Raw genomic sequence first — 72,089 nt, 5'->3', positions numbered from 1 at the left:
TCGCATAGATGCTATTAATGCTCGTTTCGACAACGTGGGCACCTGTATTACTCAGCTTGAAGATGACATGGGCTTCATTCGCCATTGTTTTGATCCCCCGGTTGATCCAGAGTTCTTTTTACTATTTACTCGAGTTAGCTATTTCAGCTGTGTATTATGGCTTTTATTGCTTTCGTTATTGTTTTAATAGACTTTTATTATGGTTGGTCATTTCTAGACTCTGTGTTTGATTACTTTTTGAACTCTGCATTGGTTTTTTAAGACTTTGTGTTGGTTAGCTTTGGTTTATGAATGTCTTTGTTTTGATATTCTTTGTATTACTTAGTTCTTTTCTTTACACGTTTTTGGCTTTTTGATGTTGCAAAAGGGGGAGAGAACAAGAACATGGGTAGTAAGAAATTATTAGAATTTATCAACTTAGGCATAAACTCCAAAAGATAGGGGGAGTAAGGGTTGTGTGTACGCATTATCAAATTTTATGTTAGTTCGTCTTGATTTCAGGATAATTGTCATCATCAAAAAGGGGGAGATTGTAAAAGCAAAGATATTTTGATGTTTTCATGATGTCAAAGGAACGCGCTTCTCAAGTTTTATTCAAGACAAGAATCCAAGATATCCAAGAAATTCAAGAAATATGATCAAGATAATTCCTAGAGTCTTAGGAAGAAAATTCCAAGTTGAAACATCAAAAGGTTTGGCCAAAGGATTTAACTTAAAATGTTTTTTAAAGAGTTTTACTCTTTGGTAATTGATTACCAGAAGATGTAATTGATTACCAGTGGCCAATGTGCCTTCTGAAAAGCTTTTAAATGTTTTAAATGTTTTAGAAAGCATGTAATCGATTACACATGACTTGTAATCAATTACCAGAGGTTTAGAATGTTTTAAAACAGCAATAAGAAATTTGAATTTAAATTTCAAAGTTGAGTAATCGATTACAGTAAGTTGGTAATCGATTACAGTAAGTTGATAATCGATTACTAGTGTTTAAATATTCAAATTTCAAATGAAAAGAGTCATAACTCTTCAGAAGTAACTGTGTAATCGATTACACCATTATTGTAATCGATTACCAGTAAGGATTTTTGAATATAACTCCCAACAGTCACATATTTTCAAATGTTTTTGAATGGCCATCAAAGGCCTATATATAAGTGACTTGGGATACGAAAATTCTAGAGAGTTTTGCTTGTTCAAAATGTCTTATCCTCTCAAATGGAAAAGAGAGAGATTCCAAGAGAACTTCATTGCCAAATGCTCTCTCAAAAGAAACTCTTGGGCAAACACTTGCAAATCCATTAAGAGTTCATCCATGGACTTCAATTGTAATATCCTTCTCTTCAAGAGAGAATTCCTCTTCTTTCTTCTTATACAAAGAGAGTGATTAAGGGACCGAGGGTCTCTTAAGTTGTAAGAATTCCTGAACACAAGGGATGGGTTGTCCCTGTGTGGTTCAGAAGTTGTAAAGGAATTTACAAAGAAAGGAAAATCTCAAGTGGGTTGCTTGAGTACTGGACGTAGGCACGGACTTTGCCGAAACTGTGTTTGCATTCTCTCTTCCCTTATCTCATGTATTATTGCAATCAATTTTGTCTTGCATGTTTAAAGAACATTATTAAATTGATTGTTGTTTCTTCTTCTACATTATGAGCCTATCATTTAGAAGGGGGTTAAAAGTTTGTTAGTGAAAATTAATTCACCCTTTCTTAAGATAACTGAGGTCATTTGTCCAACAAAATCTTCGATGCCTTGTGTATACTGTCTTCTTTCCATGTTTAAGTTAAATGTAACTGATGTTTTTCTCACAAATAGGACATGTGTGGTGTCTTTTCACAATATATCCGCTCAAATTCCCATAAGCCAATGCAAAATATCATTGCACATAACCTGAAGGTTTGTTGAACAATCTCATCATACACATCAACCCCTTCAACCCACAATTTTTTCAAGTCTTCAATTAAGGGAGTCAGATACACATCAATATCATTTCCTGGTTGTCTTGGACCTACTATCATCATAGACAGCATTATGTATTTTCGCTTCATGCACAACTAAGGAGGAAGGTTGTAAATCATTAGCAAAATAGGCCATGAACTATGGCTGGTGGTCAAGTTTTTGAAAGGATTCATTCCGTCTGAAGTAAGAGCAAGCCTTAGGTTTTTGGGATCTTGTCCAAATTCTGGATACAACCGATCAATTTTCTCTCACAGTGGAGAATTAGCTGGATGTCAAAGTAAACCATCAATTATTCTCCCATATGCATGCCATCGAAGGTATTTTGCATCCTCCGCATTAGCAAACAATCTCTTAAACCTTGGTATTATTGGAAGATACCAACAAACCATTGCTGGATGATTGTTTTTTGTGCTGCCATCATCACTACATTGGTCATTGTTCAGTTTGTAGCGTGATACCCCACATGTTGGGCAATTGTGCATTTCCGCAAAATGATTTCTGTACAAAATACAGTCATTAGGGCATGCATGAATTTTCTGGTACTCCATTCTCACGGGACACAATATTTTCTTTGCCTCGTAGTGACTCTTCAGTAACATGTTATCCTTAGGAAGCATATTTTTCAACAACACAAGCAATTCAGTGAAGCTTTTGTCACTCCACCCAAATCTGGCCTTCAAGTTGACCAAAGATAACACCGCTAATAACCGAGTGAAGGTTGTGCATCCCAAATACAAAGGCATCTTTGAATCTGTTTGTAATTTTTCATAATAACTTGCATGAGCTTGCCGAAAACCTTCTTGACCAAGATTGTGTATCATGTCTTCCATACGATATGTTGGTTGTGCATCATTTGACTCAGTGTCAGCGGCAGTTGACATTTGTGCCAATTCACCATGCCATATCCAATTTGTGTAAGTCGGACTGATGCCTTCACATATAAGATGTGATCTAATGTCATTCACTGACTGACGTCTCCCATTGACACATTTAACACAAGGACAAAAATATTTTCCACGTAGTGCTAATCCATTTTGTTGTGCAAAATGCAAGAAACTTTCAACCCCATTCTGATACTCGTCACTTATGAGCGGTGCTTTAATCCAACTTTGATCTATGTTTTCTAGTTTGTGATACCGAGTACGTTATCATATATGCATGAAATCTAACTTTTTTCATATTAAGGTAAGGCCTTATCCCATTCAAGAACACCCTTTTTTACTTCATTCATTCGTACAAGTTAAGTACGTTATGATAAATTTGATGAAATTTTGGCAGCATTTCGCATTGGTCTCCAAGTACATGAAATGAAAGCGGTCACATCAGCTGACCATGATCAAGTATGCACCTAGAGAATAAAGCAATATGCAAAAATTGAAATGTCATCAAATCTAACACAACATACATAACCTATGACTGTGAATGAAGTAAAAAAATGAGTGTTCCCAAACAGTCAAAATGAACAATTCAAGATTCAAAACAATGATTAATCCAAATTGTTCGTATTAATCACTGTATTGAACCTCAAACGAGAATCTAAGGTTCACTCATCATGCATACAATTTTAATAATAAACAAAATTGATATATTAAGACAATTGTTATACCCAAAATTAGGTGGAATACCAACATACATACCTTAGTGCAGTGATAGTAGCTTAAAAAGTGTATGAATGTATCTTCCCTGAATCAACAACAAGATAAACGCGCGTTAACTCCAAACTACTATCAAATAGTATTACCTACAACCAATAGGAGGCGATAGGTGTAGGTGAGAAACATAAGCAATAATGTTGAATACATTGAAATGTATATATTCTTATCTAACATTATGTATTATGTAGCAATGCATCGGTTTTTACTAGTGTTGATGACACTATTGATGACAGTGATGGTACAGGTAAATAATCCTCAGTCAGTGTTGCAACATACAACAGACCTAAACTACAACTTAAAAAAAAGGATCAAGCATTTTAATAAGTTTCTCTACAAATTCTACCATCAAAGTATTGGATATAAGTAACCCATGCTTAATTAAAATAGCCTCCATTAAACAATATGTCCTTTTGACGTGTCCTTTGATCAATTGTTACCAACATTGCTAGTAGTTTTGGGCATAGCAATCATAACATCGAAAAGGCCAATGTAGTGACCGTGGCAATAACTGCAACAAAGGATAATATTTTGCAACGTTGGAGTCAAACAGACTAATGTAGAGTGAGGTTTGGTGAAACAAAAAGAAGTGCCACAAAAATTATGACCATTTTGACAAAGGCAAGACATAGGATTGAGGTTTAGCCTATTGTTGAAAGTAAACAATTCTCTAACACTATGAACCAAGATATTTTACAAAGGTTCTTAAAGACATATATGAATGAACAGAAGTCAGAGCTGTTAGAAAAGAAGTCAGAATTGTTGACCAAAATGGAAATTTTCGACAATAATCATGGTTAGTTTTTACGGAGGGAACATAACTACCCTACATTGTTCTCCATATGCTGACATTATTATTGTTGACTTAAATTGACTCGATGTCACTATTCATTACAAGAAAATAAAATTTATCAACAATATCCTTTGGAACATAACCACCTCCTATGGGAAGCACATTCTTTTCAACAGATTAGAGAATCGAGTTAGCTAAATCTCTAATCTGGTTGCCCTTCTATTAGTCTGAATAATCTTTAGCATCTTGTAATTATCACAATTATTCTAATGTGTGTTTAGATTGGCTTTAAAATCATGTTGGAGCATGGTGAGGTGGGTCAAACTTGATTTTGAATTTTAATGGAAAAAATGGTTGATTTTGTCTAATTTACTTCATAATCAATTTCGTAAAATCAAATTTCATTCACAATCAATTTTTCCACCGTAACTCCTAGCACACACCCTAGTTGATGGCTTAGTGTTACTATTGTATCAGAGGTGGTGGAGACTTGTTTTGGCTTGTATCTCTTATAGCACTATTTTAGCACAATTATTTGAAGTGAGATTTTCATTTTGTAATTTAATTTCTTAATTTTAGCTAATGTATACTTAATTTTAAATTCCTCCTTGTAAGTAATGAGGTACATGATAGAGGATTTCATGGACCAAATCAAGCAGGCTGGGGGTTTTGAGAGCCTTGTGAAGATGTCTGAAAAGAGTGGGTTGTTTCATTCTAAACCTCCTGACCTTGACATTCCTATGAAAGCTAATAATTCAAGAAAGATTTGTAATAACTCACCTGTAGTAACAATGAGTAACCCACGTTATAGTAAGCAACAATCAGACTCTAACTGTTGTGATGAAAGAAAAAGTTTGGAGGACGCATTTTTTAGAGATTACAAGCAATGCAAACATGAGCATCCTAGGAGCCATTATTACCGAAAAGATCAACAGAATGTTGACCGAGGGAAATTTCATAGAGATTGTCCTTCTATTATCACAGAAAAGCACTCAAGTCAGAGTCGGTCGCATGAGCATAGTAGTCATAACAAACAGGATTACTACTCAAATAAAAAGAAGCAGGATAACTCATCTAGAATCAGAGATGGGTGGCAAAAGGACACTCACAGGAGTCATATTTCAGATTCTTTCCTGAATAATGCATTTTCATATTGATACAATCCTTCAGAATCTCTTGAGATCTGTGAGGATGATATCTCCTCGGACTCTAAATATATCAAGTCAGTTAGCCTTTACGACAAAGAAATTTATTAGCATTGTCTTGGTCAGAACTGTGAAGACACTACACCTGTTGTGGCTTGTGGGTAAGTTTTGCTAGTTACATTTCCTATTTAGAGGTTAAATTTATATAAATTTTAATGTGAAGTTCTACTGTTAACGTGGCTTCTTTGCATAACTTTGCAGTAATAACTTATCAAGCTCCAGCAATTTATCAATGCATCCTCCTTTGTATCCTTAAATTGTGCAAGTGCATCTAAGCAAGCTTTCCTTGGAGAGATTTTATTATTGTTGTTGTTGTTAGTGTATTATTTATTTTTCCTCTCAAGACTCAAGAGAATTAGCAATAAAATGCCAATTATGTCAACCAAATTAGAATCTATTACATCCATAGATTTTTGTACTTTACTCTTATGATTGTTTTACTTAACAAAAAAAGAGTTTTTGAATCAATTATGGTCATGCATGTGGCGTGCTAGAGCTAGGAAAATGAAACAGTTTGGATAATGTTTTTCTTTGGATATTTAATTATTTAACTACTACTAGATCAATTATATATAGTTTTTAATATCTTACAAAGGCTTTAGGTATTAAGGTGAAGCAACTGTAGAGGCACCTAAATATTCTATATTTTTTCTTTTTTGGAAATGAATGTTATATCTGTCTTTGTGTCTCACTTGGGAGTGATTGTTTTTGAACCTGTTTGAACTTCAGGGATTTTTTTATCAACTTCCTTGTTGTGTTCTCTTCCAATCACTTGCTCCTAACCTTAGCATAGAATTTGCCAAGGTTGGTCAAGCTTTGTCATTATTTAGCCTTTTATTTATTCTAAGAAAATGTATTGTGTATTAATGCTTTTGGTTCGTTTAATTCTTGCTTTGATTTTAGAATGGCTTGAAATAATAGAATCTTTCAATTTCTGCCTGAATTCTTTTGCTCTTTTTAAATACTTGCTTCTTCAGAGTGACAGATTCTTTAATTGGCTCACTAGGTTTCTTCCTTGTTTAGTAGAAGAGATTCAACAAAAATGATATCAAGTTCTGATAAGTAAACCCTTATGCATGTCCAAACACACGATCCATATTATAAATGTGTAGAAGCAAGCTTCATGATGAATCAAGATTGATTCAAAGAAGTTTTGATGATAACAAAGGTGATGACAAAAAGCTCAAAGATCAAGAACAATTCATGATAACAAAGATGATGATCTCAAGAATCATAGAATGAGTTCAAGATGTTCAAGATTGAATCAAGAACACTTCAAGGTTCAAGAGAAAATTTGATTTCAAGAATCAAGATTCAAGAATCAAGAGAAGAATTAATCAAGATAAGTATGAAAAAGTTTTTTCAAAAACTGAGTAGCACATGGATTTTTCTCAAAACATGTTTACCAAAGAGTTTTTACTCTCTGGTAATCGATTATCAAATTATTGTAATCGATTACCAGTAAGCAAAATGGTTTTCAAAAAGCTTTCAACTAAATTTACAACGTTCCAATTGATTTCAAAAAGTTGTAATCGATTACAATGTTTTGGTAATCGATTACCAGTGTGCTTGAACGTTGAAATTCAAATTCAAATGTGAAGAGTCACATTCTTTCACAAAAAAGCTTTGTGTAATCGATTACACTGATTTGGTAATCGATTACCAATGATAGTTTCTGAACAAATCAAAAGGTGTAACTCTTCAAATAGTTTTTGACTTTTTCAAATTGGTTTTAAGTTTTTCTAAAAGTCATAACTCTTCTAATGGTTCTCTTGACCAGACATGAAGAGTCTATAAAAGCAAGGCTTTGTTTTACATTCCATCATTCATTCAATCAATCATTCTACACATCCATCCTTTCCAATTCATTCTTTATACAAGCAATTTTTCCACATTGATTTATGAGTCTCTTTGAACTTCTTCTTCTTCTTCCTTTGCAAAATCTTTCTAAAGTTTTCTGGTTTTCCAAACCTTGAAAACAAAAGTGTGCTATTCATCTTTTTCATTCTCTTCTCCCTTTGCCAAAAAGAATTCGCCAAGGACTAACTGCCTGAATTTTTTTTGTGTCTCTCTTCTCCCTTTTCCAAAAGAACAAAGGACTAATCACCTAAATTCTTTTGTGTCTCTCTTCTCCCTTGTCAAAGAATTCAAAATGACACAGTCTAAGAATTCTTTTGATTCTTCCCTTTCCCTTATACAAAATTTTTCAAAGGACTAACCGCCTGAGAATTCTTTTGTATCCCCATTCACAAAGTTTCAAAGGTTTAACCGCCTGAGTTCTTTTTCTTAATACATTGGAGAGTACATCCATTGTGGTACAAGTAGAGGGTACATCTACTTGGGTTGTTGACTGAGAACAAGAAAGGGTACATCTCTTGTGGATCAGTTCTAGTGGAGGGTACATCCACTAGGTTCAAAGAGAACAAGGGAGGATACATCCCTTGTGGATCTTTGCTTGTAAAAGGATTTTTACAAGGTTGAAAAGAAATCTCAAGGACCGCAGGTCGCTTGGGGACTGGATGTAGGCACGGGTTGTTGCCGAACCAGTATAAAAACTCGTGTGTTTGTCTCCTTCTTCCCTACTCTTTTACTTTCCGTTGTGCATTTTAATTTCCGCTTTTACTTTTGGTTAAGTTTCTCTTCTACTCCTTATTCTCTTAACAACATAAGTAAAATCCTTAGAAGAGTAAATTTTTAATTAGTAAAGGTTTAGGAATAATTAATTCAACCCCCCTTTCTTAATTATTCTGAGGTCACTCTATCCAACAAAATTATCTTGGTTTTTGTTACTTTGCTTATCATGGTGCTTAGAAACTTTTCTCTGTTTGATTTGTTTGATAAAACCTTTCATTTAACTTTGATGGCAATAAGTGTTTTTTCAATACTGGTTTGCTCTTGTTCTCTTGGTCTCTGTCAGTATTTGATGGTTTAGAGTGTTGATGGGCCAAAGCCTAGAGTGTGACGCTACAAGGCATAGCAATAGACATTGTTGGCAAGAACAAGTATGGAATGTTATTTGAAGTTGTTCTGTACCCAATTTTATAGGATAGATTTTATGATTACTGATTAGTCTTGCCAGATATGGAATGTTTGTTTCTCATATTACAAATTTTCACAGAAGTAATGGTCATGGTCTGTGAGATAGTGAAATTCACTATTACTTTATCATAGTTTTCATTTTTACACTACACGATGATTCTTGGAAGCAGCATAGGTGAATTTACTTGATATATTTAATTATTGATTGCACAACACTCTTTGTCTAGTTTTAGACTGAGAAATTTAGTAGTAATGTATCATAGTAGATAGGAAGAAGATCAAGAACAAGCATCATATTGGGAGAAAGTGACGATAAATGCACATGGTTATTTGTGATAAAGACATTTTATTGACATTAGTATGGACAGTTTAGAGGTAGAATTACTTATTATTGAGAAATTTCATGGCTTCAGAAGGTTGATGTTTGGTCTCTATAGTCTTTATAGTGTATTTGGACTTATAAAAGTTATGCATTTATGACTAAAGACATTGATGTTTTGGGTGTGGCACAAGATGACAGCCCAAGTTCTATGCATGCACTAGCCCTAGTTCCAAACACACGATCCATATTTTTAATTTTATATATTAACAAACACCCTATGTTTTTAGTATCTGCTAATCAGTTTTGTTTCGTGGGTGGTATAGAATACAAGTCAATATGTGCGTGCAGAATAATAGGATTAGAAAGAGTTCGATGACTAACTTTGGTTGACAGAGACAGTAAAATCAAGTTTGGGTACAATAAATTGAAATCTGGTTTGCATTAATTACAAAAAAAGAAGCAAACAGAGGATATTATTTTCCTCACAGCTAAGAAAGACAAGGAGCTGGATGAGTTGATTAAATTGGAAGATGAAGTGTGGCTGCAAAGATCAACACACATTTCGTCAGAAGGGGGAGATACAAACACAAATTCTTCCATAGAAAAACTTCTCAAAGGAATCAAAGAAATAAGATCAACAAAATAAGGAATGATGGAGGGATGGTTTTTCATGATGAAGATAATATTGAAAAGGGTCTCACCTCTCACTTTGAAGCAACCTCTAAATGTTGTGATCCAAAAACTATAAATGAGGTGGCTGAACTAGTAGAGGGAACACTGGATGATGAGATGAGGGAGATCATGAACAAAGATTTTACTAAGGAAGAAGTAAAATAGGCATTATTTAAAATGTATCTGGCGCATTGTAGGAGATGGTGTAATAAAAAAGCAGTAAAAGTATCGAATTAGAATGCAGACCTAAGTAAAATAAATAAAACACTTATTGTGCTAATCCCTAAAGTCTAGAAGCCTAAGTTTAGGGCCATAAGCCTTTGTAATGTAATTTTCAAGGTCATTACAGAGGATATTGCAAATAGGATGAAAATTGTTTTGCCCTCTTTGATTGGTGAATCTCAAAGTACTTTGTGTCGGATAAGTTAATAACAGATAACAATATCATAACTTTTGAACGTTTTCATGATATGAAGCAAAAGAAGAAAGGGACGAAAGGGATTATGGCTCTAAAGTTACACGACTTAAAACACTATGATAGGGTGGAGTGGGATTTTATCTCCACAATGCTTCAAAATATGGTTTTTGATAAGCATGAAGACCCAAATGACAGGCCCAAAAGGAGGACCAAACCACATCAAAATTTGAAGGATTATTTCTAAGGGAGTTTTTGCACCAAATCTGTTATTTGGTAGTACTCCACTATGTTATAATCAGCAGTCATCAATTCTGTTACAAATGCTTTGTGCTTTTGGCAATTTTGTTATTTCCTATAGTGCTCTATTAGTGCATAGGTGATCCATATGACCCAGACAGTCATTAGACTCTCATCTTTCATCACATAGTTCTTAAGGTCTAACCTTGTGAATGTGTGTATTTTCCGACAGACGAGAACCTGGATGCGAGATACGGTGGGTATATGCTAGTTCAGGAAGAATATTATTAATATTATTATCCAAAAAAACCTGTGGAAAGTTATTCCAATAATGACAAAATGACTAAATGAGACCCTACACTAGTACTATCCCATTACCCATACAGACAAACAAGAAAGAAAAAAAGGGAATGAATCCATTCAAGAAAATCATACATAAAACAAGTAGTGTCTTACTAGTTACTGGGTTGTGGACTTTGACTGAAGTGAAACATGGACATGAAGCAACTTGGTATATTGGGTGCCAAAATTTATAAAAGAAATACTATTGTTTTAACTTAAGAATACTACTATTAAATGACTATTCTGAAATGAATATGAAAGAAGGGTGAAAGCAATTAGTAGAAAAAGCAAACCTTGTGCTTTACGGAATCTATATATTCGTGTGGATTGTTGTAACTGTTGGCTTTGCTTTTAATGCCTGCAATAACTGTGTCTGTGTGCTCCAACTACGCCAACTTCAACTGTGAACTAAACCTTCCCACTTCACCTTAATTTCCCTGCTTGCAATCAACACACATAAATGAGTTATACTATAACAAGCAACCTATGCAATTAAAAAGCGTTTATTTGAAAGACATGTTGTGAACCACAACTAGCTAACTATAGGCAACCAAAACGTTTGACCCTATAGTAGCCACACGCATAAGCTAGCACTATGCGCTTTCAATTATTTTCAGCTAGCTGCCATAGACTCTTAGTGTAATGGATGGCATTACATTTATAGCCAGCTAACCTAAAACTGGTTTAAGTTAGCTTCCAAACACTAGCTTCTTTAAAGACAATACACTGGTATGGGAATGTGATATTGATGAAGCAATGAAGCTATATATATATATATATATATATATATATATATATATATATATCCAGCTAACCTAAAACTGGTTTAAGTTAGCTTCCAAACACTAGCTTCTTTAAAGACAATACACTGTATATATATATATATATATATATATATATATATATATATATATATATATATATATATATGCTACCTCCATAGCTCTGAATCTGATAGTCTGAACCAATGTTGAAAACTTGATTCATACAAAGGTAACTACTAGAGTGTAGAGCACTTTGTTTTCTTATTTTGGATTCGGTGAAACTAAAGCAAAACTAAATGCCCAACCAGGATTCCAATTATAGATGTTGCAATAGAACACAAACAACCTCAAAAGGAAATGTTTGTGAATAAGTGATTGGAAACCAAGAAAAGTTAAATTAAAACAAGACTAATTTTGATAATACTTCACCATACATGAACATAATAATAAATTAATTGATGATAAATTGCAAGGGAGTTAATGAGATTTTGAATGTTGTTAAGGGAAAGCAAAGAAAAAAGGCGAGTTTGGAACATATATAGCTAGGGTGCAAGAAAGGGGAAGCAAACATAGATTTTGGGTGATCAATTATGTTAGAAATGGTTTGTGATTTTGGCAATTTTGTTATTTCCTATAGTGCTCTATGAATAAGTGTATAGGTGATTATGTTATTTGCTTTTGTATGCTAGCAGGCACTAATACCTATTTTCTTAGAGTGTATCCTCTTCAAGCGCCATAGAAGAGTAGCACAAAGCAAAATGCTCTGTTAAAAATGGGTATAGAGTAGCACAGAGGAACAACGGAAGGGTCCATAGAAGACGTTATATATCAGAAATCATACAAGAAATGGTGAACATGCACCAAAGCACCACAGAAGAGCAAGGATACTTGTACTCTATGCTCAATGACAACTCTTATGGTTCTTTTGCACCAGAGACCTTAGCAGAAGAAGTTTTGTGGGATGGTCTGTGGAACATAGACGATGTTCATGGAAATTTCAGTGTAGCTAAGCAAAGTCGGTCTATACAATTTAGTTGATCCCTTCTGTTAATGTTTTTTTGGTTAAGCAAAGTAGTCCTAGGTAGCTAATCTAAGTCATACTTATGAAAGAACCGGTTATGCATGAACATATCTTAAGTTGTGCTAATATGCTTAATTCGTTGTAGGAAAACTATTCTTGCAAGTCATTATATTTCATTGAAAATGGAGGAGGCATAACTGGGCAGTCAACCAACTTGACTGAAACATCAAGTGATCTATAGTCATACTAGACACTAGTATGTCGTGGTTTGTCAAATGAGTAATGCACTACTAAAGACAGATATGAAGCCACGCAAATGGAACACAAACCATATTTAAATCTGAATATCCTCTAATCTAATCCAACACCATGTAAAATGAAGACACAAGACATCTAATCAACCATTCCCCCCCCCATTGAACGTATACATCAGATCCAACTACAAGTAAAACATGAACGAGATTATCCATAGCGATAAAGGACATGCATATTGATCCTCTGAATCCACTTAGACCATCTAATTATTACACAAATCAACATCAAGTTGACAAGAAATAGCATTGATATGAAGACAAACAAAATAAAAGATCAAAGAACATCCTTCGAATTCCATAGTTATTCAAGAGAAAGAAAAAACCACAATACAAGATGCAACTATAAGGCGTATGTTAGTCGTCATTTACGACTAACTTTTGTGTTAAATGGTTATATGAAATTTGCACATTTCCTCCAATTTATGGTTCTTTTGGTAGGATTTGTACATATTTTCATGTTTAGTTTGATTTTACTCAGCAGATACTCCAATTTTGTGAATTAATGTTGAATTAACTTCAGTTTCAGGCCAAAAGAAGAGAAGGTGAAGTAGTTGGTGTCTCACTAAGCGAGACATATGCGCTTAGCGAGTGACATCCGCTAAGCGAGACACTCAGCCCACTTAGCGCGAGGGGAAACCCTAGAAGAGGATCAATCACAGATACCCGCACCCAGCGTGCCGCAAGCTTGCCCAGCGAGTCGTTTGTCCCTTCTTGCGCCTAGCTCGCTAAGCAAAAATTCACTAACTCGCGCTTAGCGAGAAAATGGCACTAAGCGAGCCTTCAGAATCTAAAACGTCAAGGAGCCTTTAAAACACTGAAGTTAACGTAAAAGAAAGATATACAGAGAGAGGAAACAAAGAGACACACAGAGAGTTTAGGTTTTAGGAGTGATTTTAGGGTTCTAGGGGTGGAGGAGACATCCTCATCCATTTGTAACCTCAGTTTTTCTTCAAAAATCCATCCTTTATGCTGAAAGTTACTAACTTCAATGGAAGGCTAAACCTCTTGTTGGGGATTTCTGCTGAACATTTGATGTAATATTTTCTCACTATATATTTTAAGTTGTTTTTATGTGTTCATTGCTTCTATCTTCACTTATTTCTTGCATGCTTGTGGCTTGATCACCCATTTGTATGTAAAGTTAGGATTTTTAGTACTGGGAAGTGCTTTAAAACCTTAGAACTTGATAGAGCAGGCTAGAGAACTGTATGTTTGGGGACGGAGTGCAGTGATTTAGTTTATATTATGTTGTAATCTTAATGCAACTCGTTTAAACTAAGTTCGTTGAGGGATCAAGGACGAATTTTAAATAGAGTTAGGCCCATTCACTCGAGTTTTAAATAGAGTTTGGGTGGTTATTTTCAGCATAAGAACACTAAAACAACGTTAAATAGAGAAAAATGCTTAGTAACATCAAAGTAGGTTCAGTAGAATGACCCAACGCTTTTACTTGACTGTTTTTACCTCTCACTGTTAGATACTTTAGTTGTAGCTAATTAGAATTGTAGAAAAAAAATCCCCTTTTGATTATTTACTTGTTTTACATGAATGTTTACTTATTGAATGCACATTTTCTGAATGAAACAAGTTCCCTGTGATTTGATACTCGGTTCTTACCATTTCATATTACTTATGCGACTCATTACACTTGCTGATTAGCATCGCAGATTATTACCACGAACAAATTTTTGGCCACGAACAACATACATAACATAATAATCTGCCAATATAATTGAAAAAAAAAATCATACTGTGGAAGCAATGCCTTCCAAGATTATTTTGATGATGCCAAAGAATCAAGAGTTAAGCAAATTCCAAAGATTCAAGATTCAAGTTTCAAGAATCAAGATTCAAGTTTCAAGAATAATCAAGATCAAGATTCAAGAATCAAGAGAAGACTCAATCAAGATAAGTACTAAAATTTTTTTTCAAAACATTGAGTAGCACAAGAATTTTTCACAAAATCTTTTACCAAAGAGTTTTACTTTCTGGTATTCGATTACCAGTAGCCAGCATTGTTTGCAAAATTGATTTACAAAGTTGTAATCGATTACCATGATCATGTAATCGATTACCAATGTTTTAAAACGTTAGATTTCAAATTTCAAGAGTCACAACTAGTAATAAAACATTTTTAAATCATTTTAAACTTGTGTAATCGATTACAAAATACTTGCAATCAATTACCAGAGTTTTTAAATGTTTTGATTTTCAAAATTTAAACATGAAGAGTCACATATGTTGATGTGTAATCAATTACACCTTGATGGTAATCGATTACCTGTGACTGATTTCGAAAAATAAATTTCCAAAAGTCACAATTCTTAAAGTGACTTATTTCTGAAGATTTTTTTCAAAAGTCACAACTTTTTAAATGACTAGTTTTCAAAAGAGTCACAATTTTTAAAAGGTGACTAGTTTTAAAGAAATTGCCAAGAGTCACAAACTTTAACTTGAGTCATCAAATGATTATAAATATGTGACCATGGCATGAATTTCAAAACAATGTTTTTACAGAACTTTCTAACTCATTTCTCTTCATCTTTCAACAAGTTTTTACAGAAATTTCTAATTCATTTCTCAACTTCTTTCTAAGAGTTTTTGTTCAATACTTTCTCTTCCAAGAAAAGTTCATTGTTCAAAAACTTGTGCTATTTCTCTTCTTCATTCTTTTCTCCCTTTGCCAAAAGAATAGAAGGACTAACCTCTTGAATTCTTTTGTGTCTCTCTTCTCCCTTTTCCAAAAGAATAGAAGGTCTAACTGCCTGAATTCTTTTGTGTCTCCCTTCTCTCTTTCCAAGAGAATTCAAAGGACTAATCGCCTGAGAATTCTTTTGATTCTTCCCTTCCCCTTAAACAAAAGATCTCGAAGGACTAACCGTATGAGATATCCTTTGTTTCCCCTTACAAAGATTCAAAGGACTAACTGCCTGAGAATTCTTTGTCCCAACACATTGGAGGGTAGATCCTTTGTGGTACAAGTAGAGGGTACATCTACTTGGGGTTGTTATACTGAGAACAAGAGATGGTACATCTCTTGTGGATCAGTTCAAGTGGAGGGTACATCCACTTGGTTATTCAAAGAGAACAAGGGAGGGTACATCCCTTGTGGATCTTTTGGCTTGTAAAGGATTTTACAAGGTTGAAAGAAATCTCAAGAACCGGTTGGTTGCTTGGGGACTGGACGTAGGCACGGGTTGTGGCCGAACCAGTACAAATCTTGTGTTTGTCTTCTTCTTCCCTACACTCTTTAATTTCCGTTGTGTTCTTTTATTTTTGCTTTACTTTTGTCTAAGTTATTGTCTTTGTTCTTTACATCCTCACAACTTAGTAGTAAAGCTTAATTGAATCTAGTAACATTAAGAAGGTTAAATTTTTAATTAGTCAAGACACATTAATAATTAATTCAACCCCCCCTTCTTAATTATTCCGAGGCCACTTGATCCATCACATACATCGTTAAAATCGACCAATGCTATTTAAGGCATTACCAGAATGTTGAGCTGTAAATAGTGGTGAAAGAAATTTATTCAAGACCTGAGGTTGTGATGTAAAAGATGCCGATGAAATGTCTGAAAAATGCTCTAGTTAATCACTTGCTCTCAATATCCTACAGATCTGTTCTGGATATAGCCGTTAGGGAAAAACAAGAAAATATAAAAATCAACAAAGGATGGTCCTCGTAGGATTCTTGAATTTGAACAACTACAAGGCCAAAATTCTATTATAGTATGTTACATTTTACGTTATGTAGAAGCATATATGATATGAAGTTTTGATGATGCCAAGGATACGCACTTCTCAAGTTTGATCTAAGTCAAGAATTCAGAAAATAACTCGTAAAAGTCACAACTCTTCAAATAACTCCTAAGAGTCACGACTCTTCAGAAAATAACTCCCAAGAGTCACAACTCTTCAGAAAATAATTTCCAAGAGTCACAACTATTCAAAAAATAACTCCCAAGAGTCACATCTGTTCAAGAGATTTTTGAATGGCCATCAAAGACCTATAAATAGGTGACTTGGGACACGAAATTCCTAAGAGAGTTTTTCTGAACTGAAATGTCTTATCCTCTCAAAAATATTCCTTGGTCAAACACTTTCATATTCAATAAGAAATCTTGATTGATCTTCAATTGTAATATCCTTCTCTTAAAGAGAGAAACTTCTTCTTATTATTATTCAAAGGAAATTGTTTAAGAGACCGAGGGTCTCTTAAGTTGTAAGGATTTCTGAACACAAGGGAAGGGTTGTCCCTGTGTGGTTCAGACTTTGTAAAAGGCATTTTACAAGATAGTGGAAATCTCAAGCGGGTTGCTTAGGAACTGGACGTAGGCACAGGGCATGGCCGAACCAATATAAAAATTGAGTTTGCATTCTCTCTTCCCTTAAACTTCTTTTATTTATTGTTATTTATCTTTTTCTTTAAAGAAGTTTATTTTGAATTGTCTTTTGAGTATTTCATATTAAGGGTGCATTGTTAATCCAAAAAGAGAGTGAAATTTTTAATTGAGGAATAGTTTTTGTATCTTAATTCAACCCTCCCTTCTTAAGATAACTGAGGTCACTTGTCTAACAGATTAGCTGACAATTAGTGTAATTAATAAACAATTCAATAGTACTACTAATAGAATTGGGTAAGGAATTATAGCTTAGGATTTTGATAAGACATGTAAGTGGAGAACAAAAAGCCTTCCACCGAAATATATTGCTATTTATTAGTGATTACTTTCTGTGGTTCTAATAACAAAAATTTACATTCATAAACTGATCCTGAATGTTCAAGTAAAAATGAAAAACTAGCATACTATTTTTGCATGTCATTGGGTATGCCCTTACAATACAAATAAGCTAGTTGGCAGCCCTAATAATCAAAATCCTAAACACTCAAACTGATCCTAAACTTTCTACTACTACCTCTAACCATGATATTAAAATCAAAATGAAGATTAATTGATGTTGGAACCAATTGTCGTCACACTCAATTAAAATCAATGATCTTCACTTGCATCTAGTCAACTTATCAAAATGATTTTGGTAAGTCAAGGAAAGTCATTCGTCCTAACTCCTGATCTCGTGCCTCCTTTCCAACCAAATATGTTCTTAGATAGTGCTTTGTTCAATAGCATGGATCGAACATTACAAAAATTCCAAACACCCCAAAAGCCAAGTCTCTCAAAAATTTATGGATAAGGCACCTTTCCATTCGATGTCAAGTGTTGACACTATGACCAAATAATATGAAGGAGCCCTATTAGCTCATTTCCCCTTTCCATGTCTTCTCACTCCCACAAACCAATGGTATAAAGCTAAAAGCTAATTGGTCTTACAAGACATGAAATGAGTGCTTACAAGAGATCTTACAGAGTTTATTTGGTTTTATGAAAACGACTTAGTGCGTGTTAGGATACGTGGTGCGGTGGTCCATAATCATTGTTTTATTCATGGTTGTAGTCAAGCTACTTTTTCTTGCTTCTGATTTTTCAATTATTCACTGTCATTTTTGTGGCTAGAATCGATTCTCTATGGTATCCAAACACGCTTTTACGACTACTATAACATCTAATAATAATATCATTTTGATAAGCCTATTGATAAAGAGTAACCCCAAAAAGCTTTTTTGTAAAATTTCTTACTTAAGCTCTTATGAGATAAAAAGTTAATGAATAAAAACACTCAACTTTTTTATCCAAACACACCCTAAACCATTAATTACAATGACTCAACGAGTACAATCTCCAGAGCCTCAAAGAAGATATAATAACTTCAGTTAATAATAATAGTAATAAAAAAATACACAGTTAAACCCCAAAATGCATCATCTAAAAATACTAGACTGGGCAACTGTATTTTGCTGTCCTACACAGCAAACTACAAATATCGTATTGATATTTTCAAGCATGCAATGATGCAAAATTAAGTGTGACGAAAATGATGAGGAATCTGGTAAAAGTAAAAGTAATAAAAGCACACGCAACAACAAAAGGATACACCAAATAGAAGCCATGAGAAAATTAAAGGCCCCAACAGCAATAAACGAACTGAAAAAAATAAAATTCAAATAACCCAAGAATAACAAAAGAAGAAGAATAAATGGAGTATTTGAAAGACACATACTTAGAGGGAGAACAGGGGCATGAGGAAGGAGGAACTTAATCGGGGGTCTGTTGTTTCTCCTTCTTACTACAACTTCTCTGTGGCAATAGAATTAAGGAGAAAGGGACGAATATGAGAATAACAATTAATAGGTAAAGAAAGGGGAAGGGAGGAACTTATTGCTTGGAAGGATCACATGCATACCTAAATTGGGGCTCACGGAGGGCACGATGCGATGATGCGACGGGTGTAACGACCCGCCTCGTCGCTACGATATCACCACTCTAATAACTGGAAAATTAAATTCTTTTTCTTTCTTTTATGAAAACTCCATTATTTTTGCTTATGAAAATCATAGTAAATTTGAATTTCACAAATATATATATATATATATATATATATATATATATATATATATATATATATATATATATGTCCCCAAACATGCATTAATGTTTAACCGAATACATGAATATTAATATTGTAGCTCAGTACACATCATACACATAATGAAGATTAAATCAGTTTGAACATATAATTAAATCTTTGATTTACATCCTTAATCCAACAAAAGAAATCATGAACCATTATGGAGGAGTCGATTAAAAAAACACAATTTTCTCCCCAAAATAATCCTAACGTCATCACGTCGGTTTGGTGGTTCCTCAATAGAATCTAATCCCTGCACCCTACTACTGTCATTCTGCTCCCACGAACAAGGTTCGCGATCATCACAGGTATCAACCACACGATACAAAATTGCAAGGGTGAGTTCATTATAAAAAGAACCAATGTTAAATCCAAATAATCACAATTAGCAAGAAAACGTAAGCAAACATCATGAGCTTACACAACATTCATTATCCAACACTCACATCCAACAATTGTTCATTGTCCACATCCGACAATTACTCATCATCCATATTCAACAACTACTCATCATCCATATTCAACAATTACTCATCATCCATCCATGGATCCAATCAAGACTACACAGAATGATGCATACACCTGACTCAACTCTCAAATGCAATGTGGTACGTACCAACAACCAAATCCTTGGAAATAGCCTAAGCGTGTCCACACAACACTCTCACTTAGGAAACCATGCATAGTTTGTCGAGACCACCCGGTTGTGCACCTAGCTGCCCCCCCCCCCATAGGTGATCAGCCTGAGGCCAAAAGGAGTTCCCTACCAGGTGACAAGCCCCCTCAGTACAAAGTACACTCTGCCATAGTTTTTCTATTTCCTGTGTCGTATGAGCTATGAACATGGCCAAAAGCAAGTGCCAAAGACCATAGACCAAGTAAAGCGCCTAAGCATCCCCTCATAAATGCTTAGATTCTTTAACCATGCTTGTCACCCACGTCTGGGCCATCCGACAAGGTCAGTGCACTTAACCCCCCATGACATACACTACATACGACGTATGAACGTGGCCCGAAGCAAGTACCAAAGACCCTGAAAGGTTAGTGCACTTCCCCCCCCCCCCCCCACGAAAATACACAAAATGGAACGTATGAACGTGGGCCCAAAGCAAGTGCCAAAGACCCTAGAAGGCCAGTGCATTTCGCCCCCCACGAACCATACACAACATCCAACGTATGAACGTGGCCCAAAGCAAAGTGCCAAAGACCCTGGAAGGCCAGTGCACTTCGCCCCCCACGAACATACACAACATGCACATGCCAAAGCATCTCTCTCCTATCAATCAACATTCCATTTTCACATCATTCTTAACATAGACATCATCTCGTCTCAATGACGTTATCAACAACAACAACAACCTCATTTCATATTCACATAATCATCGACAATACCATCAATTCACATTGACATGATTTTTATTAACAACGTCATCTCAAATCAATATCATCATAAATATCAGCGTCACCACATATCAATTAAAGTCACCAATAGCAACATCAACAATGAGTCGCATTCCGCATGTAAGTATATTTTACATGCCTGAGGTTCACACTCTCTAGGTCTTCAAACAACACAAGTTTATTAAACAATAATGTTATTCATCAACAATAGATACATCGCATCCCATTCGTTAAAGACATAGTTTTTCTTGAAAGAAAATCAGCATGCAACAGGGATAGGCAGATATTCTCATAGTTAGATTCCCTGACCCTAACTATGGTGTCAAAACGGTAAATTTTATAATAACTCCCCTCACCTATCGTGAGCTCTCCGCCAGTTCCTCTTTGCGTCACTTAGAGGTCTCTCTCTCGTTCGCGCTTGTCGGTCCAACGCAAGTCTCTATTACACCAAAACGAAAGGAATTTAGTATGGATTTCAAAAACAAGGTCAAAGGTAACATTCGGGGTCAAATATCTGTGTCAAAACATAAAGGGCTGAGGGGTGTTTCAGATTCTACAAATGGAGACATCATTTTGAAATTTCGATCACGCCAATGTGATCGGGGTTCAGTGAATGCTGCAAAAACAACCTCAAGGTTATAAAAAGATAACTTTTACAATGTCTCATTCTCTAGGGTTTTTCAAAGGAAGTGTAAAAACACCTTATTATAGTACCCAACACATAAGAGACACTAAGAGAAACTCAAACTAGTTAGGAGAAGGCTTAGAAGTCAAGATTACCTCAGAGATACTTTGAAATGGAGGATTGAGGGATTTTCTCCATCGAATCTTCGAGGAGGATTCTGCTCCGATTAAAGTGTTCCTCTTGGTGTGGGGGTCCAATGGGAAGCAACATCGGCTCACAGTAGCCACTGATGGTCTTGGGTGGTGGAAAATAAGGTTTTAGGGTTTGGGAGATGTTTTTGGGGGAAGAGGAGAGTGAAAATCATATTTTTCACGCTAAGGACGTATTTATAACCTGCAACTTTCGCTTAGCGGGTCTGTCTTGCTAAGCCGAAGCCCACTTCTTGCGCTTAGCGCAAGAATTTAGGCTTAGCGCAGCCCCCTCTGCACTAAGGCTCGCTTAGCGCACCTTCTGGGCGCTCACCGCACTTCCTCTCGGTTGGAATTGGGCTTAGCGCGGCTTTGGGCCACTTAGCGCAATTCCCCTCGGTTGGGATTGTGCTTAACGCGCTATCCTCGCTTTGCGGGAGACCAAAAGTTATTGTTTTCAAGATCCCAACGGTCAGTCGGTAGAAACATATCTTAGGAATATCTAGACAAAATTTGAAGACGATCCAACGGTTAACAAATTTGGTATTGCGATTTCACTGAACTAGGTTTTGGTAAAATCTAAAATCTCATACTTTCAACTTAGCTCAACAAAACTCCACATAATTCAACATCTATATCAAGAAATTCACACATGACTAGTTCAAGGCATACTTCAACTCATTCAAGTCTATCATGTAGTCAAATAACACAACAAAATAATCAAACATCAAATATAATTACTAATAATATATATATATATATATATATATATATATATATATATATATATATATATATCAGGGTGTTACAACGGGAGACGATGGACTTTCGATCGTACTCAAACCAAGATGACAGCGGACCGACACAGGAGACGGATGGAGTGGCCTGGGGTTCACGGAGGGCACGATGCGACAATGTCACGGGAGCGGCAGCTAGCTAGGGCGAACAAGTTGTTGTTGGGTTAGCAGTGAAGGAATCACGCGATATTGATCGAAATGACTAAGCAAACAAAGATGGTTACCGTCTTTGTACCTTGGTCCAAATTACGACTTTGCCATCCCGCACACTGATCAAAGGCGGTTCTAGACAAACGTCATCATTGTATTTGACTTTATTACAAAAATGTCACTACCCATCATTCTAAGACGACTTTTATCTAACCCTTATAAGAGAGATAATATATTTATCTTTTAAATATGTAACATTTATTGTAAGTAATAAAAGGATATTTGGCTCAAAAAATAATTAATGCAAAAGACAACTTGAAAAAAGTTTTATAAAAAAAATACATAAATAAAACTGAAAGATTAATAAATTCATCAATACACAACCATAAATTAATCCTTAATCAGAAGCTTAGCTTAGTCATTAAAATTTCTCGTCCCTCTTCCAAAATGTATTTAGCGGAACAAATTTATTAATTTTATAATTATTGTAATTACATTTCTACTTGCTCAAATATAAAAATTTGAGTGCTTACTTATATATGTATGTGTTCCTATTTTTTAACAATTATAGTTTCAATATTATCAATCTATCATAATAATGTAACTTTTCTAGTTAATCTAAGCTAATTATATAATTAATTTCTTAATTATAATTAAAAGTTCAATTGAATCTTTTAACCATAATTGTGTAAAAATAATTCAATTGAGTCTTTCTGGCTATTATTAAAAAGTTGAATCACATTCTTCAATTATTTAAAAATATTACAATCATACCCTTTAAGGTATTGGGTCAAGGATCAAATCCAAGACTAAATAAATTAGTGAGAAAAAATCACATTTCTTCTTTGAAACCCACGTAAAGAAAGCAAATATATGTGTGAGTTTGAGATATCATACACAATGTTTATTTAATGAGATAAAAATTTTAAAAAATTGTTGCATTTTTAAAAGCAGTATATAAATTTTCTATATTTCATAAAAGGCACATAATTTATTTACAATAGTAAACCAATTGCAATTAAAAAAATAATAACGAAAGTGTGTATATATAAAAATATTACTAATAGTTTATACTTTTTATATACATACTACTACGAATTGAATAATCGGTAGATAAATAAGTTAAATTGTCACCCTAGCTAGTTCACTAAACTCACTAAAAAGAATTAAAAGACAAAAACCACATCCAATCTTAAATTAGAACACTTAAAAATATAATTAAGCCAAAAAAAGAGAGAAGTAAAGTGCATAAATTTTGCAGATTTTTACTGTTGCCATAAGGCGCCGTGTGAAGGTCACGAGCCCGCACGACGATGGCTGTTGCATTGCACGCTCGTAGTGGCCCGCCAACACTTGGCAGCATCGGAGTCTGCCTTCTCCGCACCTTCCTTCTTTGTCGCTGCCCTCTTTGCCTCTCTCCTCTATCTATACTGCAAAAACATATATGTAATTTTAGGAAAATGTTCTTTCTATAATAATGAAAGAGAAGTGAGAAATTATTTTCATAAGTTTTTTAATAATGGACAAGGATCAGATACTAATATGGAAGGACTAGAAATTTAAGAGAATGAATGAGATTCAACTTATTACCGTAGAATTCAGATTGGAATGGTTACAGTTATCTTTAAAATAATGGATAAAGGTAAAGCTATTGGTTCATATAGCATTCCAATTAAAAGACTTTAATTTGGAGAAAGAGAAAGAAAAAAAAGTGCATGTTTGCATGGCTTATATCCAATCTATATAAGACATGTATCATGTATGAAACTTGAAAGAGTAATTATTGGTGTCAGAATTTCAAGAGGTGGGATTAAGGACTTTACTAAGGATAGAGCTATTAAGACTTAATCTTAAATTCTTAATTACTTGTTTAATTTAGTCTTGAACATGCTTATCAGACACAAATAATTCTTTTTTTTAATTGCATTTTTTTAAAGATATTGCCTTGATTGAGGAATCAAGGGAAACAATTAAGCTTAAACTATGAAAACACTTGGAAGACAAAGGATTTTTGCTTAAATAAAAATAAGAAAGTGCATGTATTACGATTTAGCAAAATATAAAAAGAATGTGGCTCGGAAGTAAAAATGTGAGAAAATATTATACAATAAGTTTTTAATTTCAAATATCTAAGATCAAGATTGAGAAATTAATAAGGATATTACACACCGAATACAACGATGCAAGTGGAATGATCCGAACAGAAAAAAAAAAACATTTAAAATTATTTATGATTACAAAATACCTACAAACTCAAACAGGCATGATCATACTGTTATACATTCAACTATTATATATGATAATGAATGTCGAGCTTTAAAAGGATATAACATGAGATAAAACTATGGTGCTTGATTTAAGTGCTTTTTATTTTCATTTTCAAAGAAAATAGAAAATAAAAGTGAAAATATGTTTAAATTTTATTTAGAAAATGTTTTTAAAAATAGGCACAAAACTGAAAAATAACAAATTAATATTTTCAGTCTTTTATTTTTAATAAGTGAAAACACAGTGACACCTTAGCGTACTTTTGTCTGGATACATGTTTTATAAATCTTAAAAATTTGAAAATGAAAATTATATTCATAAAAAAATAGAAAACAAAAAATAAATACTAAAGTAGAAAAAGTGACAATATTAAGATAAATGTGTGAGCACTAGAGATAGCAAAATGGGTTGGTTGGCTGGCTTTGCCCATGAGAGCAAGGGTGAAAATGGATTGAGCTTATTCTATTTGAGCCAATGTTTTTTTAGTTTAGCATGGGATTATCCTTGCAAAACCGGCTTGTTTTGTCATCTCTAGTGAGCATACAATAAATGACAAAAAATTATATATGAGAAAAGATTGATATAACACTTGTTGAGAAAATGATGATGAAAAATTAGTTAAGATGATTTGAATATAGATAAAGGAGATAATAAGAGACATTGATTATTAGTCATTTAAAAAGGATGAGAAGAACTAGAAAGGATATTAGAGAGAGTCATCGAGAAAGATTTTATGCTAAATAATATTCTTGTAACTTTGGATTTTAATTGTATCAAATGGTGACATGTGATTCATGTAGCTAACTTAATGGAATAAAATTTTGTTGCTTTTGTTTTATGTGAATTTTTTGTTATTATTGTTGTTATTCTATTACAAACTACCATGAATAATAAATGTTATTTTTATAATAATTATTTAAAAAATTATCTTAACAATTTTAATTTTAATTTTTTTACTAGCCAAATAAATTGTTTGACTCTCGACTAAACAAATTTTTTTAGTAAATTTTTAGTAATTTCTAATATTTTTTTAAAAGATTACTTGAAATAACATTATTAAAATGTTAGTTTTTAATTTTTTATATTTATTTTATTTTTATCCTTGATATATTTAATAAAATTTTTTAAAAAAAAATCATAATTTTATTATTTTTATATTATTTATAATTTTAACTATTTCAACGACTAATTTTACTTAACATTAACTAATTTAATAAAAATATTTGATAAGACTAACTAATAAGTTAATTGATAAATATTAAATAACGTAAAAATAATATTTAATATTTTTAATAACTTATCATCTTAAAAAATAAGATAGTAATTTTTTTCTTTTATTATAAAAAGAAAAAGGATTGCATATTGTGTAATAAGTTTATTGAGAATATAAAATTATTTAATATCATAAAAATCAAATCAAAATAATTTTTTATCTATAAAAATTAAACAAAATATCAAAAATTTTAAAACATTCACGTATCTATTTAATCAATTAAGCAAAATCCCTTTGCAGTGCATTCAACAAATCATGCGACTAATACTTCCCTAATCATAGATCCAAAAAGCTTTCCTTTATTTATTGCACGGATAATAATGATGACACAACAGACAACGCAACTGCTAATTTCCCGAAAGCTGACGTGTCTCGGCTGGCATGGCCCGCGCGCACTAGCATAGTAGCATATATTGCGTGCTGCACACACTCCTCCACCTTCACCTTCACCGATTCCACGCCTCCAACAAACTCCTGCTCATGTAAACAGAATTTTATGAATAATTCAGCACGTGACACGATTCCAATCCTCATTTGCAAAATTAACAACTCACTTTTTATAGTGTTCCATTATAAAATATCCTAAAAAGATACTGTTAGATGGTGTACTAACATGTAAGTGTAAGTGTGCAGTTGATCGAGTTGATAAATATTAGGCTCATATCTCACAAGTCCATGTCATTGGCGAGTGATCAATAAAATACTAAGTTATTTAGTATTATGTTCTGTCGTAATCCTTTCAAGTCACAAGCTTTAAAAGAGGGTGTAAGTGTAACTTTTCAATTCCTCAACCTCAAGATAATAATAAAGCTAAATCATAGTAGTGAGGAGTGACTAGTACAAACAGAATCCAAAGCTTTTTTTTTCTTCTTCTTCTTCTTCTTTCTAACGCCATGTCTGGGAGCCACCAAGAGCAGCCACTGTTAGAGAACTCGTTCATAGAAGAAGACGAGCCGCAAGAAACAGCTTATGATTCGTCGGAGAAGATAGTGGTGGTCGGAGTCGACGAGTCCGATGACGAGGAGAATTGGGGGAGAGTGCCCCGATTCTCGTGGAAGAAGCTATGGCTGTTCACCGGGCCGGGCTTTCTGATGAGCATAGCGTTTCTGGACCCTGGAAACTTAGAGGGGGACCTTCAGGCGGGTGCCATTGCAGGGTACTCATTGTTGTGGCTTCTGATGTGGGCCACAGCAATGGGCCTCCTGATCCAGCTCCTCTCGGCACGGCTCGGCGTGGCCACAGGGAAGCACCTCGCCGAGCTCTGCCGAGAGGAGTATCCTCCGTGGGCCCGGATAGTGCTCTGGATCATGGCGGAACTCGCTCTCATTGGCTCCGATATTCAGGAGGTTATTGGGAGCGCTATTGCAATCAGGATTCTTAGTCATGGGGTTGTGCCCCTTTGGGCTGGGGTTGTCATTACTGCTCTTGATTGGTAATTCAACCAACCTTATCCACCCTCTAATCATTTCTCCTAGTTTAAATGCTTGTAGGAGTATTTAGTACTATTGTTTTAATGTAGTTTTCAAATTGCATTAAGCGTTTGGTTTTATTTATGGAGAGTTTGCTATGTAGACAGAGAAATCCGTGAATTTTGGTTTTTTTAGGGTCTATAGAGGGAGAGGGAGAGAAAGTTTCTCAATAGAAGTACCAATCCAAAACCCTTAAATTTATGATATCATAAATTTCTCTTATTTTTGTTTAGGTACTTACAACATTTTTTTTCTTGTCTAAGATCTGTTGAAATTGATTCCTTGATTAAGCTCTCAGAGATTTTGATAGGTTCAGGACCAACCCATGATAAATGATATGTTGTCTTGCCTTGTAAGATCTAGTTTTTGTTATATAAGTTCAAAACCGAAGTTATTTTTGAAGTCTGTGACAACATTTTGAAAGTAACTGAAATAAGTTTGTTTTAAGAGACATTTTATGATACTTTCGGAAATCTAAGGATTTTGACACTATTATTGATAAAAAATTTCTTGATGTATCCAAACTCATTCAACTATTTGTCCGAAAAATAATTGTACCAAAACTCTTAGACTTCTCTGAGACTATAACCCTTAGATTTATCTTGAACCAACATCCCTAGATTTCTCTGGGTGCTATAGCATCTCTCTCTCTCTCTCTCTCTCTCTCTCTATATATATATATATATATATATATATATATATATATATATTTGTGTGTGTGTGTTTTGCTATGTCTGGTAATCCCAAATTAAACATGGGTACTTGTATATTTTGTTGCCTTGTTACAGTTTTATTTTTCTCTTTCTTGAGAACTATGGTGTGAGGACTTTGGAAGCTTTTTTTGCTATTCTCATTGGTGTGATGGCAATCTCGTTCGCATGGATGTTTGGTGAAGCCAAGCCCAGTGGCAAGGAACTTCTTCTTGGTAAGGAGTTTTATTTCATTGATTTGGTCCCTTTTGTTTTGAATCTGATGCAGAGTTTGATTTTATCATTGCAGGAGTTTTGATTCCAAAACTCAGCTCCAAAACTATACAGCAGGCTGTTGGAGTTGTGGGGTGCCTTATTATGCCTCACAATGTGTTCTTGCACTCTGCTCTTGTTCAGTCAAGGCAGGTTGACCGCAGCAAGAAAGGCCGAGTTCAAGAAGCTCTTAATTATTACTCGATAGAGTCCACCCTTGCCCTTGTAGTTTCCTTTATTATAAATATTTTTGTAACAACAGTGTTTGCTAAGGGATTTTATGGCTCTGAACTTGCAAACAGCATAGGTCTTGTAAATGCAGGACAGTATCTAGAGGAGACATATGGGGGTGGACTATTTCCAATTTTATACATATGGGGTATTGGATTATTAGCAGCAGGCCAAAGTAGCACTATTACTGGGACTTATGCAGGACAATTCATCATGGGAGGTTTTCTAAATTTAAGGTTAAAGAAGTGGATGAGGGCGTTGATTACCCGAAGTTGTGCAATAATTCCAACTATGATAGTTGCTCTTTTATTCGATACCTCGGAGGAATCGTTAGATGTTTTGAATGAGTGGCTTAATGTTCTTCAGTCAGTCCAGATCCCCTTTGCACTTATTCCCTTGCTTTGTCTGGTGTCAAAGGAGCAGATAATGGGCACTTTCAGAATTGGTGCTGTCCTCAAGGTATTTTGTCATTCAATCTTGCATTTTGATCTCACTGGTCACTTATTGGGTGCCATTATGTATCTGATAAAGGACTTTGTGATGACAACTTAAATTCATGTTGTATGAAGTTGCTGTCTCTATATGCCTATATTATTCATCTATGATATCAACCTTAAAATTTAATTAGGAAGGATATAATTTAGAAATGGCCAAATATATAGACCTTTTCTTCTTGCAGTTGGGGATAATTTAGAACATACTCAATCTCTTTTGCAATTTATTGTTAGATTCTAAAGTGACAAATTAGTGAGCTTGGTTGTATTCTCCTGCCTTGATAATTGAAAGTTGTGCAGTAGACTACTATGTTACATCTTTTTCCTTTATGATCCTACGCATTATGGGCTGTTGTTTATCTTGCAAATAACTATCCCCATGTCATTATAAGTACTTGATACAGTTCTATGGGATTTTTTTTTTATCTTTTTTGTTATTTATCATTTTAATTGTGATGTGTTCAATATTAATATGCTGTGCAGTATATTGAATATTCCTGCTGCTGGAAACAGCATATGATGTCTGCATGGACTCAATTTACTGTAAAATATTTAGGATGCATTGATCCTTCCTCTTACCTTGAGGATGTTGATGTTCCACTTTTATCCTCATTTACTTCAAGTTTGTGTCATTATTTAGACTTAATTTCTCATAATATACTTGTAGCCCACATCTTTGAAGTAGTCTATCACTCACTTGCACACACGGTTTGCTTCATGGTTACATGCAGCCTGCCAACATAATTATCATTGATGTACACTTTAATTGCGTTAGAAAACTAATATATTGTTGGAGTTATAATAGAAAAATAGGGTATTGTACCACTTTCCTTTATTATGCAGGGGATTCTGGGGGGTGTATGTGCTGTTATTTTTTATATTCCTTAAAATTGAACTCTAGCATGCTATATTTCAAGATAATTTATGAAAGAGACCAATTTGAATTCTTTGTCTGTAACAATTTGCAGAAACAGATGCATTGTTTATACTGACTTGTATTGATTAAATTAGTAATGATAGAAAATAATGTCTGTCTGTCAGTGTTGTCTCACCTGGGAAGGTAGAAGGTTTGTGTATTCTTGATATTTTGATAATATAACTTTAGGTATATTGGACAAAATTGACTTGTGCAGTCTGCAGACATTAGTTTTGAAGCCTCCTGCCTTGTTTCTTTCCTTTGTTTTCTCTTTTGGATATGGTGGATTGATGCTGTGTGTTTTCTTTTCTCAATTGAACTTGCTCAGTGTATTTTAACCTTTAGTGGGTTTTCTCCATAACTTCTATGGACATTGGATGCATTTGGTTTCTGTACTAACCCTTCTTCCCATATTCTGCTCATAGTTTGTTTTGATTAAGTACTTAATCACTTCTGATATGTGTACAGACTACTTCATGGCTCGTGGCTGCTCTGGTGATAGTGATTAATGGCTATCTTTTGACGGAATTCTTTTCCTCTGAAGTGAATGGACCAATGATTGGCACTGTAGTGGGTGTAATAACTGCTGCATATGTTGCCTTCGTAGTATACCTTATTTGGCAAGCCATCACCTATTTACCTTGGCAAAGTGTAACACAACCAAAGACAATTGCTCATTCAGAGGGTTGAGGTTGAGTGATCAATCTTTAAAATCGCGGAATAGGAAGTGCCATCCATTTTTAAGTATGCTCATGCTTGTTTGTTACTCGTGTGACAAGTTGATGCAATAGGTGGTGGCACCTTATTCTTTGCCTGTAATTATAAACTATGTCAGAGTAGATTTTAGCTCTGTATTAGTACTTTCAAATTTTGTTGTCAAAATGCCTTGGCAACACTCTAATTAGTTGAGACACCTTCGAAGCTGTAGTGTGCAAACCAGCAATGTAGTTCTTTTTCCTTGCTCCCTCGATTTTACTCATATTCTATAGGGTAATAATCTTTTAAGGTTGTAGCATGAAACAATCTTTCAAGGTTGAAGCATGAAACAAATCTTTTAAGGATGAAACACTCTGATTAGTTGAGACACCTTTGAAGCTGTAGTGTCCAAACAAGCTATGTAGTTCTTCTGTTTAACAACTTATTGAGAGAATTGAATGATTTTTATTACACTTACAGGGTCATAGAATTTGCAGCATTTAAAACCAAAATTTGATACTGAAAATTAAGGTGCAAGTACAGGAAATTCGAAGAGATTGCAATCCTGTGGTTAACCATTTTTTCCCTATATTTTTGCCTTGAAAGTTAAGTAATGACGGTAATGTTATTTGTACTAAACTGCATGGTCCATTCAGAAGCTTAGGACGGTTTGTCAATTTCAATTATGCCATACTTTATAGCTGCAAGGTTTTGTTTGCTATTATCGCAAACATTTTTTTTTTAGTACAAGAAAAAATTTCTGCAATTACTTTTCATTGGTCAGTGTTACTGAGATATCCACGAAACATATTTTTCATTATGCTACATACCATGAAACAAATATATGCCGTTATCTAATATTTTAATTCACCACCTTTTTCTCCTTTCACAATCTAACAAGTCTTAATGCCTTTGTACTTTCTGTCCCAAGCAGTGGCAGAGCTTGAAGAAATATTTTGAGGGGCCAAAATACAAGTATCATTTAATGTAAATTTAATGTTACATAAAAATATTATCCTAAAATCTTTAAAACTAATAAATGATAGTTATTTAATTTCTAATATTATTAAAAGATAGTCATTTTAATCTTTAAATTATAAAAATTAAAATGTTTGGTATTTAATAAATGATATTTTTATAATCAAATAATTAAGTCATTCAAATAAGAATTAATTTGATATATTACTTTATAGTAAATGAATAAAATCTATTACTAAATCAAATCAGAGTAGAATGAGATACTTTTATTAAATTAATTTGGATAAGTTTATTTTTTATTGTCTTAATTTATGAAAACTTAAGTAAAATCATTTGCTAAAAGGAATAAAGTCTAACGGCAATTGCTAGGGGCACCCAGCAACATTGCTGGTGCATCCAACAATTTTTTAAAAACCCAAAAATGTCCCTGTACTTTTTCCTTATATAAAAACTGTTTTTTTTTTTCATTCTTCCTTTTTGCTTTCTCTCTCCTGCGTTTCCTCCACTCCAATGGCGTTTTCTCCATTCTGGTGCGTTTTCTCCGTTCTGGTGCTTGTGCTGTGCAATTTTTGTCGGTGTTGGTTGTGCTTGTGCTCTTCTTTGGTGTGATATTTGTCAAGTAAGGTACGTAGCTGGTTTGTGTGGTTGATTGTTTATTTTTGGTAGTAGAATGGTGTAAGTTTGGACGCAAAAAATTTTCTTCCGGGGAAGATATTACAATTGTGGAAGAAAAAAACTTCTTCCGTGGAGTCTCGCGGGAGACGTCTTCCGTGAGACTCCACGGAAGAAGTTTTTTTCTTCCACAATTGTAATATCTTCCCCGGAAGAAAATTTTTTGCGTCCAAACTTACACCATTCTACTACCAAAAATAAACAATCAACCACACAAACCAGCTACGTACCTTACTTGACATATGTGAAACATAAAAATATATTTGTTGGTTGAATTGTTGATTTTTTTTGCCTAGGTTGAGGTATTTTTTGGTTAAATGAGCTTTGTAGGTTATAATTTTGGAATTATGTAATTAAAAGTTGAATTTGGTTATGTATATGTAGATTAAATATTTGTGTGAGGTTGTCAAATTGTTCAAATTATTTAGTTGAATGTTGAATCAGGTGATAGTTATACTTTGAATTAAGATGGACGAAGATCAATGGGCATATTATAGTGCGATGTCCGAAGAAGTTGATATGGATTTTCAAAATGAAGAAGAAGATTGTGGTGTGAATGAAGCACATGTTGATTGTTCAGATGCTTTTAATACTTCTCAGGTAATCATGTCGATCAGTTTTAATTGTTTGGTCTAATGTATGATTTGTGTAAAAATTAATATGTCGTGGTTGTGTCCTAGGTCTTTGAAACCTGAGAAGATGTTTTGAAGTGGGCTCGAACGGTTGCCCATGAAAATGGTTTTGTTGCAGTAATTATGAGGTCTGATACATATACTGGCAGCAGAGGAAGAACTTCATTTGTCTTAATTAGGTGTGAAAGAAGCGGTAAGTACAAGGGTAGGAAGAAAGAATTTGTTAGAAAAGACATAGGTACTAGAAAATGTGGTTGTCCATTTAAGATTCGTGGAAAACCAGTGCATGGAGGTGAAGGTTGGGCGGTGAAGCTGATATGTGGGATTCACAACCATGAATTGGCGAAGACCTTAGTTGGACATCCATATGCTGGGAGATTGACAGATGATGAGAAGAATATCATTGCTGATATGACGAAGTCGAATGTGAAACCAAGAAACATCCTGCTAACGTTGAAGGAGCACAACAGCAGCAGTTGCACCACAATCAAACAAATCTACAATGCAAGAAGTGCATACCGTTCTTCAATCAGAGGAGATGACAGTGAAATGCAACACCTAATGAGGCTCCTTGAACGTGACCAATACATTCATTGGCATAGATTGAAGGATGAAGATGTGGTGCGTGATTTGTTTTGGTGTCACCCAGATGCAGTTAAGTTATGTAACGCATGTCATCTTGTTTTTTTGATAGACAGTACCTACAAAACAAATAGGTACAGGTTCTCATTGCTTGACATTGTGGGGGTGACACCAACCGGGATGACTTTCTCTGCTGGGTTTGCATATCTGGAGGGTGAGCGCGTGAACAATCTTGTATGGGCATTGGAACGGTTTCAAGGCCTTTTTTTAAGAAATGATCGCCTTCCTGTTGTTATTGTCACAGACAAAGACCTAGCCCTGATGAATGTTGTGAAAGTTGTGTTTCCGGAGTGTAAGAATTTGTTGTGCAGGTTTCACATAGACAAGAATGTGAAGGCAAAGTGTAAATCGCTTGTTGGTCAAAAGAATGCTTGGGACTACGTAATGGATAGCTGGGGTAACCTGGTAGATTGTCCTTCGGAACAGGAGTTCCCTGAGCACCTTCAAAGGTTTCAAGTAGCGTGTTCCCCGTGGCCAATGTTCATTGACTACGTATGTGAGACATGGATTGTCCCACACAAGGAGAAATTTATCTTGGCCTGGACGAATAAGGTGATGCACCTAGGCAACACAATAACAAATAGGTATTTAAATGTTTTATTATATTAGTCAAGTTTCTTTTAATGATTTTTTGGAACATTTTTGTTATTAATTTGTCTTCTCTGTTGTGTGTTTTAAATGTAGGGTTGAATCTGCTTATTGGTCTTTGAAGAGGATATTACAGAATAGCGTTGGAGACCTCTGTAGTGTTTGGGATGCAATGAACAACATGATGACGCTGCAGCACACTGAAATTAGAGCATCATTCGAAACAAGTACACATGTTGTTGGTCATGTTTTTAAGAAAACCTTATACAAGAGGCTTCTGGGAATGGTGTCAAGGTACGCTTTAAATGAAATTTCTGTTGAGTTTGAGCGTGTATGTCATTTGAAAGACAATGCGTCTTCTTGTGGGTGTGTCTTGAGAACCACGCTAGGTCTTCCTTGTGCATGCGAGCTACAAAGGTATGAGGGTGGCAGCATCCCACTGGATGCAGTCCATATGTACTGGAGGAGACTTAATTTTTCAGACCAGGGGCTATGTGAGGCCAAAGTGAGCATCAAGGAAGAGATGGATAGAATATATAAAAGATTCGATGAACTTGATGTTTGTGGAAAAGTTACTTTCAAGAGTAAACTCCGAGAATTCGCGTTTCCCGATGAGACCTCTATGTGTCCTCCTCCAACACAGGTTAAGACGAAAGGTGCCCCGAAAAAGGTAATGAAAAGAAGTGAAAGATCGACAAAGCGTGATCCATCTTATTGGGAGTATGTTGATGCTTATCATTCAGTTCAAAACAACAACACCTCAGTCAGACCCAGTGCATCATCTTTTGCACCATCGAAGCCAGCAAAGATGATCCCCATGTTGGATCAATTTCCGCCATTTATGCATGGTTTCATTGAGGAAGTTGTTGATGTGAAAGCGGATGGTAATTGTGGATATCGGTCAGTTTCCGCTTTGTTAGGTATGGGAGAAGAGTGTTGGGCCATGATGCGTAATGAATTGATTAAAGAACTTGGCAAATGGTTGCAAGACTACATAAAGATCTTTGGTGGCACGAAGAGATATGAACAACTGAGGTTGTCTCTACACGTGGATGGGTTATCCAAGGTATGTGTTTTATGCTTTTTAAAAATATAAGTAATGTTTACATGACTGACACGTGTATTTGTTATTTGATTTAGGTTAGTATGGACAAATGGATGGATATAACGGATATGGGATATGTAATTGCGTCAAGATATAATGTAATACTTGTATCATTGTCACGATAACAGAGCTTCACATTTTTTCCTCTCAGACGTCGACCACTGGCCAATTCTGTTGCGCACCGCATAATATGCGTCGACCATGTGTATGGCAGTCATTTTGTTCAGGTCCATTGCAAATTCATTTACTCAGATAATTTCAATTATTGAATGTGTTGGTTTGTTTGTTTAACTTATTATTGTAATTTCACTTACAACAGGTTTTTCTGAAAGATCGTTGTCCCTTACCGCCTATGGCATTGTTGTGGTCAAGCAATGCGTATCCGGAGGCAAAACAATGGCCAACTGCATATGTAGGTAGAATGCAACAATACTTAAGCCTAATGACAATTAATACAACGCATGTAGACCTAAGCGGACACTAAACTTGTAATATTTATGTATGTATATGTACATTGGATTTATGTTCATGTAATTAATCAATTGTTCCGTGAACAAGTGTTACTGTGTCAAATTGTTATATTTGTGTTGAATTGAATGGTAGTTATATGTTTCTAATAAGCCGAAAACCAACTTTTTTTTATTTTTGGTGTCTTCGTTTAAGGTGCGATTCGATAGAGCGGGGCACTGCTTTCTTTTTTTTTGGGTTCCTTGACGTGCAAACATGCCAAATAGCGGCCCTGGACAGTCTCAAGCGGCTCCCACATAATTTTAAAAAAAGCCCGAACATGAGTACTTAGGCATGTTTCTAAAAGGCACAAAACCAATTTTTTTTTATTCTTTAGTGTGCGTATATATATGGTTAAAATATATAATTTCAGAATAGTTATAAATGTTAACATTTAAATTACAAATTATTTTATCTTCTTTATTTTATATATTCAAATGTCATTATAAATGTGACTCATGTGTGTGGTTTATATTTAAATTTCAAACCATATATTTATAGAGAGACAAACAAAAATCATAAATGATGTAAGTAAATGTGTTTTATGACATACATAAACAAATACAAAAATTAATAATTTAAGTACGATAAAAATATAAATCCTAATCTATGCGGCGTCTCTAGCGCGGCCTAAGACTTCCATCTGCGGTGTCGCCTCTAGCTCTCCTTAGACAACGAATGAGTCATGATGTCATGTAAGTCAGTGCCCTCAGTGACCATCCTGAGGTTGATGACCCACTCCAAATCCTCAGCAATCGCTCCTAAATCCTGAGCCATGCCCTGACATCCTTCGCAGTGAACCTATCACAGTCAAAATAACAAAGTCAGTATCACATTTTAAAAAAATTTAAATTATGAAAAACAACAGAAGTTATGCTTAACACTGAATGCGTAGGGAGATCAGTCACGACTGAAACCTCGGGGATGGGTGGCTCGACGAACTCCTCATGATGAGGGGGAGGCGGATGTCTCGGCGCAGCAGTCTCCTCGGTCTACGTGACGAATGGGTGCGATATCCGAAAAAACCACTCCATGTAGTCTGCCGCCACCTGTCCAGGAACTACACAGAGCTCCCTTGAATATACCAAATGGTCTGGAAAATTCAGCCACCGGTCATCTATATCATCACCCGTCAAAGAATCACAAACCGGCGGCGAAGGGACCGTCTGAAGGTAGCCAAACTGTCGAAGAACCTGCTCAGGTCGAACGTACACCACAATCTGACCCCATCTGAGCTGGCCGGTGTACGACGATATCAAGTCAAAGGCCCTGACTCGCTGGTGCTCATCATAGGGCATCCAACACACGTCAGTCACACTCAGGGCATCCAAACGTCTCCGATACGGGGCTCCCTTGATCCCCGTAATATGAGCCTTACCTGTAAGCCACCTGCAGGCTCGTGGGCTCCCCTCATCATAAGCATCATCAACGACGGATGTATGCACTGTAAGAAAGTGCTCGTATATCCAGCACTACAAAGACATAGTCAACATCAATACAAAAAAACAGATTCAATGCTACTTCATATTAAATTATTAGTGATGATACGTACGTGGAGAAGTGTAATATAACCGCCCAACTGCCGTGTAGAGGCCTGCGACGCGTCATTTAGATGGTCGTACATGTGGACTAATGCAGCCGCCCCCCAAGCGAATCCCCCTGCCTGGGCCAGGTCCCTGAAAGCCTCCAGGTGCACGACATGTACATGGGTTGAACTCTTATTGGCGAAAAGAGTACAACCCACCAAGTGAAGCAGATACGTGCGGGCTGCTACAACCCATCGTCTGGTCCTGCACTGGCTCTGATACAAGTCTCGAAGCCACCCCAACCGGACATGAGACCCACCAGCCTGTCGGGTCTCAAATGTAGCCTCCTCATGACTGACCTCAAGAAGCTCCGTCAGTAGACGAATGGCGTCTGAAGTAACAAGTGGCTCGAACGTATGCAGCGCGCCAGTGATGGGAAGGTGTAGGAGTGACGCCACGTCATCCAACGTGATCGTCAACTCGCGTACTGACAGGTGGAACGTGCTAGTCTCGCGATGCCACCTCTCGACGAAGGCGGATATCAGTCCAGGATCAATGGTGATAACAGAACACCTGATCAGTGGACTCAATCCGGTGCCAGCAATCAACCCTTCGATCTCAGGCGCTGGTCTCCCAATTTTATCTACTTTTCTACCGTGGGAGACCAACTTCAGATCGGGTCGTTCCTAAATTGAATAACAATTTACAATAACGTGTATATAAAAAACAATCCAACTACAAATAATTTTTATGTAATTAGTCAACATTAAAAACTACGTACCCGTCCACTCCAGATGCTATGTGCAACATGCTCAGCAAAATCGGTCAAAATCGATGGGTCGCATGGTCCACCGGGGAAACCCTCATCTACAGCAGGTGACCCCAAGCTCCCATCAGTAGCCACTCCCTCTGTCTAAACAGCATCGACGGCGCCTGTCATCTCTGGGGTGGCATCAGACACATGAGGAACATCCTTATGCAACTGAGGCACATCCTCAGGTCTCTCTGTCACGTCCTCACACAGACGAACCCGTTGCCTACGTGTTGAAGCAGTAGGTTTGCGACGCAGAGGAACATCAGCCTCATGCGTATCCTCACTAATGCCTCTACCTCTACTAGCCCCTAACGCGCGACCTAAACCTTGTGTTCTAACCATGATCTGAAATCATGAAGAACATTTATTTTTTTCGGTCAAATTAAATATTCAAATAATTGGTAACAAAGGTTTGTCATTACAAATGAAGTAACTCTGCTTAGGTGCTTAAATGAATTAGGTGCTTAAATGAGTCTCATCAAAATGCTTACATTGTTACATTTTATTGATAACTTATTTATTAAGTTATAATTATCTTTATTTATGAATTAATTAAAATTAAAAATTAATAAATTTTTCAGACTATTATTATGTGAAATATTTATGATAAAAAAAAATAATAATTCAACTATATTTTATTTAAAATGATGGTTATTATTATGCTAAAATCACATACTTACTTCCTAATGCATATATAAATCACACCAAATATAATTTCAATTTAGACATCCTAATGCATATATAAATCACACCAAATATAATTTCATTTTACATACAAACGCAATTTTTAATAGCAACTAAATAGCACAAACTACCTAATAGTATGAACAAATTCAGGTATAATCTAAAAAAAAGCAAAAAAATCAAAATACACAGCAAAACATGATCCGCGGAAGAATGTCCGCAGGATCTTCTGCGAGAATAAAAAGTAGCCTGCGGAAGAAGCTTCAGCAGGTTCTTTCGCGACAACAAAATGTAGCCTGCGGAAGAAGGTTCTGCAGGATCTTCTGCGGGTCCGCGGAAGACAAGGTTCTTCCGCTGGATGACGCGAAAGATCTTGCAGAACCTTCTTCCGTTGGATCACGCGGAAGATCCTTCAGAAGCTTCTTCCGCAGGAATCCGCAGAAGAACCTTCCACACTTCTTCCACGGGAGTTCCAGAAGCCCCTTTCCTACGCGCAGAAGAAGGTTCTTCTCGTGGAAGAACCTTCGTCTTCAACCTCCAGCCATTAATGTCGTCTATCCTAAGGTTCCTACAGCCATTTACACCATTCACGCTATTGAAACAGTTACGAGGAGGTTAGAAGACTAACCTTGATGGCAGAGAACACGAACAACAACTTCAATGGAGGATGTGAACTTCAATGGAGGACATGAACAACAGCTTCTTCTCCAAATTTCAAATTCAGAACGAAATGAGGGCGAGGAGGAAGAAGCTCAATGAGGGCGAGGAGGAAGAACAAGCACAAATGGAGATTGTTGGGTGCACGGGGAAGAAACAAGCGCGGAAGCAAGGTGAAGAAGAAAGCTATCACGGAAGAACAAGCTTTTTTTTTATTACGTTACTTTTATTTTTTAAACGGAAGGTATTTTCGGTACTTCATTGAATTGCTGGATGCACCAGCAATTTTACTAGGTGCCCTTAGCAACAGCCAAGTCTAACATGCAAACAATTTTCTGCATCATACCACTGTACAACATTAGACTTTGATATTTCATGGTGTTTGCTAATAAGGTAACGTGGGCAAAGACACATTAACATTAGTTTGATTTTCCCACATTCTCGCTCCCTGTTCACTAAAAATATATCGTAAGTTGAGACCCAGCACAACAAAAACAATAAACACATTAAAACAAAGGCTGCGAGTCAGTGTAATATCTTTTATATTTTTTTTACTGTAAAATCCTTTACATTTTATTATAATATTAATATATATATATATATATATATATATATATATATATATATATATATGCACTTCTGAAAAAGTTTGGGGGGCAATGGCTCCCCCCTTCCCTTCTAAGATCCGTCTCTGGTCCCAAGTCTGCTTATTAGTTATTACAAATAATCTCTTGTTATATTGATTTTTAGTGTTTTCATTATACAGAGAAATTTTTTTCCAAAAAAAAAAGGAAAATGGAACATATGACTTTAAAGTTTTTTCTTGAGGGTGACTTTAAAGTTAGATATGTCAAAAAGTCTATATATACATTATTACATAAGATTGTATATGATAATGTAGGATGAGATTTCTTTGGTTCGGTTTATTACAATGAGACATAAGATGTATATTGACTAATATTAAAGGTTTTGATTGTAAATGAACAAAATTTATAGATGAATAAACAAAATATTATTAATTCTATTCAAGAGCTGAAGTAACACAAATTAAAAAAAATATTTGCATATAAAATCAAATGGTATTATAATTTAGGAACTTTAGAAAATATTGAATATATTTTTCGGTTATTTGAAATAAAAAAATATGTCAACACACAATGTCCAATTGCATTTATTTAATTATACTAGTATTTAGAGAGTAAGATTCATACTTGAACCTAATAGTTATAGATAAACAATGCATGGAATATACTTTTAATTTGTTAAGGATATATTGATGAATTATTTACAAACAAAACATAAATATATTTTTACTACAATATATGTTTAAATCTCATATTAAATTGTTTTAAAATTTTGTAATTCATTATAACATCATTTTTAACAATTTTGATAAAATAAAAAACAAATATACGTTTTAAGATAAGCATTCAAGTTATTCTAAGAATAATTTTAAGAGAATTATTCTCTATTTTTATTTTCATTTTCTTTAAATCCAACTATTCTAACAACTATTATATATAAAAAATAAAACTATTCCAACTACTAAGTCTAAGAGTAAGCGTAAACCTTCCTTAAAAAAAATCTAAGAGTAAACCTTAAATTTTTTATTACAATTATTTAAAATTAATTTTCTATCATATGTAGCTAATACATTATTTTATGGAAAAAATATAAAATATATCATTTCATAAATTGAATTCTTTTACCCATAGTCATAGAATATTCCACTATCGAACCCCATTTATTTCCCTATCCCTGTTTTCTTTCATCTTCTTCTTGTGCCCGTTTCTTTTGTCCTTCTTCACCAACAAGTACCGCACACAGGGTAAGTAAATCTTTTAATCTCTGCTTGGAACCGTGCCTAATCAACTCAATCTCCAAGTTTCGACCTAGGACGCTCCAAAATTTCAAATTAGGGTTTAAACAAAAGCTTCCGCAAAACACTTCTGGGTTGGCATTACGAGTTTCTCGCATCAGAAATAACTAAGGTATTTTTATTTCACCTAATTCACCCCTTCTTCTTCTATATTTTTAACTGAACTTTTGGATTTCGCATCTTTCGTGTTTTCATAGTTCTGTTTGAAAAAGGAAGGGATTCGATATTTCGTTTAGGTTGATGTTTTGATATTTTCGTTTATTATTGTAAACAAAACTGCAAATTCGTTCTGCTACGACGACAACGTTGCGGCGTTTTGTCCTTAGTGTATTGGAATGGTATTATTGAGGCTTCGAATTTAAAACCCTTAAAATTTTAAAATAATAATAATTATTACTTCTTAAACCATCTGAAGTTTGTCCTATTCCATTAACCAGTGAAAGACTTGTACGTAGGAATTACATTGTTGAATTATTTGAGTACATTTTATAAACTATAGGTATTTTTGGTGTTTTGATATGCAAAAGAAAATGGTTTTGATAGAATGGTCGAGGACGGTTTGAAGAGGGAGGTGGTACGTACTCCTAGGTTGAGAATTATCAGAAAGAAATGGGGATTTTAAATACGAAAATTGTGATATGATTATTATTTGGTCTTTTATGTGTTCCATTTAGAGGGTTTTGGAAGCAACTACTATTTATTGTCTTTCTCGTGTAATTATTAATGTTTCTAATTTAGTTTTTGACCATTAAATGGTCGAGGAAGGTATTAAGAGGGCGGTGGTACCTGGTAGGTACCCTTTGGTTGTGAGAATTATGAGAAAGAAATACGGATTTTAATTACTGGATAATGTTTAATTTGAATCGTGATATGATTACTTGGTCTTTTATTTGTTCCATTTAGGGGTTTTGGAAGCAACTACTGTTTATTTGTCTTTCTCATGTTATTATTACTGTTTGTAATTTAGTTTTTAACCTTTAAATGGTCAAGGAAGGTATGAAGAGGGACGTGGTAGGTACCCTTAGGTTGAGAATTATGAGAAAGAACTGAGGATTTTAAATACCAAATTAATGTTTAATTTTGATGGTGACATAATTATTTGGCCTTTTATCTGTTCCATTTAGAGGGTTTTGGAAACAACTACTGTTTATTGTCTTTCTTGTGTTATTATTAATGTTTGTAATATAGTTTTTGACCATTATTTGAACTGTTCTTGATGTGCTGTTGGCTAGGCTGCGTGAATATGGGTGTCGAGGATCAAGACGAGAAAATTAATGTACAGTCTGTGATAGAGCAGCTCTCTCAGGCATTTCTTGAATTGAAAGCTCAGAAGGGGGAGACTGAGAATAAGATTCAGTGGGTTGAAATTAAGCAACATTTCCATGACCTTGAGACAGAATTGAATAAGAAACTTGAAGAGCTGGAAGCTAAGGAGAGGCAGTACGAAGCAAAACAATTAGAAGTGGATACACTACTTGCAGAAAGGAAGGCTGTGGTTGCTTCAAAAGAGCAAGACCTCTTAGATCGGTTGCAGGAGCTTAAAGATGCTGCTGTAGCTTCCATTGTAGAGGCTCATGCAAATCACTGGAATGCCACTCTGGAGTCTGTGTATGATGGGAAGAACAAAGATCACAAGGTAAGCAGCTCTCTTGGCGATACAAATTCCTCAGAGGACGATTTTCCTCATAAGTCAGGCGAAAAGTCTAAAGGTGTGGCTGTTGAGGGCAGGCCACATCCAGAACTGACACAATTTTGTGAGCAAATGGATGCAAAAGGTCTTCTGAATTATATTATGGAGAATAAAAAAAAACTGTCTGTTAATTGTGAAGAAATTTCTGTAGCATTACAAAGTGCAACTAATCCAGCACGTTTGGTGCTGGATTTACTGGAGGGGTTTTACCCCACCAGTGAAACTTCCCAACTAAAAGATAAATCTGGTGCTGCCCTACAGGGCATGCGCAAATCCTGTATTATAATTTTGGAAGCCATGGCCACCTTATTGGCAAGGGCTGATCCAGGTGCAGATCACCTTCTGAACCCTCAAACCAAGCAGCAAGCCAAAGCAATTGCTGATGAGTGGAGGCCCAAGTTAGCTAGAGCAGATACTGATGCTGCCAATGGAAATTCATTGGAAGCAAAGGCATTCTTTCAGCTTATTTCAACTTTTAGGATTGCTTCAGAGTTTGATGAAGAAGAACTCTGCAAGCTTGTACTTGCAGTTGCTCAGCTTAGGCAGGCACCTGAGCTCTGCCGCTCTATTGGGTTAATTCACAAAATGCCAGGTTGGTGTTCTTTTAATAAACTGACCTGTGAAGTCTGCAATGAAGGATTGTCCTGTCAGATATCATCCATATGCTAGATAAGTAGTTTTCTTTAGGGGCAGTGTAGCTAGATTACTTGATAAAGAGTAGACATGTGTGACATATGATTTGCATGCCAATAGTTATTTTGATTATCAGATGTTGATTATTCTAGTCTTCACTATTTATGCAGTTGTTGTAGAATCATTAATCAATAATGGGAAACAAATAGCAGCTGTACATTTTATTCATGCCTTCCAGCTTCAAGAAAGCTTCCCCCCTGTGCCCCTTCTGAAGGCATACCTCAAGAATCGAAGGAGAAACTCACAAGTTAAGACTGGAAATGTGCGTGACATTGCTAGTGCAAAGGTATATGCTTTGTTGCTTGATCCCAATTCTAATTGAGTAATTGTCTTCATTATGGATTTCGCTTGTTCTGCATTGTTTGTAATTTCATATTTGCATTATTATTTATTTGCAGAATGATGCCAATGCGCAAGAGCTTTCCGCACTGAGAGCTGTAATTAAGTGTATTGAAGAATACAAGCTTGAATCTGAGTACCCTCCTGATACACTTCGGAAAAGGGTTCTTCAACTAGAGAAATCAAAAGGAGATCGAAAGAGAAGTGGAGGAGAATTTATTAAACGCCCTCAATCAAAGAGGCCAAGGCCGAATGAGAGACACTTTTCACTCCATTCATCTGGTAGTGCTGCTTCAGCTGTTATTTTGGGTAGGCAGGTTCCCCCTGTTAGGGCGCCATATGCAGCAAATCCTGATCGGTATCCCCATGCTGGCGCAATCCCATACAATTATCAAGTTCCTGGCCAATCTGTATACACTGCACCATCTAATGCTCCTCCTTCTAACTATGGTCGTTATATGGGTACTAGTACTAGTTTGCAATCCTCACACCAGCCATACATGTGAGTTTTTTTACATCAAATCATCAGTTGTAAGACTTGAGAACTATCATTAGTAGTATATGTTTGGTTTTCCATTGAGAATTTTAGATAGAGCCTCGTGTATGTTTGTCAGAAAGCAACTAGTTACTATTTGTTCGCGGCATGCTCAGGAATTTGTGTTAATGGAAAATCAAACTGTTTTTTGTTTTTGTTTTTGAGCTTCTTATGATGCCAAAGGGCAGGTGTCATTTTCATCCAATGGTATCTTGTGTTAAATCAAGTGCATATGACACGGTCATCTTGGGGGTAAAGTTTTGGAGAATTATATCTGGGTATGAAGATTTCCCAATCTAATGTCCATTGTATATTGATAAAAAATTGTTTTTTTATTAACTTACTTTTAGTTGGCCTTATAATTTCACATTAAATTTAAGAGTTTCAATATTTTTTTTAACTCTAACAGTGAAACTGTTTAAGAATTTAAAATGTGTCTAACATATCACATTATAATACTTTATATATTTATTTTTGTTTCAAAATAATAATTTATTTGTATTTTAATTTTGAAATAAAAAATATGTAAGAAAATAAAATATAGTTGTATTATTTCAAAATCATAATATTTTTTTCACAAAAAATATTAAAATATAGCAAACTTGTTTCAAATAATTTTTTATTACACGTTAAAAATTATAAGAAATACATAACATTATATAATTAAAATAAAATTTAATTTTCATCATTCTCACTTGAAACATTTCCAAATATTTTTCATCAAGGTTCAAGCCTGTTTGAAGGTGTAGATGTATTTGCTTTTGACTGTTATGTTTGATAGGCACAAGATGATGACTATTAGATATTTTAGTGAATGACATGTGTCATTTTCTAGATTATCATTAGAATAATAATATTAACATCATATATGTGATATTTGTCTTCAACAATCTTCAAAGTTTGACTTTGATATATTTTTCTCATTTCATCTTGTCATAGAGGATTGTCCAATAATCCTAGATGGATTAGTCTTTAAACTTGTCAGATTATCATATGATAATTTCAACAAAAAAAAAATCATAAGATGATAATGTCTTCAAATTATAGGTGTATATGGTCCTAAGACTATTCTAACGATACTGTATTTTTTTAGTTTGGTGAATTATCACTTTTTTTTTATCCTTAGAATAAATATATTACATATAACACTCTTATAACTAACTTTATTTATTAATTGAAATGTACGGTTGAATTGCCTTTTCCTTAATACGTTTTTTACTTTCAATATAATGAAAAAAATTATTACAATAGATTGCATTTTAAATCTAGTATGGTTATAAGAAACATAATATATAAGCTGATCCTTTTACCAGGATTTATAATAACTTTAAAATGTATTTGGCAGGACTTGAGTACTTGACAAAGCAATATTTTGAGATTCGTGGTATTCATTTAGCTATTTTTTTATATATAATTATTTTCTTATTAAAAAAATCTATAATGATTTGTATGATGTTATATGGTTATCAGATGTATTTTTATATTTTTTAAATATGTGATCAGCAGTTAAATTCTTAAATCCTTAGATGAATCTTTATATCTTAGATTAAAAGAATCTGAGCATTAAAAAGAATTATGATGAGATTTGTATTAAAACACCACTTGCCTTTAGTGAGTGACATAAATTCCTGTGTGTATATAGTATGTCACTTACGCTATTGGCAGGACAAATCCTTTAGCAAATTGTTGAATGAATGAACCTTCTAATATTTTGAGAGAATAAAAAAGTGAATGAACCTTAACTATGAATTGATATTAGGTGAGACATAATTATTTATTTAATGAAGATATAATAGTTAGATAGGTTAAAATATAGTATTTTCAGAATGAATAAAAGTTATATTCTTTTTCTCAATATTATCTTACTAAAATTAATAAAAGTGATATTATTTCAGAGTGAATAAACCTTGATTGTAATGAAGATGTTATACTATTTACTATTTACTATTTAGATAGGTTAAAATTACTCCTTAGCTTGAACTTATATGATTCTTTTCATGTAACTCTTTATGGTCAATTTTTAAGTTTTGTAATTAAATTATGTTAAGAACTCCCTAATTCATTCTTCTACTCTTATGATAATATTTTAAGCAAATACAAAACTATAATACTTTGAGGATACTTAATTGTTTTCCATCTTTAATAGGTACGCAACCAGTGCCCTAAACTTTGACACCTAACAAAATAATGCTGTCGATCTAGTTTAGCTTCGAAATCAAAAAAAGTTACAAGTTTTGGCTTGTTTGTTCGTGAATTCAGCTAGCACTAGCATAATAATTGTACTTCTTGACTTGATGCATACTCAACAACAAGGAGTCAACAAAAAGGAGTGGATTTCCACTTTTTTGAACGTCTGATGATGAACACTTCAATATAAAGCAAATTAGAGCTAGCAACCAAGCCACAAAATCAGATTTTGTTATTTATTTTTATTAAAAGAGTTTTGTTCCATTTTCATAAATATTAAAAACAATAAATTAATAATTTCAATTAATAGTTAGTGTAATAACTATACACTCATAATATTTTTTTAACATTGTAAATCAATTAAAAATTATCATTATATTTGATATAACTTTGGTTTAATGATAACATAATTATACTTTTTATTTCTCGTTTATTTTTACAAATTTTACACCCAATTTTTTGGCTAAATTTACTCTTAATTTTTGTGTTTATTAATAAAAAATAACTGTAATAAAATTCATAATTTTCTTAAAAAGTTAAGGACTAAATATATCAAATTAAAAGTTAAAAATAAAATTTATTAAAATTATTATATAATGATAACTTTTATAATAATTATTTTGAAAATTATATCTATCATACTTTTTAATTGATTAACTGTATAAATTTTTTACACTAATAATACATAAAAATTTAATTTTTATAATTGTTATTTTAAAAATCATATTTAAGGCAATTTAATTGATTAATAATATAAAAAAGTATTAATAAAAAATGAAAATTAAACTTTTTAATCTTTAACGGGAAATCCAAACAAATAAAAAACAAATAATCATTAATATTTTCTTTGGTGAAAACAAATAATCATTAAAATGGAGACAAGTAAACAAAGAACAAATAAATAAAATAAAATCAACCAAAAAAAGTAAAATCCTAAAATTAAAAATATATCTCATCACCCTACTTTTACACAGAACGCTGAATTCATTTCCCTCCTTTCTCCAATTAACAGACTCTCCACCATCCTTTCCTTTTTCTCTCTTTCTTTTGATCCGTTATCGCAGGAAGGAACAACCATAACTCGGATCCCGACTCGTTCTTCGAGCCCGAGTCACCAACTCATGGCGCGGGCACTCACGCACCACCTATCACTAATCCTAATCCTCATCGTCGCCGTCGCCGGCGACGCCAATCTCCTCCGAAACCGCCACCACGGCTCTCGCCCTGCCATGCTCCTTCCCCTGTACCTCTCCGCACCGAATTCCTCCACGTCAGCGCTCGATCCCCGTCGCCAGCTCACCGGATCCGAGTCTAAACGCCACCCTAACGCGCGCATGAGGCTCCACGACGATCTCCTCCTCAACGGGTAAAAACCTCTTACGTCGTCGTTTCACGCTCTTCCTTCATTTCTTCTTCGCCTTTTCAAATCAAATTCGGAAATTCAAGATTTGTGTGAATTGAATGGTTTTTTTAGGTATTACACGACGCGGCTTTGGATCGGGACTCCTCCGCAGATGTTTGCGCTCATTGTTGATACGGGGAGCACTGTTACGTATGTTCCGTGCTCCACATGCGAACAATGTGGCAGGCACCAGGTAACGATGCTTCATTCTGTTGTGTTTTTTTGTTGTTTTTTTGCGTTATGTAATAATGTTACGTATTTGAATGATGTGTGATTACCTTAACTCTGTTACTTAATTTGGATTCCTAAATGTGGATATGATGGTGACTTGTGATTATTGCGAAAATGTGTGCCTAGGGTGTTATAGGATAGTACATTTTGGCTTGTGGTCTAGGCTTTTGTTAAATATTGACGCCGTACCAGCCAGCATGTTCTTAGTAAGAGTAAAAATGGAAAGGTGTAAATTGGGGGAGTGAAGATTGATAGGATATTTGGATATGATAAAATAGGTTTTGATCTTCCATTTTCTATTTTTCCGTTTATAGAAAGCGCACCCTCAGAGTAGTAGATAGGGGTGGGGAATAAGCCAGCAACATATTTGGCTTTGAGCTTTTCTTGTCTGCCTTGGTATTTTTCTTACCTGAGTTATTCAGTTGGTTAAGATTAGGCCTTTGAAGACCTAGTTAGGCTAACATGATGGCATCTGTGTGTGTGTGTTATTTTTTTAATATGCTTGTTTTGTTTATGATGGATATATTTATCAATTTTATAAACATTACAATGATTTTGATTTGATGCCTATGCTTATTTGAGACCTTGAAGTTGTAGGCCTATTAACCTATTTGAAGGCTGTCATTTAATATCAGCCTTCAAATAGGATTTCAGAATAAAATAGGTTGTTATATTTTCATAAAAAGCTAATCCAGGCCTACAAATTACAAAGAGATGTAAAAAATAATGTTGTTTAAAACTTCTTGTATCTACGTGTCTGTAAGTCCATCCACTTTATCTCAAGTAGACTGGATTTCTGCAATTTTATGCTAACAGGATCCAAAGTTTCAGCCGGAATCTTCAAGCACCTATCAACCTGTCAAATGTACAATTGATTGCAACTGTGACAGTGACAGGATGCAGTGTGTGTATGAGAGACAATATGCTGAAATGAGTACAAGCAGTGGTGTTCTTGGTGAGGATCTCATATCCTTTGGAAATCAGAGTGAGCTTGCTCCGCAGCGTGCTGTTTTTGGCTGTGAAAATGTTGAGACTGGTGATCTTTATAGTCAGCATGCCGATGGCATCATGGGTTTGGGCCGCGGTGATCTTAGTATCATGGATCAACTTGTTGACAAAAATGTAATTAGTGATTCATTCTCACTATGCTATGGTGGAATGGATGTTGGTGGGGGTGCAATGGTTCTCGGTGGCATATCTCCCCCATCAGACATGGCTTTTGCATATTCAGATCCTGTTCGTAGGTGTGTTTCAAAACTTTTATCTTCTAGATATGAGATGTAATGCATTTTCTTAACAAATGCATTTTATTAATCTCACACATTTACTCTAGTTTCGGGGTGGCGACAGTCCATATTACAATATTGATTTGAAGGAGATACACGTTGCTGGGAAGCGACTGCCTCTAAACGCAAATGTTTTTGATGGAAAACATGGGACTGTCTTGGATAGTGGTACAACTTATGCTTACCTACCAGAAGCAGCATTTCTTGCATTTAAAGATGCTGTAAGTTCTTTTGTAAATAATTTCATATGAAATTTTTGGAGTTGCATTTTTATAGTTTAACCCTTCGTTTTCTAATATTTGAGTCTTATGCTATCAGGCATGGAGCTATAAATTGTTCATTAGGCTAATATATATATATATATATATATATATATATATATATACACATACATACACTGAAATTTTAGGCAACAACAAATGGATTGGCCTAACTCAACTTGAAAAGCTAGCTTGAGGGGGGATGATTCCCCAGTCTTATAAAGAGTATTTTGGCTTAAGATTGTATAGGCTGATATCATATTAGAAGTGGACTAGGCCTAACTCAATGCCAAAAGTTCAAACTTCAAAGGGGGAGGATTATTCCAGTTTCATAAGGAGTTAAATAGGCCATGTTCCTAACCAATGTAAGGCATCTTAAAGAGTCTAAGTTATATGCACATACTGTAAGAATTATCATGAAAAGTTAAATGTTTTAATTTAGAGTAAACTTCAAAGGGGGAGGATTATTCCAGTTTCATAAGGAGTTAAATAGGCCATGTTCCTAACCAATGTAAGGCATCTTAAAAGAGTCTAAGTTATATGCACATACTGTAAGAATTATCATGAAAAGTTAAATGTTTTAATTTAGAGTAAATTACACTAACCACCCGAGGTTTGGTGTAATTACACAAACACCCCCTCTGCTTTTATAACCATTATAGACAGTCACCTCCCTTGTAGGGGGTGTTAGTACAACATATGAGGGAGTGTCAGTGTAATGTTTTCAAACATAAAGGGGGGTTAGTGTAGGAATAGAAAAAAAGTGGTGTTATGTGTAATTTGAGAAAAGCTCAGGAGGTACGAGTGTAATTTTCATACTTTTAATTGGGCATTTGAAGTATTTGATTTTGCTTTTATCAGTGAGCATCATTTAAAGTGTATTCTTTTTTTCAAGGCAAAGTTTTAGCGACAAATTGTATTTTATTGACTTGATGACTCTGATTATGTACTTATTTGGTTTGCAGATTGTGAAGGAACTTCAATCTCTCAAGAAAATCAGTGGTCCAGATCCAAATTATAATGATATATGTTTTTCTGGTGCTGGAATGTATGTCTGTTACATTATTTAAGAGTTCACATCACTCTTTAATTGCAGTTTAATTGACAGCTTGGGTTTACCTGCATTTCAGTGATGTCTCTCAACTCTCTAAAAGTTTTCCAGTGGTTGACATGGTATTTGAAAATGGTCAGAAGTACACACTGTCACCTGAAAACTACATGTTTCGGGTTAGTTATATTGGACCATTAGTATCTTTAGCTGAGTTTATAGGCTGGTGCAGTTGTTTATCAAATGTTACTGATTCCATAATCCCTACATTTCATGGGGCCATTCTTTATGAAGCATTCAAAAGTGCGAGGTGCATACTGTCTGGGAGTTTTTCAAAATGGAAATGACCAAACTACTCTGTTAGGAGGTAACTTATTTGATTTTGGGAACTTCATCCATTTCATGTTTTGTGCTTCATGTGAAATTAGAAATATTATTCCTCTCTAATTTTGTATTACATGGCTAGCTTCTGTGGTATAGGTTTCAGCAATTCTTTAGTGATCATTCCCTTGCCATTTTTGTTTGCATAGGTATCATTGTCCGAAACACTCTTGTAGTGTATGATCGTGAGCAGACAAAAATTGGTTTCTGGAAAACAAACTGTGCTGAGTTATGGGAAAGATTACAGATATCTGTTGCCCCACCACCATTACCTCCAAATTCTGGAGTAAGAAATTCAAGTGAAGCATTAGAGCCATCAGTTGCTCCATCTGTGTCACAGCATAATGCTCGGCCAGGTATTAAGAGCTGCTAGTCTTCAAATGTGTTTAAAAGTATATACGGAGATATCATGTGTTAACATGGGTCATATCAGAAGTTGTATATTTCATGACACATATTTCATCATTCTTTTTATGTCTCAGTAATTAGTGAAATTTCTTTTTATGCATATACTCATTGATGACTAATGTACTTTAATAAACTCAAATGCCCAGGTGAACTCAAAATTGTGCAAATAACAATGGTAATTTCCTTTAACATCAGTTATGTGGATATGAAGCCTCACATTAAAGAATTGGCTGGACTCTTTGCTCATGGGTTAAATGTTAATACTTCCCAGGTTAGAAAGTTATTACTACATTGCATGAATAATTGTTGCATAATTATATATTAAAGTTCAAATAACAATTTTAATCAAGTTAAAAAATGTTTGATAAAAATATACGTAAATAGCATGGCTAGCTCGGGTGATTAGCATAGGTTTGGGATTTTGGTAGCGGCTCTAAGTTTAAGGCTCTAATAATTTGTGGTGATAATTTACTCTGCTAGTTTGTTTTTTGTTACTCTATGATGGATGTTTGCAGGTTCACTTACTGAATTTTACGTCTACTGGAAATGATTCGCTCAGTAAATGGGCCATAACCCCAAAACCAGATTCTCATTACATTTCTAACACTACTGCAATGGTAAGTTGACATTTTTGCACCCCCATTTGCATGAAGACTGTCCATTTGATGGTGATTTCTATGCAGAATATAATTGCCCGGCTTGCTGAACATCGCATCCAACTTCCTGGCACCTTTGGAAATTATAAGTTGATTGATTGGAGTGTCGAGCCTCCATCAAAGTAAGTTTTTTTCTTGAAAGGGAAAAGGCCTTAAATTTGAATGCTATCTGTTCCATACCAACTGTATTTGTTGCTATCTTATGCTATGGTTGGTTTCATGTGTTAATTCAACATAACTCATGCTTTATATTGTGCATGTTTGATATTTTGCAAATACATAGCATTGATTCTAGATGCAACATATTGCTTTCTCAATTTGAAGATGCAGAAACAAATTTGTGTTTGGATTTTAGATAACCTGTAATCATGGCCCCCTACAGCCCTTTTACTTTTTTGTTGCCTTTCCATCTAATGATGTTTATTGTAATACATAGTTTAATTATGTTTTCTTGCCTGTGTATGTTTATGTTCTCATATTAGTTGAGACTATTAATTTAGTTTTAATCTTATTTTCTATAGCATTACATTTTTATTAGTTTGTGGAGCAAATTTACATGAGATAAATAAGCTTTGAAAGTTGTCGTGAAGTGGATTACTTCTATGTCCTCGTTTTATATAACACATTATTCAGTGGAAAGTCACCTACTGCTTAGTCTTTCAGCTTTTATTTATTTATGATTAGGGCTAGGCTTTATCTAAAGGTGGTAAGCTTTTTTTTGTCCTTTGACCTTTTTGAGAATGATGTCTTCTCTTCTGCCTTAGGTAGTTGTGGTATAGCCTTTATAAAATAGAATAGAATATCCTCTTCCCTTGGAAAGCTAACTTTAGGAATTCTCTCTCTCCCTCTCCGTTGCTATAGAATTTGCTGCTGTAGGCCTTACTGGTCTTTGATGATATGGTGCTCTGTTTTCTGCCTCATGCTATCATTGAAACGGCAGATGTGTATGAGGCACATAATTTGTAGAAATTCTTAGGGTATAATGAGTAATGAAGAATTCTTAGGTAGACATTCCATTTAATTGGTGTGTGCAAGGGCATTGTTTAGAGATAAATTTTGTAACACGATCCACACAACCTTGCATTTATAGATAAATTTTATAATATTGAACCGAATGCCCCTGGTAAGCAGTCTATAATGATGCAGGAATTGGTGGCAGCAACACTTCTTGGTCGTGAGTTTAGCTATTTTGATCACATTGCTTCTAGGATTGTCGATATTAGGAACGTTCTTAATTTGGAAAAAAAGACAGCAAAGCTCGCATTCATACAAGCCAGTGGATGTGGTTGTTCCAGAGCAAGAACTTCAGCCATTATGAGCTAAGGTCATGCTACTGCTTCTTTAATATCTTACTTGATAGTGTCAGTAGCATATTCAACTATTATCAAGAGAGCAATTTATGCAAACCATAGTCACTCAACTGATCAAGTTTTTTGTTTCAAAGAAATCAGGCTGTCACGATATCCAGTGATCATTGAACCCTGATAGAGGTACATAAAGATTTCTCTAGATATGTTATCTATCATCTGTAAGCGCAATTTTGTTTGTGAAATGTGAATATTGTAATATACAGGTGAATCAAAGGGTGGCAGCATTAGATTGAAATACAATTTCATATATTGTAATTTTTACATTTCATTTCAGTTGTGGCTTATTACCGCGTTATGTTCTTATTCTGTTTCGACGACTCTTTACAATAGGGAATAATGTCTGAGGAATTAATCAATCTACTTCGTTCCTTATTTTCCTCACAAGTTTCAAGTGAGAATAATGCTACATTGCCACTCATCTGCAAAGTGTATAGTTGGAGAATAAAACAGAATCGGCTATTTCAAGATAATCATCATTTCATTGTCTTGTACATATGTTGTAGATCTCTGTTTGTGACTGTCTGTCTACACTTGTCTTAGTAGCATCAACAGAAAAGCTCTGAAAAATCTCTATCATAGAATCAGTTTTGAAAAGTTTAATTCCTGTGTTTTTAAGGAAATAATGGTTTATTTCTTTTAAAAAATCTTAAGTGTGGTTATAAATAATTTCAATTCACAAAATTAATTGAAACATGCATTTAAGAATTAGTTGCATGCGTGTATTTAAGGTCTTTATAGCGTTTTTTGTCTAATATTTTTTGGTCTTAATTGTCTACTATCTTCCTTGGCCCGGAAGGTTTAATCACGTAAAATTTGATCCATTTTTCAAATAACTGTTTGGTAAGCAAAAATTTGGGTACTTAAAAGGGAAGAAAAACAAAAAAAAAATGGTCGGACTCATTGCATAAAAGTTATGTCTTCATTTTGAGAATAAAATAATAGAAATGATCACAACATACTCTTTTCTTTTTGGGAAATGATATTCCCCCTACCCCATTGCTAATGGCCCCTACCCACGTGGGTGAAATTTTGCAAGGGAATTTGATACACAGTATAACCAAGTAGAAATGATAAAAGAAGTAGCTATGTAATTGCCCTAGGAAAAGGGCTCAAAATCAAATCAAGTAATTTTGTTGCAAATAAAGAGTGGAAGATGCAGGTTTAAAGTCATGAACTCATCCAAGGGAAATCAAATATAGAGAAAGATCCAGCTTCCTAAAAGATACGGTGTAGTTGAGATGTGCAGCTAAGACCGTTTAAGTGGATTAGCTAGATCAACTACTTTTTGTACCCAAGTTTGTTGAAATGATGACAGTGATCTCCAATCTTGTTAATTACCTATTGGACATGATCCAACAATATTGCAAAGGTTAGTTAAAAAACACGACACGGATGAATATCAAAATGTTCAAGACATTGTAAAGGACTTGCAACACAAAAACAAAAACATAAATCCGTATTTTCTTTCATTCCTTACTTTCAAGCTTTTTACAACTTTATTTAGATCTTTATTATTTTTTTTACCATTACTATTTAATTTCAATGTTTGATGTAGTAGAATTCAGTTTATCTTCTCAACATACTTGATCGTATTTGGACTACCAATAAACTATTTATTTACAACTTGTTTTAGTTTCTTACCTTTATTTTCGGCCAAACATGAAAATCTTGTATCCTGAAGCAACTATTTTAGAAGAAAATATTTCTTCCATTAAATGGCCCATTGCAACACTCTACTTAACAAAACAGCTTTAAGCGGAACCAACAACCACCTTTATCGCGCTTTTTCAATTTTGCTCATTAGCTTCATCATTGTGAAGCAAACAATGCAAACCACCCAAAAAAAAGTGAATTATTGAACAACTGGTAATTGTGCCAGATACATGAGAACTAACACCCACCAGTTCACAAATTGATTACCATAAGAAAAGGAACTTTCTCATACACATGGTGTTCTATCTTAATACTCCACAGCAGTTGTCCAAGTACCTTGCACACTAGGGTGTTTGGTTACATGTCTTGTCCTCAATTTCACTACCTTCCTTCCCAATGCATTTCTTAGCCTGGTTGCATGCAAAAGTATGTCTTCTGGGTCCATATTCTTCACACATATCACTCGCTGATTCTTGTTCTCTGCATTTCATAGGAGAGTTATCAATCACGACAACAAAAACCTATTCCCACTAGGTGGGATCAGGCTACATAAATCAAATGACACCATAAGGTGAGTCACCATATTGGATCTTCCACACACACCCAAACCACCTAAGAAGAGATTGTACTATCATTTTTTCAAGATAGATGCTATCCTAACTTTCTCTCCAATGCATTATTCCTTTCTAATCCTATCTTGCCTAGTGTGTCCACTCATCCATTGTAACTATAGAGAGGCATAGAGCTAAAATTTTCTTGTTTCTTTTTACCATCCAGCATTCAGTCCCATGCAACAGCATTGGAGAAAAAATTTAGTAACAACGCTACAAGTGAGCACAAGAATCTTACTGTAATAAGCCTTCAGATGTGGATGCTGACCACGAATGAGTTCAGTTACCACCTCTAATTGAGGATTCTTCTCCTTAAACGTTGGCAAATGAGACTCCATAAATGCCCTATCAAATATATAAAACTAAAGTGAGAATGCCCTGTTCAAAGCAGGAGAAAATATGAAAAAGATACTTGCTATTAATATTCTGGTTCCAAGCCTTCAATACTAGGTATAATGCAAGGCAATCAATACTAGGTATCATGAAATATAGTTGATTTAAAACTGTCTCTAACTAGATTTCTTTTTTCTGAAAGGCAAAAGGTAAAGTATAATAAAATAACAGCAGTAGCTCATAGAACAAGAAGTGCCATAACAGAAGCTACCAAGAGAAAGTTACAAAAACATGAAACATACATAGAGGAAAAAAACCCTCTATGCAGGATCACCAGGCCATACTAGTATATTTCCTTGTCAGCCTATATCAGTTTACTCGTATATTGCATAACAGTATTATAATCCTCCCCCACTACTGTATCAGCGCATAGCTAGAACCCCCCTTACAGTTAATTCCTTTCCAGATTACACCACAAAGTACCTCCTACAATATATTTGTTCTCCCTATCGGCTATTTATCAGCCAACCTCATCATCATCATCAGATCTGCTTTATTGCTCCCATTGTTAAAAGATTATGATTGGCATGAAGTCACAACCAATAAGGCACAAAAAACAAAAAACAAAGAAACAAAGATGTCTATAAAAGCACCATACAAGCAAGAAAAAAAAATTGTAATTCATAAATTTTCCCCATCTGAAGAGAAAACGATAATGCTCAACATAAAGCTCAGTTATTAATTGTGTTTGGTTTACTGGTTTCATGACTTTCAAAGCATGACAACGGAGAAGTATGCCTCTAGCAGGATTGAACTCAACGAATGTTTGAAGGGTTCTAACGCCAAAATAAACATACCCTACATGATTGTCTAGGTTTCCAGACTTAAATTTTACTAGTAAGCAAAATCAAAGAACAAAGATTAAGCCTGCAGTTAAAGGAGAAAGATGATCAAAATAAGGCAACACAACATTCATTCCGAAGAACAACAATTTGATTAAAACCTTATTATTAGAAGATATGCAACTATGTAGTACTGTAAGTTTGTAACCAATCTCAATTGTTATGTCCTGGAACGAATATCATCGTATCCACTCATTAAATTAAATATCATCATATAAGAATAATGATGACCAGAACATTTATGAACTACTATTCCACTCCATTCTTTCAAAAGTTAACTCACAAATATGGCTTCAAAGATCGAATGCAAATTTGCAATGTTATAAACAAATAAAGAGCACTATAGTAATAATAGATACCCAAAAAACAAAAATAAAAACTTGATTGTTCCGAATGAATATGAAAATAAAATACATTAAAGAATGTATATGTACCTTATACCTCTGCTACTTCCGCCCCAGTTGCAATAACTGACAATCAGCTTGTTAAGTTGCCAAACCCCTCGCAAAGCCATCTAAACCCTTAAAAGAACATAAAAAGAAAGGGGTTTTAGACAAATAAAATAACCTAAAGCCATGTTTTTAATTAAAATTCTTGACAGAACATAACGCTGAGAACAGAGAAAATAAAATAAAAATTAAAAAAAGAGCAGCAAACACCAAAGCATTACTTGGCACAAAGAGGAAGAGAGTGAGTACGTCTTCGCAGCGGAGAGGGGTTTTCGATGGTTCTGTGTTGTTTTTGGAAGTGACTAGGGTCATTCTATTTTCTGAATTGGGCCAGTACGGAACCCGACCCGAAAGACCACATTCTATTTTCTGCATTCCTATTTTGCTTCTTACAACCCCTAAAAGACTTGATCTGACAGAAATACCCCTACCTCTCCCAACCAAGTTGACCCAAACAGAGCTACCGAAACAGCCCAACACCATTGTCGATGACCCTAAAGTAGGAAAAAGATGTTGATGGATTCCAGAACGAAAGAAAGTTGTAAAACTTGACCTTATCTTGAAAATGCCTTTCTCTTGGAATACACTTATTTTCTTTTATACTTCTTGAATAGCCTTTATGATATTTAAAAAATTAGCATATTCTAGAAAGGTCTTTTCTGGAATCATGTTTTTATACTTTTGAAAAGATCTTTTTGGAATCATGTATTTATAGTTCCGAAAAAGGTTTTTTTGAAATTATGTTTTTACACTTTCGAAAATATCGTTTCGAAAGTATAAAAAAATAAATGTGTAACAGTTTCTACCCTACACATATATGTACTAATAATAAAAGGAATAAGAATGTGGAATTAATTAAAAGTTTTAAAACACATTTAAATAAAAAGCATTTCAAAAAGGTAAATGGTTCATATTCACTTTTCTAACATCATAATAGAACTTGTGCCAATAAATAATAAAATTATCTCGGCTCAAAATAAGGCCGTCCAAAACTCCAAAGAATGAACTAAAGACTAAGCATGTAAAACAAAATGATAAAAACTACATGTCCAGAACTTCACGCAAATAATACAGAAACGCATGCCCTAATGTCACATTCTATCAGAGCATTCTGTTCTAGCATTCTCTAGCATGAGGTTATCCATAATCATCCACCTAAACATCTACCCCCACGAACACAAAATTCAAGATCATCACAAGATCCAAACACAAACACCACAGAGGGAGTGAGCTATCGCATTCCTAACTAAAATACGGATAAACAAATACATAAGCAAAATACATTATAAAAATATTTATCACATAACTCAACTTAATACAATTTATGCCACTTCGCCACTTTACCATTTAAAACTCATTTTTCAATCACCAATCACATTACACATGAATCACACACTCGATTCAAGGCGTAACAACACTCATCAATTTCATAATAAACAATTCACAGGTGTTATTCAACAATTATACTAAGACTCAGGTCTATATGCAATGTGGTATCATGTCAGTGAAAAACAACACCAGGACGCTTAGGAGTACATAACAAGATACGTCATACAATGGGTATCTCAAGTCACTCTCACTAAGTAACATCATAAGGTGACCAGTCAAGGTCACTTTGTTTTGTGAGAATACTTCAACCATATGGGATCGACATAGGCATAAAGGAACACTTAAATCGAGTGTATTTACCCCCAAGGCCTGAACTCTGAGAATCCGTTAGGGTCTCACCTTCTTGATTCAAGTCTAACTCCTAAAATAACTTTTGCGTGCAGACATTGTTCATGAATTATACAATACCCACGATGTCAAGTATTAACCACACACTTATTCACAACCATATCTCATGTCCACAATTTAACATTTCACAATCTATCATCACATGTTTACGTGTATCTCACAAGTTAACACATAATCATGTCAAAATCAAAGTAATCAAAATCATAGGTCAAAAACACAAAAACACCAAGAACACTCAATTATATCAACCAATTTGGATTAGGGCATCAATTGGCCCGTCAAACATAATAATCTCATAATTATAATTGTAAAAGAAAAATTAAAATACGATAAATATATCAAAATAAATCCCAATTAGATCCTTTACAGATCCCTATACATATTCATTTTAACCCCAATTGCGATAAACTCGTCACTTACCTCTAAGCGGGTTCACGTGTGTAGTCTGACAGCTATAACAACATCTCTAGCGGTTCCCTAAGATTCCTCAAGCTTTTCCTCTAATTACTCTACTAGAGTTTCCAAGCGTTAGAGACAAGGAGAATGGATTGAAGCTCTCATTTCACTGTCTCTGTGCGATGAAAATTTCTCTCTCCACATACATTATTTCACAAATCCCACAAATAGGGATGTGAAAATTTGAGTTCCAAATCTGGTCTTCACATTTCAAGACGATCCAATGGTTAACGAGTCCAGGATCATAGTTTTAGTGGAATAGGTTCAGGTGTATGCGGGAAAAAGTAAGCTAAGTGTGAGAGACATTTCTCTCACCTTAGACATTATTTCCAAAATCCCAGCGGTAGAAATGTGGGAAAAGGACATTCGAATCCGATGTTCAAATTTCATGATGATCCAATGGTTAACCAGTCAGAGATTGTAATTTTACTAAGACAGGTTTGAGTGTATGCGAGAAAATGAGAATTACGTGCGAGGTAAATTTCTCTCACCATAGACATTATTTCACAAATCCCAACGGTAGGGATGTTCGAAAATGAGTTCCTAATATGGTGTTGGAATTTCACGATGATCCAACAATTAACGAGTCTGGGATCATAGTTTTATTGGGAGATGTTTGAATGTATACGAAAAAAAGGAAAAGATTTGGACAGAGGAGGAAAAACGAATTTGAGAAGAAGAGAAAATGTAGAGATGTATCATAAATGTGAAAACTTACCTAATATAACTCTATTCTAGGTTATTTTTAGCCTATTGTTTACTTTATTTCCTTTTCTTTTATTATCTTATAAAAAATAATTCAATTTTACTGATGCAATCCTACCCCCCAAGGACATTGGATAGAAGACTCCAAGAAGATTGAGTCAGAGATGCAAGAGAAGGCGTTAGGGTTCTCATGAGCCTTAGAATAGATTTTGGGCCCATGGGCTAAGTATGAGCCCACTTATCTTTGTACATATTAGATTAAGGTTTCATTATTTTTTGGCATTGTATTTAGAGCTTCATAGTGTAGGGAGGGTACCTTGGTAATGTAGGATTTTTCAGCTCTTGTATTTTAGGACACATAGACTAATTTTTGTATTAGGGGTAGTTTTGTAATTTCACATGCATTAAGTGCACTATTTGATGTGTGTGTGTTGGGAGATAAATTTAATTGAATTGGGAGAAGCCCAATCCAATTAAATTTTGGACCATCTTAAGGGGGAGGTGAGCATTTGCTTGCTACACCCCATTGCCTCATCATATAGTCACACTTTGTGCATGTCCTTCATGTTTTATATGCCTCATGACACCTAAGCACACTTAGTGGATAATCTTGGACTTGATCTTGGATTAGTGGGTTGAACCATAGCTAAAATTCACTAATCATAATTAGTGAAATTTTGGCTCCACAAATTCAAATTCAAATTCAAATGAAATTTGAATAGAAATTTAAATTTTCCTCCAATTTTGTGTGACACTTAGGCTATAAATAGAGGCCTTGTATGTGCATTTTTTCAACTTTAATCATTTGAGAATTACACTTCAAAGTTCAAACCTCATTTGAGACATAAAATTTCATGCTCCTTCTCCCTCCACTCATCTTCTTCCATCTTCAAGTTCTTATCCATGGCTTCCTATGGTGGTGAGCTTGTTCTTGACTCATCTTCTCCTTGAAGTGACATCTCCAACCATCTTTCTTTCTTCTCCATTCTGCTGCCATTGAACTTCAAGAAGCAAAGGACTCCATTGATGAAGAAGATCCAAGGCCTACAAGTTCCACATGGAGCTACGTCATGTGGTATCAAGAGCATCTTCGTCTAGGTGATGTTCGTTTGCTTCCTCTATCTTTTTGTTCGGTCAATTCACTTTAATTCCTTGTTCTTCATCTTATTCTCCATGTATATCCTCCATTGTCTTATGGTTTGGTGATTTTTAGAGTAGATTCAAAAAAATAAATCGATTAAATCTTAGATCTACACTTGTTCTTGCATTTCTATGGTTCAAATTTTATAGATCTACTCTTGAATCATGTTTTTGTGTTGATTTTAGGTTCTATCATTTTTTAGTCATGATCTTCTTGTGCTGAACCTTTAGATCTAAATTTTCTTCCAAAATATTCATTAGAAAAAAAAACACAAAAATCCAAGTATAAATCACTTAATCCATGTTGTCTTAGAGTCATGTTTAGTCATAATAATTATCACATTATGTTCTAAGTTTGTGTTGAATTTTAATTTTGTTGATTGAATTCTAGATACATTTGTTCATGTATTCTTGTCATTCTTAGCCTATCTTTTGAATTTTGAATCTAATTCATGCATGCTATTTAGTTTATAACATGTTCTAAATAAATTCCTAGAAGTAGTCTTGTTGTTGAACTTTTTTTTTTTTTTGTTTTCTAAGTTTCCTACATGATGCCTATGAAGAAGTTGAGTTGTGACTGGATTTGTGAATCAAAATAAGTCTTAAGCTCTCTTGAATTGTGTTATTCAAGACAATTGAGCATAAGCAAACACAAATTGTAACTATCCAAGCCTTAAGCAACATAAACACTACTCTTGATTTCTAGGTTGAAATCGCTAGTACTGACAGCTTGAACGTACAAACTAGTAAAAATTACTGGGAATTGGTAACTACGAATTTTGAGCTGAAATTTTTACTGAATTTTCTAGACATCTGGACCAAAAAATAGAAAAAAATAATCAAGTGATTTGGATAAATGGAAAAAATAAGAAAAATCATACACGCTGGTAGGAAAATCAGTGTCCAGAAAAAAAAAAAGTGAAAGGGAAGTATGCTTGTTGTTTGGCTCAAAATTTGTTCTATAATTGATGTCTATTTTATACCAATCCTAATTATAAAATTTCAATTGAAAAATAGTGTAAAAATAAGTGCCAAAACTAGAGGTTTCTTGAGTTTTTTTTTCTACTCTACTATGGAGCCATTCTAGGTTTCTCTTTGAGTCCTAACTTGCTTTTATGTGCTTTTCATTGCTTTAATTGTTGAATAATCCTTGACAATTTGTCTTGTTAAAACTCTATTGTTTTAGCTTTCATTTCATTTTTTTGGTCTTTGGTTATTGCTTGTCTCTTTGTTTCCTTGTTTGTGAGTTTCCATATAGGGAATTGGAAAGGAAGATTGGTGTCATCCCTTGAAGAATTTGAGTCAAGAAGCAAAGGGCCAACCATCTTAAGAGCTATTGGACTAAGAAGTGTTGGACAAGTGATCTCAATAACTTAAGAGGGGGGTAAATTAAGTTAAAAAATTTCTCGTTTAATTGACTTCTAAATCCCTTTTTAAATCTATATGTTAAGAATATTGAAGATGAAGATGAAAATTATAACAAAATACTTCAAGGGTGCAAGATAAATAAAATATGCAAGATAAACTTCTTCTTGGATGAAACCATTTAAAAAGGCAATTTTAGCATCCATTTGATAGAGTTTAAAATCCATTATGGATGCAAAAGCCAATAACATTCTAATGGCTTCTAATCTGGCTATTGGAGCATAGGTTTCCTAATAATCTATTCCTTCTTCTTGATTATATCTTTTGACCACTAGCCTAGCCTTATTTTTAATTACTATTCCATGTTCGTCCAATTTGTTTCTGAATACCCATTTAGTTCCTATAACTGGATGATTATCAGGTTTGTCAACTAATTCCCAGACTTTATTTCTTTTAAATTGATTTAACTTTTCTTGCATAACAATAATCCAATGTTCATTAATTATGGCTTCATTTAAATTTTTAGATTCAATTAAAGGAACAAAAGCCATATTATTGCATGGATCTTTGAGAGAGTGTCGAGTTGTTACCCTTTTTGAGATGTCACCGATGATATTATCAAGAGGATGATATCTTGAAGTTCTCCACTCTCTTGGAAGATCTATATTTATTTTATTTTCATCAATTTGAAAGTCTTTTTCATTTCCATTTCCTTTGTCTTTGTGCCCTTTCTCATCAATGTGCATATCTTATAATGAATCTGTAATATCATCAAGTGTTTCCTTTCTTGGCCTTATAGGGTTAGTCTCATCAAAAGCAACATGGATAGATTCTTCAATAATCATAGTTCTTTTATTATAAATTCTAAAAGCTTTACTATTCAAGGAATAGCCAAGGAATATACCTTCACCAGAATTTGCATCAAACTTACCTAAGTTGTCTATTTCGTTGTTTAGCACAAAACACTTACATCCAAAAACATGAAGATGAGAAATATTTGGTTTTCTTCCTTTGTACAGTTCATATGGAGTTTTCTTCAAGATTGGTCTAATTAAAGCTTTATTCATTATATAACATGCAGTATTAACAACTTCAGCCCATAAATATTTAGGAAGATTTGTATCATTAAGCAAAGTTCAGGCTATTTCTTCTAAAGATCTATTTTTCCTCCCAACTACTCCATTTTGTTGAGGGGTTCTAAGTGCAGAAAAATTGTGTTCAATGTCATTTTCATCACAAAGTGATTCAAAATTCTTATTTTCAAATTCTCCTCCATGATCACTCTTAATAGATGCAATATTGAGATTTTTCTTGTTTTGAATTATTTTAGCAAGTTTCTTAAAAGCATGAAAAACATATCTTTTGTGAGTGAGAAATAATATCCATGTGAATCTTGAATAATCATAAACTATAACAAGAGTATAGTAATTTCCTCCAAAACTCATAGTTCTAGAGGGACCAAAAAGATCCATATGCAAAAGTTGTAAGGGTTGAGTTGTAGAAACAATATTCTTTGATTTGAAAGAAACCCTTACTTGTTTTCCTTTTTGACATGCATCACACAATCTATCTTTTTCAAATTTGATTTTTGGTAAACCAATTACTAAATCCTTAGAAATTAGTTTATTTAAATGTTCCATTTTTATATGAGCAATTCTTCTATGCCATAACCAAGAATCATCATCTTTACTAAGAAAACATTGAGCATAATTTGATGTTTTATCTAAATTTATCATGTATACATTATTAGTTCTATAGCCTATATGTTTTATATTTTTATCATGTTTATTTTCAATAACACAATTATGAGAGTCAAATGATACTAGAAAGTCTTTATCACATAATTGACTAACACTTAGTAGACTATGCTTAAGACCATCAACAAGTAAAACATTTTCGATGGAAGTAGATGGATTCGTACCTATTTTTCCAATTCCAAGAATTTTACCTTTGTTGTTGTCTCCATAAGTCACATGTCCACTTTTATTGGGAGATATATGAGTAAATTTTGATGCATCTCCCGTCACGTGTTTAGAGCATCCGCTATCAATGTACCAGCTTTTCTTCAAGAAATCCTTCATTCACATAATTATGTTTTTGACTTAGGTACCCAAATTTTCTTGGGTCCTTGATTGTTAGTTTTGATCAAAGATTCTTTTGGAACCCATATCATTTTAATGTTACTACTATTTTTCCTAAAATAACATGTTGATGCACTATGTCCTTTCTTTCCACAATAAAAACATGTTAAGAAGAGAGAACTATTCTTTTGAAAAGATACAAAGAAGTTTTTATACATTTTCTGTTGTTTTTCAGGTCTATATCCTAATCCAGCCTTATCAAACACACATATTTTCTTTCCTAGTATAATGTTTAAATTATTTTTGCCAAGAGTAAATTTGGCAAGAGAATCTTTTAGATCTTTAATTTCTACTTTAAATTTATCACAACATTTACATGAGTGAGATACTTTATTAATATCTGGTATGGTAGAAGATTGATTTCTATCAATTTGTTTTAATGTTTTGACTTCAGTATTAAGATTTTCTAATTCTATATTTAATTTCATAACTTCTTTTTCTAAATTTGAAATTATTTTCTTAGAAACTGAAACTAGTTTGGCAAGTTTGACTGATTCTTTATGCAAGTCATTAAATTCATCTTGAAGTTCATCAAAGGAAATAGATAGGTTATTGTTAGAAGATGTTACCTCTTCTTCGCTATCATAGTTTTTGGCCATGAGACTCAGATTCACGACTTCATTTTCTGAATCTCCTGATGAATCTATATCTTTATCTTTCCAAGTGATGTAAGCTTTTTTTGCTTTGTTGTCTTTGAAATTTTTCTTGTCAAACTTCTCCATTCTTTTCTTAAAACTAGGGCAATCAACTCTTAGATGTTTAGGTTGATTACAGTCATAGCACTTTGGAACAGAAGGAGAGTCTTCTCCTTTTTTTCTTTGTATTGAAATTTGTTCTTCTTTGATTTCCTTTGTTCCTTAGAAACTTGTTGAATCTCTTTATGAAGAAACTAAAATCATCATCTTCTTCTATTTCATTCAAGTCTTCTCTATCACTTTCTTCTTGAATAGAAGATAAGGCTTTAAGTGCTATTCCTTTCTTTTTCTTTTCATTTTCTTCATGTTGATTTAGTCTCATAAGTTCCATTTCGTGTTCCTGAAGCTTTCCAAAAAGAGTTGCAAGAGACATGTTAGTGAGATCTCTTGATTATGCAATTATAGTTACCTTTGGTTGTCATTCCCTGCTTAAACATCTTAGAACTTTGTTAATGAGATCCTCATTAGGAAATATATTTCCTAATGATGCAAGATGATTAACTATATGTGTAAATCTTTTTTGCATATCTTGTATGGTCTCTTTTTGATTCATTCTGAAAAGTTCATATTCATGTGTTAGGGTGTTTATTCTAGATCTCTTAACATCTGTTGTTCCTTCATGGGTTACTTGTAATGTATCTCACATTTCTTTTGCATTCTTACAATTTGAGACTCTAAAGTATTTATCCATTAATGCAGAGGTAATTATATTTTTAGCCTTTAAGTTATATTGTACCCTTCTTCTTTCCTCTTTATCCCATTGTTCCCTAGGTTTTTCTATAGTTACATTTCCTACTACCATTGTAGGGATGTAAGGATCGATTTCAGTAGCTTCCCAGATGTTTAAATCTATAGCCTCTATGAAGATTTGCATGCGGGTTTTCCAGTAATGATAGCCCACACCATTAAATATATGAGGCCTATTAATGAAGTTTCCTTTGGGAAATAGGAAGTTTGATGAGACCATAATTATTCTTGAATTTTCTAAACTTTATACAAGAATCAAACTCTGATACCACTTGTTAGACAAGTGCCCTCAATAACTTAAGGGGGGGGTGAATTAAGTTAAAAAATTTCTCGTTTAATTGACTTCTAAATCCCCTTTTAAATCTATATATTAAGAATATTGAAGATGAAGATGAAAATTATATTAACAGAATAGTTCAAGTGTGCAAGATAAATAAAATATGAAAGATAATGTAATCAAGATAGGGAAGAGAGAAATGCAAACTCAGTTTATCCTGGTTCGGCCACTTCTTGTGCCTATGTCCAGTCCTCAAGCAACCCACTTGAGATTTCTACTAACTTTGTAAAAATCATTTTTACAACTTCTGAACACCCAAGGGATCCCTTTCCCTTGTGTTCAGGAAACTCACAATTCAAGAGACAAACAACCTCTTGATCTCAATAAGTCTTTAAAGAAAGTATAAATGTTTTTCTCTCTCTTAGAGAAGAAGATACAAGATGAAATTCTTAGAAGAATCCTTAATTGATTTACAAGTGTTTGGCCAATGATTTGTTTTTGAAAGGATAAGACAATAAGATTCTGAAAAACTCTCTCTAAAAACTTTTGTTGATAAGTCACATATTTATAGGCCCTTGGTGGCTTTTTAAAAACTTATGAAGGGATGTGACTTTTCAGAGTAGCTTTTAAAATTCCCCCACTAGTAATCAATTACAACTCTTTGGTAATCAATTACACAGTTATGTAATGAGGAGTCATGACTTTTCAATTTGAATTTTTGTAGTTCTGTTATTGATAATCGATTACAGCTTTCAAATTTCAAATTTCAAATTTTTTGAAAGAGTTTTTTAAAATAATTTTGCTTCTGGTAATCGATTACAATGTCTGATAATCAATTACCAGTGAAAAAATGCCTTTTCCAGAAAATGTTAAAAATATTTTAAAACCTTTTTATAATCAATTTAAAAACTATGTTGTGAGGTCAAACCTTTGCAATCACTAAGAGACTCTTTTAACAAAGATAGACTAAGACTTAGTTTTCTTCTTGATCTTTGTTTTCTTGGTCTTGATTTGGACTTGAAATAAAACTTGTGTTGCTTTTGTCTTGGTATCTTCAAAACTTTCATACACATACATTCACAAGAAGCACTCCAAATTGAGTGAATCACCAAAGAGAGAACAACCACCAAAATTGAGGACCGTTTTGTAATTTAGTAATTGGCAATTTATTACCTTCATTGCTTTCAAGTTTTGTAACAAAAACGCCTTTCATTGGAAGTGTGTTGGGAGCCTCCAATAGGTTACCAAACTTCCATTTATGTGTAATAATTTTAGGCAATTTTCCCTTAGGATAGTGAGTGTTTTGTTGGGAACCTTAAATGTGGTCATCCAAACACTCCTAGGATCCGCCTAGTTTACATTTCTTACACTTTAATTTCTTGCTTACTTTCATAGCTTATTTTCTTTACTAGTCATACCTAGTTTATCTTGTAATTACATAATACTTTCTTCTTGCTTATCACGCTTATCTTGAGTTCTTTTGAACCCTAGCTTTTACCTTTTACAAACCTCCAACAAGAAAGAACCACAACTTAGGAACCAACATGAGTCATCATTCATCTAGTGTTAATGGTGAGGGTATTAGTCATAAGGATCCTCTATCTAGAATCTTAGATGAGTTGAGTTTCCTCAAGTTATGGAAAGAAAAACTAGAAAGAAAAGAAAAAGGAAAAGAGAGGGTAAAAATAAATCAAGATAAGAGAGAACAAATTAAGAGAGGAAGAAAGAATAAAAATAATGAAAGAAATGAAAAGAAAAAAACATGTCTCCTATAGTAGTCATGACTCTTGCAAGAGTTTAAGTGAAAAACTTAACAACTATTATAGAGGGCGCCATAGTTCACATACTAAACATCATTCCCAAATAAGAGAAAAGGATAAAAGGACACAAGAGGTTAACATTAGCCTCCCATATTTTCATGGAAAAGATAATGTTGAGGCCTACTTAGATTGGAAAATGAAGGTTAAACAACTCTTTGCTTGCCATCATATTAGCGAAGATAGAAAAGTTCCATTGGCTACCCTTAGCTTTCAAGGGTATGCCCTCTATTGGTGGACTTCCCTTATTAGGGAATGAAGGATTCATGGGGATCCTCCAGTAGAGTATTGGAATGATCTTAAGAGTGCCCTTAGGAAGAGGCACACTCCCTCCTACTATGAAAGGGAGCTTATGGATAAGCTCCAAAGGCTTAGACAAAGGAGTATGGGTATTAAAGAATATAGACAACAAATGGAACTACTCCTTTTAAGAGATAGACTTAGGGAGGAGGAAAGAACAAGCATAGCTAGGTTCCTTAGTAGGCTTAATATGGAAGTGAGGGACAAGGTTGAACTCCTTCCATATAGGAACCTAGATGAGCTAGTCCAACTTTGTATAAGAGTGGAGCAACAAATTAAAAGAAAGTCTTCTTCAAAATCTTATGGCTTTCACTCTTATCTAAGAAAGGACCAAGCCCAAGGAATTTTGGGGGCTGCACATTCAAAACCCAAGGAAGATAAGTGTAAGACCATAGAGAAATCCACCCCTAAGACTAGTTCCCAAGAAAGGACTAGCTACATTAAATGCTTTAAATGTCTTGGGAGAGGTCACATTGCCTCTCAATGCCCCACAAAGAAAACCATGATTATGAGGGGTCAAGACATTTATAGAAGTCAAGAGGAGACTATTTCTTCCCCTTCCTCTAGTGGAAGTGAAGACGAAGTAAGGGGTGAAAAGTCTAGTGATGAAGTCTACCCCCATGAAGAAGGTGGCCTCCTAATGGTTAGAAGGCTCCTTGGAGGTTAATCTTGTGATCTATCTCAATCCCAAAGAGAGAACATATTTCATACAAGATACAAAATTTTAGATAAAACTTGTTCTCGCTCTCCAAATAGTGGATCTTATTGCAATTGTGGTAGCACAAGATTAGTTTCCAAGTTGATCCTCACTATCATTCCCCATCCAAAACCTTATAAACTTCAATGACTCAATGAGCAAGGGGAAATGATAGTTAACCAACAAGTGAAGGTACCTTTCTCCCTGGGACATATAAGGATGAAGTTAATTATGATATAGTTCCCATGGAGGCAGGGCATATTCTTTTAGGAAGGCCATGACAATTTGATAGGAAGATCATTTACAATGGTCTAACTAATGAGATTACCCTCACCCATCTTGGCACTAAATTTGTGTTGCATCCTCAAACACCTTCACAGGTGGCCAAAGATCAACTAACTATGAAAGATAAGAAGGATGAGGAAGAAAAACTAGAAAAACAAAAGAAAAGAAGGATATTAAGGCCTTGTCTTCAAAGGCCAAGGGGAAGGAAAAAGAGGAAAAAGATTCCTCCAGAAGATTGTTAAGAAGGAAAATCATTTTGCAACAAAAGGTGATATCAAAAGAGCACTCCTTCTTAAACAATCTTTCTACCTTCTCCTATCAAGGGAAACATCCCTTAGCACTGTCATACCTCTTGAGCTTGAGGTTATTCCTCAAGTAAAGGAGTTTTTGGATGAAGGTTTGATTTGTAAGAGCTTAACTCCTTGTGCTTTGTTGGTGCCCAAAATAGGTATTATGAGGCACCGAATCCCTATGATAGGTGGTATGATGAATGTGTTGAATGGTACAACCCTCTTTTGTAAAATCATCCACACATCCAACATCTTCATGATTCACATACATAGGGACTCATTAGGTAGATTTGTTCTTATTTTTAGTTTCAATACAAACTTAGGTGCTCATATAGGACACCTTAGGTTTTTCGTACTTTTTGGTATGAATAATCAACATGAAAATACAAAAAAATGTATGTTTTATTGCATTACTTTCCTTAATTTTTTAAATAGTGATCAAGGGGTTCCCATGAACCCTAAGAGAATAAAGGTCATTCTTGAATGGCCCACTCCACCAAGTAAAAGGAAAATTTGGGGCTTCCATGAATTAACAAACATTTACAAAAGGTTTGTCCCATATTTTTCTATACTTGTAGCACCACTCATTGAGTTGGTGAGGAACCATGTTCCCTCATGGGAAGATGCCCAGAAAATGGGTTTTCAGACCTTACCTTAGTCCAACATACAAAACACCACTAATATATATGTTTTTATTCTTTTTACAGGTGTTGAGGGAAGAAGCCCAGAGTTTCAAGAACCTCTAGATTTGAGGTCAAATCCTTTTCAAGGGGGATGGAATGATGCAATCCTACCCCCTAGGGCATTGGATAGAAAACTCCAAGAAGATTGGACCAGAGATGCAAGAGAAGGCCCTAGGGTTCTCATGAGCCTTAGGGTAGATATCGGGCTCATGGGCTAAGTATAAACCACTTATCTTTGTACATATTAGATTAAAGTTTCATTATTTTTTGTCTTGTATTTAGAGCTTCATAGTGTAGGGAAGATACCCTAGTAATGTAGAATTTTTCAGCCCTTGTATTTTAGGGCACCTAGACTAATTTTTGTATCAGGGGTAGTTTTGTAATTTCACATGCATTAAGTGCACTATTTGATGTGTGTGTTGGGAGATAAATTTAATTGAATTGGGAGAAGTCCAATCCAATTAAATTTTGGACCATCTTAAGGGGGAGGTGAGCATTTGCTTGCTACACCCCATTGCCTCATCATATAGTCACACTTTGTGCATGTTCTTCATGTTTTACATGTCTCATGAAACCTAAGCACACTTAGTGGATAATCTTAGACTTGATCTTGGATTAGTGGGCTGAACCATAGCTAAAATTCACTAATCATAATTAGTGAAATTTTGGCTCCAAATTTGACTCCACAAATTCAAATTCAAATTCAAATTCAAGTGAAATTTGAATAGAAATTCAAATTTTCCTCCAAGTGTGACACTTAGGCTATAAATAGAGGCCTTGTGTGTGTATTTTTTCAACTTTGATCATTTGAGAATTACACTTCAAAGTCCACATCTCATTTGAAACATAAAATTCCGTGCTCCTTTTCTCCTTCTCCCTTCACTCATCTTCTCTTATCTTCAATAT

General features: G+C 34.4%; 4 protein-coding genes across 5 annotated transcripts; 3 read left to right on the top strand and 1 right to left on the bottom strand.

The window, feature by feature from the left end:
• The first annotated feature begins 26,757 nt into the window (after window positions 1–26,757).
• On the top strand, window positions 26,758–31,216 carry DMT1 (ferrous ion membrane transport protein DMT1). Its single transcript, NM_001249798.2, has 4 exons — window positions 26,758–27,394; window positions 28,220–28,356; window positions 28,431–29,083; window positions 30,503–31,216. Exons 1-4 carry the CDS (start codon window positions 26,856–26,858, stop codon window positions 30,722–30,724), a joined length of 1,551 nt encoding a protein of 516 aa, NP_001236727.2. The 5' UTR covers window positions 26,758–26,855; the 3' UTR covers window positions 30,725–31,216.
• Window positions 31,217–41,260: 10,044 nt separating this feature from the next.
• LOC100817459 (FRIGIDA-like protein 3) lies at window positions 41,261–44,824 on the top strand. The gene is made up of 4 exons (XM_006600863.4): window positions 41,261–41,526; window positions 42,647–43,696; window positions 43,908–44,083; window positions 44,196–44,824. Exons 2-4 carry the CDS (start codon window positions 42,658–42,660, stop codon window positions 44,640–44,642), a joined length of 1,662 nt encoding a protein of 553 aa, XP_006600926.1. The 5' UTR covers window positions 41,261–41,526; window positions 42,647–42,657; the 3' UTR covers window positions 44,643–44,824.
• Window positions 44,825–47,816: 2,992 nt separating this feature from the next.
• LOC100816924 (aspartic proteinase 36) lies at window positions 47,817–54,206 on the top strand. 2 transcript variants are annotated; one of them, XR_001385833.3, is made up of 13 exons: window positions 47,817–48,224; window positions 48,333–48,453; window positions 49,308–49,735; window positions 49,842–49,998; window positions 51,003–51,085; window positions 51,168–51,264; window positions 51,380–51,452; window positions 51,616–51,822; window positions 52,021–52,145; window positions 52,390–52,491; window positions 52,558–52,652; window positions 53,677–54,020; window positions 54,104–54,206. XR_001385833.3 is itself a non-coding variant. In XM_003550940.5 (12 exons), the coding sequence occupies exons 1-12, from the start codon at window positions 47,980–47,982 to the stop codon at window positions 53,846–53,848; spliced, it is 1,905 nt and encodes a 634-aa protein (XP_003550988.1). In that variant the 5' UTR covers window positions 47,817–47,979; the 3' UTR covers window positions 53,849–54,206. The 2 variants fall into 2 exon arrangements, 1 of the variants encoding a protein (XP_003550988.1); XM_003550940.5 differs by having other exon boundaries at window positions 53,677–54,206.
• Window positions 54,207–55,650: 1,444 nt separating this feature from the next.
• Window positions 55,651–58,419, bottom strand: LOC100778783 (54S ribosomal protein L51, mitochondrial). The gene is made up of 4 exons (XM_003549977.5): window positions 58,070–58,419; window positions 57,834–57,920; window positions 56,403–56,509; window positions 55,651–56,033 (listed from the first exon to the last, which is right to left on the bottom strand). Exons 2-4 carry the CDS (start codon window positions 57,911–57,913, stop codon window positions 55,861–55,863), a joined length of 360 nt encoding a protein of 119 aa, XP_003550025.1. The 5' UTR covers window positions 57,914–57,920; window positions 58,070–58,419; the 3' UTR covers window positions 55,651–55,860.
• Window positions 58,420–72,089: the final 13,670 nt, after the last annotated feature.

Source organism: Glycine max, chromosome 17, assembly GCF_000004515.6.
Source record: "Glycine max cultivar Williams 82 chromosome 17, Glycine_max_v4.0, whole genome shotgun sequence".
Taxonomy (NCBI): Eukaryota; Viridiplantae; Streptophyta; class Magnoliopsida; order Fabales; family Fabaceae; genus Glycine; species Glycine max.
This window is presented reverse-complemented; position numbering and strand designations above follow the sequence as displayed.

What these genes read in the sequence shown, in the direction of transcription:
- DMT1 (NM_001249798.2), top strand. Translation starts at nt 26,856, where the DNA reads ATGTCTGGGAGCCACCAAGAGCAGCCACTGTTAGAGAACTCGTTCATA. An exon ending in TGGCAAGGAACTTCTTCTTG is followed by an intron (nt 28,357 to 28,430) that starts GTAAGGAGTTTT and finishes TTATCATTGCAG; the next exon opens with GAGTTTTGATTCCAAAACTC. An exon ending in GAATTGGTGCTGTCCTCAAG is followed by an intron (nt 29,084 to 30,502) that starts GTATTTTGTCAT and finishes ATATGTGTACAG; the next exon opens with ACTACTTCATGGCTCGTGGC.
- LOC100817459 (XM_006600863.4), top strand. Translation starts at nt 42,658, where the DNA reads ATGGGTGTCGAGGATCAAGACGAGAAAATTAATGTACAGTCTGTGATA. An exon ending in GTTAATTCACAAAATGCCAG is followed by an intron (nt 43,697 to 43,907) that starts GTTGGTGTTCTT and finishes CTATTTATGCAG; the next exon opens with TTGTTGTAGAATCATTAATC. An exon ending in GTGACATTGCTAGTGCAAAG is followed by an intron (nt 44,084 to 44,195) that starts GTATATGCTTTG and finishes ATTTATTTGCAG; the next exon opens with AATGATGCCAATGCGCAAGA.
- LOC100816924 (XM_003550940.5), top strand. Translation starts at nt 47,980, where the DNA reads ATGGCGCGGGCACTCACGCACCACCTATCACTAATCCTAATCCTCATC. An exon ending in CCAAACTACTCTGTTAGGAG is followed by an intron (nt 51,453 to 51,615) that starts GTAACTTATTTG and finishes TTGTTTGCATAG; the next exon opens with GTATCATTGTCCGAAACACT. An exon ending in AGTGTCGAGCCTCCATCAAA is followed by an intron (nt 52,653 to 53,676) that starts GTAAGTTTTTTT and finishes ATAATGATGCAG; the next exon opens with GAATTGGTGGCAGCAACACT.
- LOC100778783 (XM_003549977.5), bottom strand. Translation starts at nt 57,913, where the DNA reads ATGGCTTTGCGAGGGGTTTGGCAACTTAACAAGCTGATTGTCAGTTAT. An exon ending in GGAAGTAGCAGAGGTATAAG is followed by an intron (nt 56,510 to 57,833) that starts GTACATATACAT and finishes TATATTTGATAG; the next exon opens with GGCATTTATGGAGTCTCATT. An exon ending in ACATCTGAAGGCTTATTACA is followed by an intron (nt 56,034 to 56,402) that starts GTAAGATTCTTG and finishes TATGAAATGCAG; the next exon opens with AGAACAAGAATCAGCGAGTG.